Here is a 51178-nt window from a genome sequence, read left to right on the forward strand (position 1 = left end):
ATCCACCATTTCATATTGATACCTCATACTAATGCATTATTATGTATTTTTACACGGTGTGTTTTGTGGATGAATGTACCAACAGGCGCTTGCTTAATATTTTGCATAGTAAGTTTTAATAAAAATATTAAGCAAGTGCCTATTGGCACCATCTTTTTCCCCGGCTTTGTCTCTCTCTCCCCCACCCCCCCCCCCCCCCCCCGAATTTGACAGTATGTTGTTTAACAAATGAAGAAAAAATAAATAAGGTAACATACTGAAAAGACTTGAATTATAATCTATTACTTTATTCTGGCTGGTATGGTAAGACAAAATTTTATGAGCCCATCCAACGAATAAAAGGTACAGCCCTCTCCCGAAAACAACATTGTAAAAGATAAAATAATTTTTTGAACAATTTTCCCCAAACATAGCCTTTTTAAATCGAACGTGCTTTTAATCGAACTACATATGTTTAAGATAACTGAATTTGAATTTGAATTTAGTTCTACACCTGGTACAATATACAATTTATGTATCACATCAAATTTAAAACGCACAGGTCCGGTGTAGAAAAAAGTTTTGCCTCATTTGGGATGAATCTATGTGAAACTTCGTACATTTACCAATATCTGCGGATTAGTGTTGAAACTGAAGAGATACAGCAGGAAAGAAAGATTGAAACAAAACCGATGTTAACTAGGGTGAAATTACGACCAATAGTAAGAGGAATGAACGGATTTATTTCATAATATATGAAATAGCTATAAAGATAACACAGAATTTATGCTTGAATGGAATTAAAAGTTATCTCATTATTAATCTAAATGTTAAGCTATACAAGTATTTAGTTTAAAAATTAACTACCAGAAGTCCTCTCTATTTAGCATTGGAGTGCTGCGGTTACTAAGTCTCCTGTTAGTTAAAAAAATGATAAATTAAACAAAAGATGTTTAACTTGTTGACTAAATAAGATCATGAATTATTATTGTTTTATACATATCACAGTCCTTGTTGTAAGTTCACGACCGTACTGTCACGGGGGGGGGGGGGGGGGGTATATAGTCCACGTGTGTTCTTTTCATTCACTACCCATAGGTGTTACTGCTCGCTAACACCTCTGTCATTGCCGAAATTTCGAAATTCTTGTAAAATGCCTCGTAAATTCTTATACTAACGTTTAACTAAATTCGATTAATCAATTTATGATGCAAAATTTTAAGATAAAGTTGTTTTATCGTTTGTAAACAATTCCAAAATTGTTGATTTTAATCAAAATGACCACCCCCCCCCCCTGATTTTTTTTGTTTTTTTTTACCGTTATCTTATTTTCATAAATCATTCTAATTCTTAAATTCTGTTCTGTTTCGTTTTCCGTTCCGCGTTTTAGCAACACCCTGATGGCTGCAATCCCGTGGGAAGATTTTGTCTTTTACTGCATGTGAAATGTATACATGTACAGGTAACAAAAACAAAGACAATAAATTGATGAAATATGCGAGCTAGACTAGATTTCGCCTCTCGGCAACTTGACATATTACCCCAACCACCTCTTCTACCTTTCCCGCCATTTGTACACTAGAAGTATTTTGCTTGGTTAAAAAATAGGATTGCATAATTTCAATGACAATGCAACAGGGAGAAGTCATTATGATCACCGCGGAAAAATCTAAAGAGATATCTCTAGATTAAAGAGATATATCTTTTTGAAAATTTAAAGAGATATCTCTCTAACTTAAAGAGATATCTCTTTTTACATCGATAGAGAGAGATCTCTTTACGCTAGAGAGATATCTCTCTCTCTGAGAGATAACTTTCTAGCTTTGAGAGATATCTCTCAAAGAGAAAGAGATATCTCCAAGCGTAAAGAGATATCTCTCTAACTTACAGAAATATCTCTTTAACCAATAAAGATATCTCTCTAATTCAAAGAGATATCTTATTTACGAATAAATAGTAAAAGGGGCTTGCCATACATATCCCAATAACACTCAAAAATTAAAAAAAAAAATCCTTGTATTTTATATTTTCTATTTTGATTTCTTTTCTCACCGAGTTTCCATGATCATGTAGCAGATGACCGAAATAACGATCGTAGAACACAAAATATAGTTCGTTAGAGTTTTATCGAATAAAAAATTAGGAACAACATGGAAGATTATATAAGAAGATATAGATATTTAATTGAAAAGGTTAAAAAAAGACGAAACAGGTGTAAAACAAGAGATGTTTGTAAAACACATATGCCCCCCATGGTGCAAAATTGAAAAGGGTTATACACATACATCATTTAATTGAGAGTAGTATCATCAATTCAAAATATTGAGCAGACAATATCTTCCTATGTCAAGAGTGGATTGACCATGTGACCTAAAAATCAATAGGGGTCATCTACTCCTTATGCTGTACAAGTGTACCAAGTTTGATGTCTGTCAAGCAAAAGGGTTCTCAAGATATTGAGTGGACATTATATTCCTATGTCCTGAGAGATTGACCCTTGACCTATGACCTTTTGACATGAAAAACAATAGGGGTCCTCTTCTACTCATAACCAACCCACATATGAAACATCACTATCATCAAGTGAATGGTTCTCAAGATATTGAGCGGACAACCGACCGACCGACAGGTGCAAACCAATATGCCCCTCTTCTTTGAAGGGGAGCATAATACAGGTAATTTAGAGCGTAAAGTTAACTGAAATGAAGACAAGAAGAGCGGAGTAAACTACATCCGTGATGTGATTTGGTCGCGATCAGCGATGGAGAAACTGGCGTTGGTTTAGCTTAATAAGTTGAAACGCAATTATTTAACACAGATTTTGACAGAAATTCAAAAGGATCTGAGAGAATTGATGGAGGATACATACCATAGTTTTGTACATTGTAACTTATAAAGAATACCATTGTGCCATACATTGTCAAAGGCTTTTGAAATGTCGCAAAAAATAAACCTTACACCTTTACCTCTGTCCCATATTTGAAATAAGGGGGGATCTACTATATAGTAGGTTTTCCTAGGGGGTAATCTGGCTATAAAAGGGGGAAAATCCTACTATATAGCCACATTTTCGTGGGGAAGATCTACTATATAGCCATTTTTCAGGGGGGGGGGGGGGGCTACATTTTTCCGGCGGGGGGGGGGGGGGGGGGAGATGGCTAGGGGGAAAGGCTACTATATAACACCGGTAAAGGGGGGGAAAACAAAATAATAAAAATAGAATATTGCATAATATGAGATACTTAAAAGAACCTATTAATTTCCAAAATATACTTATTGAACAATTTCAAAAATCTTTTCATTGTCTTTAAATCTTAAACATTTTTCACCACATAAAAGTAAATTCAGTGTTAAAGGAACAGAAAGTTGAATTTCATTGTCCATATTTGAAATAATTGTGTAATAAATTTCAATAAGTTGATTAGTTGTTGAATCATATGGGTTGGAACCCAGATTGATATTTGTAGATGATATTATGATCCAAAACATAATTGTAGAGATGCTTAACTATGATTCTTTCAAGCATTGTACACAGGGTTGATGTAACTGAAATCGGTCTGTAGTTGTTTACTTCGTGTATACTACCTTTGTTTTTATAAATTGGTCAGATATTAGCTGATTTCCATATGATTGGAAGTTTGCCAAGAAATAGTGACATGTTAAATAACTTTGTAAATGGTCAAATACAAATGGAAAAATATATAATACAAATGGAAATTATATAATGCAAATGAAAAATTATATAATGCAAATGGAAAATATAGAATACAAATGGAAAAATATACAATACAAATGGAAATTATACAATGCAAATGAAAAATTATAATATGCAAATGGAAAATATAGAATACAAATGGAAAATTATACAATACAAATGGAAAAGATCAAATATTGCAACGTTTGACATGCCATAGTTTGTATATGGAAGAGGCAATATTTTTTAGTATTAATAAGGATATACCATCTGGACCTGGGGGTTTATTAGTATTCAGTATGAGAAGTTGATCAAGTACTCCCTGATCAGAGTTAGTAGGTGGCCCTGGTCCATGCAGTGGTAAGTTAGGTTCCTGGTCCATTGTAGAAATATTTGAAAAGAAGGTGTTAAAAGCATTTGCTTTTTCTATAGGGCGAAATAGTGTTTTTCTAGATGATTTGATATAGGTGATAATGGCTTATGATCATTTCATAACTTTGACAAGAATTTAACAATCCTCCATCATTTACCCGGTGGGATTCATTTGTTAATTTGTTCTGTAAGTTTTTTTAATTATATAAATCTAAACCATAATTGGATGTCTTTTTAACATATAAATTAACAATATATTTAAACGACAGGGGATGCTTACCCCTAGGCACATGATCCCACCTCTGGTATATCCAGGGGTCCGTGTTTGCCCAACTCTCTATTTTGTATTGCTTACAGAAGTTATGAGATTGATCGCTGTTCGTTATCTTCACCTTTCATAATTTATTAGTGTTTACTACAGAAATGAAGTTTTGCCCCAAACACTATCATTCTTATCTTAATTACAAGTACAACTAAAAAAGGGTATCTCCCAAGTTCCCCATATATCATTCCATTTGTTGTATTAGTACTCAAATTCAGTATATATTTACAGAATTTTAAATGCAATTTTTCAATAGATACGAGAGAAAATTTCTTGAGCAAGACTTTAAGCAATATACAACCAATCGACAATTACAGATGTATAAAGGAATAATATTACCAAACAGTTTGTAGACAGCGACCCATATAAACATTATTTACTCGGCAATATTGCCGATTTCATACTTGCTTTTCTCGCTATATTTGGGTATTTACATCGCTATTTGTATGTACTGATGGCGAAAACATATAAAATTCGGGAAATTTGTCAACATCGATTTAAATGTTGCCTATAGTAAAGGAAGCTGAGTTTTTAATAATATCTCACATTACTTTCACAATCTGAAGGGCGCATGTGACGTCACTGTAGTACCACGTGACTACCTACTTTTATGAAATCGGGGCTTAGATTTAAAGCTGTATGGTCCGAATTACAATATTTTTTTCCATCTCGTAAAAACGCTATTAAATCATCGCATGTATGTAGTTATGAGGCTGTACGACATATCATAAATTATTTCACCTGTTTTAACCCAAATTATTTGATTTTAAATCGATGTTTACAAATAACCGCGTCACTCTGCCATTTCAAGTGACAGTCACGTGACCAGTTCAAACTTTCAGATCATCGGTGGTCTTATCTGTGTAAAGCTGTGTATTTTGTTATAACAGTACCGTACCATAAGTTTAATAGAAATAAAAATATCAAATACCTCTTAGTAATATTCGTTGTTTTACGCTCTTTCAGCCTTAAAACTAGACAGTTGCGTACGAGTTAATACATCAATTCCCAATGTATATTGATGTCATAAAAAGCTGTTTTAAATATTTACAAAGAATTTTAAATTCCGAAGTAAATTCCTTATTAAGAAATGCTGTACTTGAAAACAATGTATTACACGATAATAACAAAAGCAGCTGGATCAGTAGCATTCATTATATTTTGAATAAGTTGGATATACAATGCCCTATACATGATAAAAATATTATTTCAATTGTTGCTAATAAGTTGTATGAAAGATGTAAATATCAGTGGTGTAATACACTCTCAGACAACACAGACAAACAATTTGGTAAATTACGAACCTATGCACTATTCAAAACAAGATTCTGTAGAGAAAAATATTTTTCAGTAATTCGTAATCCTCATGTTTTGAAATGTTTCACAAATTTCAGAATCAGTTCTCATTCTTTGGTTATTGAAACTGGACGTTACACACAAACACATGTAAATGAGAGAATATGTACTGTCTGCAAGTCTGACTGTGTAGAAGATGAATTCCATTTTGTATTTGACTGCATAGCATACCAACACTTAAGAAAACCATTCATAGAGTTCATGAACATTTTGTGCAAGAATTTTATAAACCTGTGTTTAGACAAAAATTTATCTGGCTTATGAGCAACGAATGTGACAGTATTATTGAAAAATTTGCCAATTACATATATAGCTGTTCATTACTAAGAAAAGTTGATTTATCATGAACTTGTAAATATTATTTTTCATCTATCTTTTGGATAATCACTCTTTTATGATTTATGTATATGGACTTGTATTCTTTGTATGCCCTCTGGGCCCAAAATTGGAAATAAATTACTTACTTACTTACTTACATCATGTTGGGATTCCCCTGACGCGCGTGGGACTATTTATAGACGTCTATTATGGGATGATTTCTATATGTACCCACTACATTTACTTTCTAAATAATAATCGCACTGTTTTCTTTTACATGCAGATGTTTTCAAGCATGTAATTAAAGGAAAGTTAATAACTTTATAAAGTAATTAATCTGCTTTAAAGTAATTATGTACAAAAATAATACTTGAACATCGGGTCATACAGCTTTAAGTCTGTATTGTGGTTAATTATCGCAAAATTTCGGCGAACGAACTGTTAGAATTAATTACTATAAGCATAAAGAAGACAAAATGCATGAGAGGTGTCCTTTAATTACAGAAGATTACATGTTTTCTAGTTACTAAGATAAACATTTTGACGTATTTACGACGACGCTCGGTTTACATGAATATAAAATGAAACTATGCATGGTTGCAGTAATCAAAACTGAATACATACGTCTAAAGGTAAGGTCTGCATTACACGCGTTCCTTTAATATTTGTTAGATATATGATTTCTGTTTGTCCTTTACGCGCTTATATTTTAGCAACATGATATTGTTTCTTTAATTATTGTATTTCATTGATTCACAATTTACTGTTGGATAGATATTTTATTATCATTAACTTGTTTTTTTGAGTGTATATCTTGATAAGATAGATTTCCTGTCATATAAAGAAAAGTGAAACCTGCCAGCGGCATTATAGCTATCAGGAAGTCCTGTTCATGTAACAACCTATCAAGATAAATCAAACGAGATCAATATCTCGATGTACACACTTTTACGAAAGTGAAATTTCCGCCAATAATTTCCCCCCGACATGTTGCCTGACCCGGGTTTGCCGAGTTTGTCTAATCTCAAAAAATATATTTGTATTTGGGTTTTATCATCTTTTTTTTTTCTTTCTTATATTCATGATGATACACTGTAGTATGCGGACAGTGGATTGCTCCGGACAGAGGTGCCGTTAAAGTCTTCAATTTATCTATCATGTCAGTTGACCTGGATGAAATCACATCGTTACCCTCTGTGAAACCTTTGTATTTGTGAGTTATCTCTGCTTTTAAAACATTTGCAAATGTAAATTTAAAAAAAAAAAATGAAAAAGGGTGATAAACTGTCGTTTTTTTTAAAATGAAGGTAAATAAAAAAAAAAAAAAAAAAAAAAGAGTGAGTAGAAAGAAAGAATACCCTTACACTGTACATTTTTCAAAGTCTCTGTTTCAAATAACGATGCTTTTGTGAAACGGTGCAGGAATTTTTGATTGTGGATTCTACCATTAATTTTGGTTTTCAAAGGAGGAGGGGGTTTCACCCTCAAAATGCGTTATTTTGACCTTCTTTTAAGCCAAATGTTCTGACGAAAGGGGAGGGTTCCGATCCCCGGGACCCACCCCCTCTTGATCCACCACTGAAATGATACATTTGTTGATAAAGATGCTCGAATCTAAGATTTGTAGTATTGTCAATTTTTAAAAAGGTATTTGTAATATCTACATTCATGGGGAATTATTTAGGAGAAGAAAGACAGGGTTCATAGTGCCTGCTCTTGAGCTACAGTGCGATAAACGTGATATTTGTTTGCACTTAATTTTTGATTTAATTGCATAAACTCGATTTCACTGTTGGTGTCAACACGATGTACGTAACATGAATCAATAATTATGTTGAATTGATATATACCCATGTCCTCAAACAATATAGATATAGGAAATAATGCTAGTCAGAAATAATTATCTTTTATACTTTAAAATACATACTTGTATGGAAAAATTCATCATATGATTGTTTAAAAGAACACACTAAAAGTGTTGTCAGGTTTTAAAATCAAACATAGATTTACAAAGTATTGGCCTAAATTGAAGATGGAATGCAAAGTGGGGGAAATACATAGATCACATTTTTAATATTGCATGGTCAAAAACCAAATTTTCATAAAAATTATGGGTAGATTAGTTAGACGTTTCTATGAGGTGGTGTTATGTTTGGAAAAAAACTATCAAGCAGATTGATGATCGATTTACAAAATTTTAATTAGTTCGGCCAATTATATTAGGGCCTGTAGGTAACATAATTTGCATGATATATTTAGACCAATGAAACAAGTAATACCTTTGTTTTTGCTAAAAAATGTTAGGTGAATGAATTTGATATTTCTTCTGGATAACGCTAACCGTGAAATAATTTCTGAACTATCTCACCCTAGGGAAATAGTCTCGAAACTATTTACCGGATGATATATTTTCCCGCGTTTTCTTTTCTCAGATCACCTCGGTCGCTAATGTCGAATGTTAGTTTACTTCACCTTGGTATGCCTGACACAAGTAAAGTCTACTTTGGTATAATAACACACCCACAGGGGCTAAGCCCGTTTTGGGCCCGAACTCTGATACCATAAAAATAGAAAGGAGTCTAACTCTGACACAGATAAAAAAAAAAAAACTAACCACTCGCTTCAAATGCCTAAATTTTTTTAAACTAGCTAAGCTATGCGTAATTTGTCGTTTTCCTTGCATAGATTAATGTTTTAACTACTTGCATGCCAAATTTCAAGTCAATGGTTCTTAAAATAACAAAGATATACGTCATCGTTCTCTCGATTTTACTTGTATATTTTTACTAGGACATTTACCGGTCCAGGTCACGGAGTCGTTTCTCGCCTATGACAGCAGCGAAATTCAGACTAGTATGGAAGATTTCGGACCTGTCAATTAAAATTTCACATCAATTATACGCTACTTACTTAATGTTCTTCGTGTAGACGTTACACGACTTATTTTTCCTCAGCAGCATCAACTGTTGACAAGAGCTGCCGTTTTAATGAACGCACTAAATACCCGATAGACTTAAAATCTCAAATACCTTAAAACTTATCAAAACATTATTCTTGTGATATTGCACTTAGAGAAGGAAATTGAACATTATTTCTTGGCTTTTTTAATTTTTTGTTTTTGTTTATTCTATTTCATTTAGATTATTATTAACCATTTTCCCCTTCTTTAAAGTTTTAGACATTTCGGGTATTTAGTGTATTCATTAAAATGGCAGCTCTTGTCAACAGTTGATGCTGCTGAGGAAAAATAAGTCGTGTAACGTCTACACGAAGAACATTATTAAAATATGAGGAAGTAAGTAGCGTATAATTGATGTGAAATTTGAAATGTGAAAATTGATGCCCCTGTGAACACACCTATTTACTGACTGTTCCGACAATAGCTGCGCCTCGGGAAATATTTGCTGTCTTGGGGGACAATACACTTGCTATTGTCCTCATAGCCAGTATATATTTGTATAATATATCCTGGTTGACAAAATTTAAAAAGAACATTCAAAGTCACAAATATTTAAAATACTAGTAATACATAATATCAGTGACACTCGATGACGGTCAATGACCAATTTAAAATGCACATAGAATGAAAGGAATGCGGTGTTCTTAATATAAATGGATATGATGCAATAGTTATAGAAATATTTTCTTTGCCAATCCTACTAGCCTTGGGCACAACCCATGATTTATTAAACATATATAAGGACGAAATAAAAGACACAGCAACACTTACAAGAAATACAAAACTTGAAGCAATACCGTTATCGATCGACTGATTTCTTTTCTCCTCACGAAAATATTAACAGCTGTGAAGGAGAAACTTCAAACTTACTGTGCGACTACATATGTCAGAAGTGGTGTTAATCTAATGTGGATTATAAAAAATTCTAAAGAACTTTTAGTAAACTTGAAATCACAGAATTTTTCCCAAATCAATAACATTAAAACCTTTGACTTTTCAACACTATACACGACCATTCCTCACGATAAATTAAAGAGCTAGACTTTTTGACATCATAGGCAGTTGCTTCTTCAACAAAAATGGAAAACGGAAATATTCATATCTAGTGCTCAGTCATTCAAAAACTTACTTTGTTAAACACCACTCTGATACCACGCACAAGTACTCTGAAGTTGAAATAAAAAATATGCTAGAGTTCCTCATTGACAATATCGTCGTGATCTTTGGTGATCAGGTCTTCCAACAGTCTGTTGGGATTCCCATGGGCACAAATTGTGCTCCTTTGTTAGCTGACCTGTTTCTATATTCACATGAAGCAGAATTTATTCAAAAACTTCTACGTGAGAAGAAAAAATCTCTCGCTGTGGCCTTCAATTCGACATTTAGATATATATCGATGACGTTTTGTCTATTAACAATTATAATAACTTTCATTCATATGTCGATTTGGTATATCCCTGTGAGCTCGAAATAAAGGACACCACAGAGTCGTACACCTCTGCTTCATACTCAGATATTTTATTGAAAGTAGACATTAACGGCAAACTGACAACTCAACTGTATGACAAACGGAATGATTTCAGCTTCTCCATCGTCAACTTCCCATATTTATGTAGCAACATTCCATTATCCCCTAAATATGGTGTTTATATATCTCAACTGATTCGATATGTAAGAGCTTGTTCTGCGTATAGTCAGTTTTTAAATCGACGTAAGCTACTGACAAACAAATTGATGGTACAGGGATTTCAACAGTCTCGATTGAAGTCAGCAATTCGCAAATTATATGGTCGTTATAACGATCTAGTTCGTCAATACAACCTATCATTGGGTCAAATGCTGTCTGACGTGTTTCATACCGATTGTTAGGCCATGGTTGGCACACTGATTTTATCTACGGATAACTCCATTTACCTGATCAGGATATAGGGCTCACGGCGGGTGTGACCGGTCGACAGGGGATTCTTACTCCTCCTAGGCACCTGATCCCACCTCTAGTGTGTCCAGGGATCCGTGTTTGTCCAAATATCTATTTTGTATTGCTGCTTGTAGGAGTTATGAGATTGATCACTGTTCGTTATCTTCACCTTTCGTGATGGACGAACCTAACTAACGTACCAGCATTTCGGATATTTTTTGTACAATCTCGATCATATTTTACTAATTACATTTACAACACGTATAACGTAAAAATTAAAAGACATAAATATGGCGTTGTCAGCTGACAGAAACCTTAATGTATATCCAAGATTTCCGGAATACCATCATTTAAATACCCACCTGCATTACTGTATCAACATGAAACCCTTTTGATAGGTAACCAGGTTTTGCAGTATTATGAATTAAGAGTAATGAACATAAATGTTAACGGCAAACTTATGATCTAATTTTATGAAAAAAACGGAACCCATCGTCAACCTCCCATATACTTGTAGCAAAATTCCATTATCACATGTATATGGTGTTTTTATCTCTTAACTGATTTGATACAAGAGAGCATGTTCTTCGTACGTTCAAGTTTAAACCGTGGCTAGCTACTAACAAATAAGTTGATTTTACTATAGGATTAAACGTTCTTTTTGAAGAATTTATCGATGTGTAAACTCCGGACGTTTTGCTCACAAACTGAATAAAAGTGAACACACCATAATTTTGATACAAAATATCAAATGGGCCGCTAAAATTTTAAATATTCTAAATTATTTCGAAAGAAACACAAGAAAATTGTAATATAAAGTATTTCATTCAAATATAAAATCAAAATTAATAAACAATCTAATTCCAATTCTTATTTTGAAAGAGCATTAGTAATACAGTTATGTAAAAGCACGCAAGAGTTCCAAAAAACTTTTTTTTTTTAATGAAATATCATTTTTAGGTGTCAATTTGGATGTGTCCGCGATTAAATTGCAACAGAACTTGAAACGAATGATTTTAAAACCAGCAGGTGCGTTTCAAATGATACAAGTATTACAACATGTATATCGACAGTTCGAAGAAAACACATATTAAAAAAGGTATGGCCGTCACCCAAGTCTTTCTATGAAACAGATGCTAGACACAGGGAGCCAACAGCGTTATCAAGCTTGGTTAAATCCTAAATTAGACTGCAGCACGTGTACTTGAAAATTCTATTAGTTTTACACCAGATTTCATCATTAATATACAACTAAACACGTGACGTTCCGGGCTTTTTCACCCTTGCCCCCCCCCCCCCCCCCCCCCCCCCCCTCAGAGTGAACTGGGGGTCTCAAAGCGACCAACTTACATGTACGCTTGTCTCTCAGGGTTTCCCAAGCCCCTCTAAATTGAAATCCTAAATCCGACCATGCTTATTAGGCAAATTGCATTGAAGAAACTAAATTGATAAATAAAATGTTGAAGTACCATCATGTATGTGGTTAATGTGAACAGAATGCAATGACAAGGCATACCCCCGATCTATGTCACTTGATGGTGTCGATCTTATTTGCTGGAGGTATCACACCGGTAATTATTTTCACTATATATTACTATAGAGGAAAAAAATTAATTACAAATCAGTTTACAGAATTGATGCCGAGTAACGCAGTCAGAAACGTTCTATGTTACCTATCTCGTCTGCCGACACCAGAAAAACACCACCCTACGCGGCATTTTCGAAAATAAATTACCCGCAAACAAGACTACCCTCAAATCCACGTGTTTTTCACATGTGTGTAAACAGCCGGAGTACACCTCAGGAAGTAGCCTCAGCCACCAACAGCAAATAGTTCCTTTGTATACACTTGGTTATTTCTACAAATTACACAAAATTTCCTAATCGGGTGCAAAAATTAAGAGAAAAGAAGAGGAAATGAGAAAAATCGCGCAAGGAAAAAAATATTTCTTTAAATATATGGAACTACAATTCTAAGTTCATTTTGATTGGACAATTACCGATGTGATACCTGGACTGGCTACACTGTGCGTGTCTGCAACTCTGGTTTACACGTCATGGATTTTAAACAAATCAACGACCAAGATATACAAATATAAAGATATTTGCAGCTGTAGTATATACATGTACAAACCAAAATAACTTTTGTTTTATCAATTCATTAATATCAAAGTGATTCTACATGTAGAAACTCACAATGAGTTGCTTATATATGTTACACACTGCCATTTTGGGGAGCCTTTGTATAGAATCGTAAATTCATCACTTCTATCTATCTATCTATCTATCTATATTGAAATCTTTTATACGTGTAATTGATAAGGGATTACTGAATCGAAACAATAATGTGATTTATTATTTCCCTGAAATAAATGACCGCTCCTGCAACTGATTAAAACATGTCAACAGAGCAGTTATATTCGTAATCGATTTCATTTATATTCTTTGGCAGAGACCCAAAATAGAAGCATACAATCGCTCAGCCCCTTCTATTGTTTATTTATTCATTTTTTCGATGAAATATGGGGGGCTGTTTACTTGCTATTTGTAAGGAACGATTTCATAGGATGCCCTGGAATCTCAATACGGGTTCTAAATCCGCCAAGGATGAATAGAGAAACACCATAGATCGTCACCCCTATTCTCTTTAAAGGCATATGCCTCTCGACTTCTCTAAAGAGAATACGTCACCCCTGGCTGGCGAGGATATCCTTTACATTTAGTTTGAAACATGTTGACAATTTCTAATTAGTGACTTACAGTGATTGGAAGCATCCTGGGTTGTTGTTTTTTTTCAAATGCCTTACATCCGGTGAACATAATTCTTTCTAGAGCTTGCCGGAAAGACCCGAGATGTTGCGATTGTATGTGTTGACGTCAGAACCTATCCAGTTTCTGAAAGCTATAGAATCAAGTTCCCATCAACTCAGCATATTCCGTTAAGCTGTATTATTCATAGAGGAAAGTAGTTCCGGGAAATTGACACTGTGTGAAGTATACGATATCATCACAACATCTCAAGCTTTTCTGGAAAGCTGTTTTATTTTCCGCCTGTCGGTCCGCGATGTTGCGATTTCTAAAAACAAAATACTAAGCAGTATTACATGTACAAATATATACTACAATTTAACATATTATACGAAACAGATTACATGCTGGACTGAAACCTTGCAAGCGTAAACCATCTGTTTTCTTAAGTTTTTGCAGTCTACACACAGTTTCCGCACAATGGAAATCACAGTTTTCATGCAATGCTTTAACCATTCTGTAAGTAATTTTTTAATCACTCTATTAAAAAAGATACAGGTTTGTAATTATAAATATTCTTTCAATTTTACAGCTTTTCTGCGTTTTTTATTTGAGAAAGCTACATTCAAGTTCATGTTTAAGCTAAGTAAGAAAATCTTGATGGATGTGTGTGATATGAATGTATTCAAAATGTTAATCCTAAGACAAAGAGTTACATATTTATATACTGCTTCTGGAAAAATCATCTACACGTTATCAATATCATCATATCACATACAATATTCAATCCCTTGTCATCATATGTTACAGAAAAAGAACTAGTTCCGACAATTTTTAAAAATATCATCTGAATATGTACAATTACTGAATTCATTATCAAACTTTTACAAACGTATATGTGTATATATTGAATGCCATGAGGCTGTACAATGAACAAGTCAACCCCAACAAGAAAGAAGCGCGAACCACGGTGTACAATATATAATCATTAATTATACATGCATATCTATAAGTATTTCGTATATCTGAAATATTCTAACATTAGTCTCTGATTTCGATACTCTGCATTTCTGTTATTGTACTGTAGTGGGAGGCGATATTTCTGTTATTGTGCTATAGTGGGAGGCGATATTTCTGTTATTGTGCTATAGTGGGAGGCGATATTTCTGTTATTGTACTGTAGTGGGAGGCGACATTTCTGTTATTGTGCTATAGTGGGAGGCGACATTTCTGTTATTGTACTGTAGTGGGAGGCAACATTTCTGTTATTGTGCTATTGTGGGAGGCGACATTTCTGTTATTGTGCTATAGTGGGAGGCGACATTTCTGTTATTGTGCTATAGCGAGAGGCGACATTTCGTATGCTAGTGCTGTTGTTTGGATCACGTATACATGCATCTCTTTCAATCCAACGAAAGTCCTAAAAGCATTTTTAAATATACATTTGTCATAGTAGCAACAAATTCACTTTCAATTTTACAACTGAATAAGCTTCAACTTCCCGACTCGCTGTCCAGCTCGGACCGGAACTGATGACGTACATGTAATATAACATGGAAAATCTATTATCCGCCGAAATATCGTGTATACATGTAATCTTCATTTTCCTACTACGGTGATCCCTTCCTTTTTATAAAGCCTGGATTATCTTTAACTTTCCCATTTTACAAAATCTCCCCTTAAATTTGGTCTTATCAACCGGTCCGGTTAACGAAATCTTTTATGCTGCTGAAATGTAGTACTAAATGTAGATGTACAATATATTGGAGAGGGTAATGGTTGTCGGATCGGTGAGTTGTGTTTTGATCCGATTTTCAATTCTCCGAAACAAAACGGGCGTGTACATGTATATCACATCAGACACTGTGTTGGCGTTGTGTTCCGGAAAATATGCCACGGTGGTGTTTACTACACTCTAGCGTTTAGTTTTTATACCCGGCTCATGGCACGGGCTGTATTATGGTACGACGATGTCTGTACGTCCGTCTGTCCGTTCGGGGTTTTCTGTTTCTATTTCATTTCTCTGTCAAATTTCTAGCTGAAACTTGCCGTGTCGCTTCTTTATGAATCATATCTAATCAGATTATTTGCAATTTTAACCCATTTTGATTTGAAATTGAATGTAATATGGAGGATAGGGCCTACATAATTTGTCAATCCACATCCTTTCCCAATTTTTAAGTAAAGATCTTATTTTACAGAGTAGTTGTATGGGTTTTGAAGATGTGCATGTGACAAGAATTCTGATTTTCTGAAATTTAAAAACAGCAATGGATGTTGAACTTGGTTAGTGTTGAGGAAGTACCGGTATTAGTGTTGAGGAAGTACCGGTATTAGTGTTGAGGAAGTACCGGTATTACTTAGAGAGTGCATGACATGATTTGTCTGTCTAACTCCTCCCACAGTTTTCAGGTTGTTGAACTTCAGACTTGGGGAAATATTTTACACACAAAGGTCTTGTTTTAAAGCTTTAGGCCTTTTACTCATACACTACAACGGAAAGATAGCTGACTTGTCCTTGAGTAAAGTCCTACAACTCTCAGACACCCTATAAATTTGTTTGCAGGAAGACAATCTTTTTTATTCCTATGTTTTTTAACGTCGAGAGAGGCTGTGTACAAAAGCTTGTGACGGGTGATTTATGTAACGTTTTCGGTACTGACTATGACATGACAATGATTTATTTCCATACACTGACAGAGTGTACAGTGTAGAGATACATTACACTAATATAGTTAAATACATACATACATACATGTACATACGTGAGAAAAATGAATTAAAGTGTCCTATAATCAGCTACCCAGGATAGGTAACTCTCTCAATAATAGTTGGGTTTTTTTTGCTTTTTTTAAAATTATAAATTTACATAGTTTCATGAATTTAATTTTATTGGTTGTGTTAAAAGTTACTCGTCACAGGTACTATTATCGCTTGGGAGCCTAATTACTATTTAAAAGGACACTACTCGTTATTAGTGGCACTCGTGTTCCTTAGTGGGTGTGTCATCTATGATATAATCTGTAGGAGACTGTTTGTTTTCTTCAACTTCTTCGAACTCATGCTGTAGTATCAGAATATTAGACTCACTTTGTCAAGGTCCAGTGGTTGATTGATTGATTGATGTTTTCCGCCACACTCAACAATTTTTCAGTTATCTGGTGGCGCCCAGTTTTTATTGGTGGAAGAGAGAACCCAGATACAATGTACCTGGGAAGAGACCACCGACCTTCCGAAAGTAAACTGGGAAACTTTCTCACTTACCGGCTCGAGCTATGTAACATATAGAATGCGTCATGTTGGTATCGGTTTCATTTCATTGTCATTTGTCTTAGGATAGCGAATCACTGTATAAAATCATATGTGGGCAGTATTTGCAATAAAAATCTTCAGAAAAAAATTAAATGAAATAAAAATAAATGATAAAAAATAATAATAAAGAAATAAAAAAAATATTATTATTATTATTATTTTTAGAACAGACTGTTTTTATGTAGAAGTGATATCGATATATTGACATTTGTCAACATGATTTCTCACTATATCGACTGTTCCAAGAAAGGTTGATAGGTACATTGTATATCTGACATTTTATTTCCTAGAATGTATCGGTATTGATGGATTTCAGAGAAATTGTCAGTCTATTGTGATTCAATCAAGCAGCATTTCGCGTTAACGTTATCATGGACTAATCTATTGTTCAGACATATTCCCGGGATAGATTAAAGGATATTTTAGGAGTCGGTTACCGTAAACGTATGCCTAAAAATGCTTGGGGTAGGTAATATGTTTATTGTTATATACATGTATGTAAGATTCGTCTTGCATGCATGTCATATTACAAATCGGCGTATCTTCTAATGAAAAAAGATAATTAATCAATAGATGTAAAAAAAAAAAAAAAAAAAAGTTATATGCCAAATTATAAGCGTTTTGATGAAACTATCAGTGTAGAGGCTTATAGCCTGTTGTTCTGTTCTCTATCTGTACTGAATGAAACATTTATCATTTATACTGAATTACTCTAAACCCACCGCCGGAATATTACAGTAAAGATAGTATGATATATAAGGCGCTGAATACAGGGGCTGGCTTTAGTCAAATTAATCCTGATCACGTGTCCTGTCCTGTCTAAATTGCTGATAGGGGAAGTCATTTGACGTGGTGCATTATTATAATATTAGTTACACAGTTAGTTAGTGACCTGATACGGAAAAATACATGGTGTGAAAAGAAAACCCGTATCGGGCGAGGCGACTGTGTAACGAATTTATCACGTCGAAGACCTTTAACTGTATATGTGGGGGTCTATATCATACAACTTAGTCAAATGTCTTTCCTTTTGAAACGGCTGCAAGTCGAACCCGACGATAAATAAAATTACTCGCCCAATACGGATTTTACTCGCATGATACGGTTTTTTTCGAATGTGCTACACGGGCAGATGACAAACTTCCACCAGAGTTCGTTTGCTCACAATTCTATTCGTAGGCACTGTGACGTAATGAGGCATCGACGAGGAGTTTGGGGCAGATGAAAACAAGCGGTATTCTCGCGAGATTATACTTACTTGGGTGAAACGTCACCAATAGATAATATATTTCCGGAATAATTGTTGGCGTATAATACGCCATATTCAAATTCGAAAAATTAATCTTAATAAAATATTTTCTAATAGATATAAAATACCTTACATATCCAATTACATGACAAATTTGGCTAGGTACATTTGGAATGAAATTACACGGTATTTTTGGTAGGCTTCATATCAGAGACATATATTATTTTAGGGCTAATATTGACTATAAATCAAAATTTTTTTTTTTCAATACAATATGCAAGAAAGTTGCCAGAAATTTTACTGAACTTCCATTTTTGTTGCACATAAGAATCTTAAGAGCATCAGACAGACAGATGGCGTGGGGTTTTTTTTCTGAAGGGGGGGGGGGGGGGGGGGTAGCAGAGGATAACTCGCGGTCGTCTAAAATTCTTGACTATCAAACGAAAATAAAAAGGGGTCCAAAAAATCCATAACAGATGTTCTCTATTCCAAACTTCAACACCATACATGTAAAGAAGGGGGCGGATTCATCCTACCATGCAATGTAAGGGGGGGGGGGGGTGTCAGCCAGTATATCATAATTCGCAAGGGATGATAATTTACTATGCTTGTGAATATAATGGAAAATTCAACTTTATCAAAGTTAAAAGTATCCCGTCTCTGATTTAAAGCGCATGAGAGTAAAGGATATCAAATTGGAATGGGACGGTGGTAAAACGGATTTCTTTTAGATCCAGTGGTACGGTATGTATTAATATCTCACCAGAGCTCATAGAATGTAGAACTGACTTCATAATGACTTATGAAGATGATCGGTGGGGAAATAACATATTCTGGTGATATTACTGGTTATACAGGTATATATTTTGTAGACAGTGGAGGGGTGGTGGTGTGTACACAACATCTGTACACGTACACTACCCACTTCACGTGTCTGTGCATTATGCAAGCACTAGTGTTTGCAAACCTTTATAAGACACATGAAAGACTACATTGAAGATAATGGCAAGGATGTCACTTAGGATCAACAAGCTCCACTTTTAATTTGGTGTCTGTGCATCAAATAAAGTATTTCTCATCTCCCACAAAATCTTTAAAGAAGAACACTATAACAAGAAATGGGAGATGTCTCTCATTATTCCATGGAAATAATTGTCATTAACACTATATTCTTTTAGCCCCTTAACTGGCCCTGTGAAATGCAGAACCACATGACCTCTACCCTTGCCCTTGGTGACTAGGTATACAGACTGTTGAATAGCAGTTGACCTTTGCTGTTCACTACAACAACCTTTTTCAAGACCACCAATTCTTTTAACACAACTTCCAAGAAATGCAATAAAATGGGAAAGTCTAACAGATTGAAACACACAAGAGTCAATGTACTATAATCATGATTTTATGCTTGTTTATAAGGAACTCCTTGAAAGAAATTAAAAATATTTTTAATATTTATGATCAAGATTCCTTATAGCCAATATTCTTTCAAGCTTAACAAGGTTATTATGATGTGCATTGAAAATAGTTATTCTTAAAGGGGCATTAGCTGCCATTTTGATACCAAAAAATTAATTAAATGGCTCCATATCATACATGTATATTTCAGTGATAACACCAGTATTTAATTATTTCAAACACCTTTTAACCCCAAAACAGGCACATTAATGTGTATGAATATCACATGAATTTTGGTAATTAAATGATTATTGTCTTGCAAGACAATAATTTGTCCTTATGTATTTCTATACACTAAAAGTGACAATCTATTGTCGTTTTATTAGGTTTCTCATGTTTTTGTACAAAATAAATATTATTAGGCATTAATATATATTCTTATTGAGAGATTTTGAATAAAAAGGTTGCCATCACTTTCACAGCTAATGCCCCTTTGACAAACTACATAGCATATCATAATTAACTTGCTGTTAATGAATATGTAACTCTTAAATTAGGTTAAGAGAATTTGATACCAAAGTGCAGAATATTATATTGTAAAATGTACAAAGGTGCAGCCTTGAAATTTATTAAACATAACAATATGATTTCACAAAGTGTATTAATCAGTAATGGACAGTATCACTTATACCCTTCATAAATGTATTTTAACATAATGCATTTAGTACTACTGTGTGCTGGATTATTTTTCAACCCCATGTAAATAATGAATTACATTCAAGGGCAACAACTCTTCTAGACACATATTCTGTTCTGAACACAATCTCTTCCATAGTCATAAGATATACATCATCATTTAAACTAATGTGTTAACATGTGCATACCATAGGAAAAGATTTCACACACATACATCATAACCTATTATCCAATGTGGAGATGTACATGGACTCCAAAGTTTAGATATTGTATGTCTAAAAATATGTTCATTTGAAATATTAATAAGTACAAATGTACAATGTCAGCTACAATATGAGTTGAGGATTTTTTTCAAGTTTTTCATAGCAAAATCATGATGGTATGTAAATCTATCCAAATACATAAGGGTCTTAGTACAGTTTCCAGCACATCCATTCATATTCCTGGTCATCCTATCTCCAACAATCTAGACATTACTTAGTTCTCTCCATGCCAAAAACACATAGGACCGATACTCTCTCCAATCCACTCTGTTCTATTGCTACCATCTTGATCTCATTCAAGTTTCTCCATTCTGCAATCTTTCTTTCTGCTTCTACTGTTCCTCTCCAGGTTGTTTTCGGTCTCTTAAATGCCCTCTTCCCTTCTGGTGTCCAACCCAACGCCATCTCACTGTCATTGTCACCTCCCCTCCATAGCACGTGTCCTATATAGTTCCATCACCGTCTCCTCAGCTCATTGTTTATTGCATTGATGTCAGTCCTGGCTGCCACTTCCTGTTTTCCATAATTTTCTGCTACTTTATCCCCAGTATCCTCTGCAAGCATCTGATATGGTAAGCATCTATTGACTTTTCACCTATTCACCTTCCAAGACATGGACATGCAAAATTTCTGAAAAAATAAATGCAAATATACCCTATGATAAATTTTAAATACATGCGTCTTAAACAGTACAAGAGGCCAAAGAGCCACATCGCTCAACGGAGTCACCTTGGCCCTGTCATTGTACAGCTGTTGTGATTTTAAAAAGATTTCAGTCTTTATTCCTATGAAAAATGTTGATCCCATATTGTGGCCCCAGCCTACATGAGCCCCAAAGGATCACAACATTACTGAAAATGAATTCACATTACACAGAAATGCCCCAACACCGCCTCAACACCAATATGATCGACAAGATCTTGCTGTTCTGGATAAGACCAAGGTCACAAGGTTAATCATGGTACATGCATGATACAAAAGACCTTGACATAAGAAATCTATATACAAAATATGAAAGCTCTGTCTTAAATAGTTGAGATATTGAATAGGTCAGATTTTTATCAAAAGTAGGTCAAACTTCCAGGTCAAAGTCACAAGATCGAACACTGTTGCATCACATGAAAGAACTTTTCGTAAAAAATGTATATACAAAATATAAAAGCCCTAGCTTAAATAGTTCAAGAAATATTTTTAAAAAAGATTTTTCCTATATACTTGTATGTAAAACCTTTATCCCCTATTGTGGCCCACCCTACCCTCGGGGCCATGATTTTAACAAAATTGAATCTGCACTATGTCAGAGAGCTGTCATGTAAATTTGAACTTTTCTAGCCCAGTGGTTCTTACGGAGATTTTTAAATGCCACCCCCCCCCCACCCCCCGGCCTATTTTTACATTTTTGCAAGTAAGTAAGTAAGTAATTTTTATTTAAAGTCGGAACTATATACAGGTAACAATAAACATGAGCTAAGAGCTCTTTAACCGACTATATAGCATTAAAAAAACACAAAGCACTAATGATATATAATTGCATGCATAGACATAAAAACAGAAATTTGAAATAAAACAGGACGCATACATGTCTACAGACATCACAAGTCATGCATATATATACACAGGGACTAGCTATATTAAGATTATCGCCCCTTTGAAGGGGGCATAGTCTTTCATTTCAACAAACTTGAATCCCCTTAACCCATGGATGATCTATGCCAAGTTTGATTGAATTTGGCCCAGTGGTTCTGGAGAAGATGAAAATGTGAAAAGTTTACAGACAGATGGCAGATACAAAGTGATTAAAATAGCTTACTTGAGCTTTCAGCTCAGGTGAGCTAACAATATATCTTTTAAGATGTTTCAGCATATATATATCTTTTATTAATAATAACTTCTTACCCTGTCCCTTTTCTTTTCAGTGGAATGAAATCTGGGTTGTAAGATGGTAGATACATTTTTATCCATTCTTCAGCTTTCTGGAAATGTCATTTTGGAGTTTCAGACAGGCTTTGTTTCCTGAAATAAACTTTAATTTAAAATTTTTTTTTAGAATTTCTGACTTAATTTTGAACTACATGTATTTGGAATAAGTAAATACTTGTAATGTTCAAGGGACATTATATGGAACGAGCACGCAGGGTTTTAATATCATTTATATGTACTTATTGAATCTAATCTAGGTAAATCTACAGTTCACGCTTGCCTTTTATTAATTATATTGCATCAAAATTATTTGCCTGTATCATTAAAATTGCATGTGATGCACGTTATACTTATAAATTACACCTTCTTTGAAAAGTAACAGTCAAATGTCATAGTAAAAAAAAGATAATATGGTAGATCCATGAAAGTAGGTTCAAAGTAGCTATAATCATCTCCATTATGATAGGATAAACTTCCTGAAGCTGGAATATTACAAAATTTTACTTATTAGATTTAGAGTTTGATACAATCTTTTTAATAGATAAAAAACACCCTAGACATTTGTTCCTTACATTTATATTTCCTAGTACCTTAATTTGCTAATTAATACATGCAAAGGTAGCAGTATGTTTACTACATTCTTTGGTTGTGTGGCACTAGCATCTATTGTTTTCAAGATAAAAGATCTCCAACACCAGGGACTGAATCTTCAATTTATGCCATAAAGTAGTACATGTAGTTAGGAGAAACAAGTAATGTATAAATTCACTTAATTAAAGAAAAAGTAATTAGTTAGTATGATCTATCTCTGAATACCATAGAGGCATAGCAGGGTTGGACGGTTAAAACCGCCCCCGGTTTTAACCAGTGGTTTTAACTGTCCTGGTCAATACTCCCCAAGTGGTCAATAATGGTCAATTGTGATTTAAACTGTCCATTTTCCTATTTTTGTACATTTCTTGCAAAGATAAAGATAAATTAAGTCTTTTCATTATATGGATCAATTGTTGATTAATATTTTTCATTAGATAATCAAATGTAATTTCATAAGTTTAATATATTTGGTTTGCTAAAACTGACCGAAATATCTTCAGTACCTACCAGAGGGTCACAGTTCTATAACATAGCTTGATTATTGGAGACAGACCTCTTAATACATGTACCTGGACAGATTAAGAATAAAAGGTAGCTGGACATTACCTGAGCCCAGGAAGCAGAGTGGACAGGTGTTAATAAGCATAGGCTGGGACCAGAGATGACCAGTGTACCTGTTATTGTTATGAAAACATCACTAACCCACTCTCAAATGTTTATTCAACAGTTAAAATGAAGATTGATGAAACAATACTTATACTAAGGTAGTTCTTGTTAAATTAAGGAATTTGAACAGAAACTTTTACATCTCCCCAATATTCAACAGTCATTTGTACATTATTTATGTAATATGACTTATAAGTATATTATATATACCAAACAATTTTCAATCGACCAGTATTAACCAGTTTCAACCAGTATTGACCACCGGCCTCATATCGACCACTTTTTTGCCAACCCTGCCCCGGGCATAGACATATAACAGATATGTTATCCGTTATATGTCTATGTGAATACATACTGCAACTTTGCATTCTGAACAATTAAACATACACATTATATAATTATACAAGTCCATATTGCTCTTTTTCCAGCCAATTGTGCATTTACTAGTTCTGGTATACATGTTATAACTGATGAATTTGATTACATCCCTCGGGCCCCCCATTTTCATCTTAACACTTTAGCTCCCCTCTACCCCCCCCCCCCCCCCCCCCCCCCCCCCCCCCTTGATGTCCACTCCCCCAAATCAATGTCTACTTTCCGATTATTTGTTGGGGGTTGGACGAAAATACAATGATCATTTCGATGTAATGGAATTGTGAAACCAGTAGGATAATTTGGTTCAGACAGTGAGTTTTGCATTTCATTCATGCATAGAATAGCCCTACTTACCTGATCTCACCTCTGATATGTCCAGGGATCTATGTTTGCCCTACTTTCAGTTTTCTATTCTTCATGGGATTTATGCGATTAATCGTTGTACATTATTTTCACTGGTCTACATAACGGTAAGAAATAAATAAAGAAGTTTTTCCTTCAACGTATCCGCTTCGTTTGTTTATTGCCGCCATTGCGCACTAGCATTCCGGATAAATACTAACTACCGGATACGTCTCTTTCATTTCGCCCATTTCCGCGCGAGACCATGGGTTGTTTTCATCTGCCCGTGTAGCACTTTCACGGCGTCATGTGACCAAGATCTGACCAATCAGATTTCAACAATTTTGTCTGAGGCGTGATAAAGTCACACACACGGTCTGTGTTATTGCATTCCAATAAGGAAATTGATCGTAGTCTGGATTATTTCGCCCTTGGTAAGTTTTGTTATACTTTATGGTAGGGATGAGGATGAAATGGATCGAGGGTTTGGGGTGGAGTGTGGGTGGGTGGTGTATATTTGGCTATGATACACAACATTAAACTCGATATTCTAGTGTGGAAGAAATTGCACTTTGAGATTTTCATGTGTTCTAGTACTGTAATTCTGAAGAAAGAAAAAAAGAATATTGAACTAATCAGAAGTGTCTGTGCCTGCTCATCTCTTTAAAAGATGAATTCACTCGGAAGATTAAAGGCAGATCTTTGATCCGCACCAATATTCTGATGTCGCTAGTATCAACGACGTCAAACTAAAGATCTCGTTTTAATTAGATTTGAATGATACGAAGTTAAACTTCCTTATCTAGTTAGAAGTTTTTAAATAACACTTGTTGTAACTTCAAAATCTTTGAAACTAAACGACTTGGGGTTTGATTTTTCTATGTTGAATTCAGGAAAATGAAATTTACCACTATAAAGGCGACTCTTTTTAAATACTCAATTAAACTGTAAAAAAAAAAAAACCCTACTACAAAATATCACATATTTAGATTTAAATTCTGAATTACACTGGAAAACGAATACAGAAAATATCACATATTTACAAGCATTTCCCGAGCATTAATATTTCGGGGGTGGGGAGTGGGGGTGTTGTGTTACAACCTTAAGGATTTGATTTTTTACAAGTATATTCTTTGATATGCACAATGCACATCCCAATCCTACCCCATCACGCGGATAATGTAATACTGGGGGGGGGGTTACAGATTGAAGGAGTTACAAGGTCCAGTGCGTATGAATTTGTTCTTGTTTCAGTGAAGCGTCAAAAGACTTACAAATAAAATGTTGAAAACATCGTGTTCTGTACATGGGCGGTGTAGGAGCGTTTGTATGGTACAGTATTACATTATCCGCGGGATGGGGTAGGATTGGGATGTACATTGTGCATATCAAAGAATATACTTGTAAAAAATCAAATCCTTAAGGTTGTTATTTTTCAAAAGTATTCATAGACATATACTTGTAAAAAATCAAATCCTTAATTGTTATTTTTCAGAAGTATGTAAAACTTATACGGTACCAATTTTGATGCACCAGATGCGCATTTCGACAAATACTGTCTCTTCAGTGATGCTCAACCGAAATGTTTGAAATCCGAAATACATTGTAACATAAACTTGTAGGCCCTAAGAGCTATTTTAGAGAAAATCAGAGTGCTAAAACGTAAGGTCAAATTCATCTAAGGATAAGAGCTATGCGTGAGGGAGATAATCCTTAATTTTGAAATGAATTTCTAAATTTTATAACAGCAATTAAATATACATCCGTATTTTCAAGCTAGTAACGAAGTGCTTAGCTACTGGGCTGTAGAGACCCTCGGGGACTAACAGTCCACCAGCAGAGGCCTCGACCCAGGGGTCATAATGTAAAACTTATACGGTACCAAGTATGCATATAATTGTAAATAGTTAAACCCTTAAGATTGTTATTTTTCAGAAGTATGAATATTTGTACTAATATTTATACTAAATGTTAACTTGCAGACAATCTTACGTGACAAAAGGTACAAGAATGTCTCTATGATACTATTGTGACAGAAGTGTATGTCAATTATAACCCTTATTTTACATTGTGACATCTTTCTTGATTACTTTGATTTCAAAAAAGAAATATTGATCCGGGTGGTATTTTGGTTCACTGTGAGCATTTACTTATTCAGACCGAGATTCTGGGACAATGTTGAATTGTCAATTTGCCGACGCATGTTGATGCATACCAATTTCCTGTATCGTTTTAGATAAGCTGTACAATGTTGGTCCAAAAATGCAAATCCAGTTATAGATAGAAAAATGGCGTTTTTTCGAGGCTGTTCAAAATTGACATTCAAGGTAAGCCTATGTGTTGTTTTACTTTCGAATTCCGCACAAATTGTCAATGTCTTCGCTTTCTAATCATTTTAGCCCACCTGTACTATAAGCTGAGCTTTCCTGATCACCTGTTGTCTAACGTCTGTTTGAGTGCCTATCTTTACATATTTTTGACTTCTTCACGTGGGTAAAGGTGATTACAAATTGTTTAAATTAAGATTATACATGTACTCTTATTATAGTATAGATTCATATTTGATTAAGTCATGACCCCGAAGTCAAGATTAGGAAAGTAGGAATTTAAAGTTTTACATGAGAATACGGTGAAACTTCACCAATCCGACCCCTCAGAAAATCGGTCCTCCCTGAATATTAGGGGTGCACCGACATATCGAGATCTCGATATGTATCGATGTTTAAGTCTTTGTCGAGTATCGATACACAACCTTCGATACACCTATCGATATATTTCTTAGCGTATTCGGGTTAACTTTCAATATTGTTGATCGGGATCGACTTTCCTAATTATTTATGCATAATGTCAACGAAAAAATCAAAATCCTCGAACTATTTCAGCAATGAAAAAAAAAGCAAACAAGCAAAGTGCAGTCTGTGTTCAGCAGTAGTCAGCACATCGGGAGGGACAACTAATTTGACATTTCATTTGCACTGGCATCACAACATTGCGTTATTTAAATAATCTGATCCCACCTCAGGTATATTGGGCTATATCCAGAGGTCCGTATTTGTGCAACTCTCTCTATTTTGTATTCCTTATAGGAGTTTTGAGATTGATCACTTTTCGTTATCTTCACCTTTCATAAACGCAGCGAGACAACTCGTGCTTCCGGAGATGTTGACTATGTATATATAATTATGTATGTGCATATGATTTCTAACCTTCGTAATGGCGTTAGTTCGTATTGATATAATTAATCAGATTTGGTGACATATTGGGAAAAAAATTGTTACTACTCTGCACGAAGTCGTGAATTTCAAAAATACTTTGATTGAAGTTCAGTGAATAATTGTAATTTTTTTTAACTTTGTATCAGGAAGAACAAAGAAAATTTTGTTTTATGTTTTTATTTTTTGTTGTCTGTTTTTTTTTTTAGTTGATTTTACATTGATAAATAATAAAATCCAATATATCATGTATCGTTAAATTTGATATCATATCGTATCGAAATTTTCTGACCAATACTCAGCCCTACTGAATATCGGCCGATTTCCTTGCAAAGAAATTCTCACAAAACCGACCACCCCTGAAACCGGACATCGACCACTTTTTATGGAACATTTATCTATCTGTCTATCAATCTATTATCTACACAGTGAAACTTTTGATATCGTATGGATATACTGTATACCGGGTTATTTTCGCCTTTCTACACTTGCAGACGGTTTCGCTCTATTTTAAATTCTCCCAGACACAGTTGTGTGAAAAGAGAGATAAGAGAAAAACAATTTTGCCCAGTCTTAAATTCTCCCACTGATAAAAAGGGGTAAATGTGTCTAAATGCCAATTTCCTGGCAAATAGACCATGGAAGGTGAAGAAAACAAACAGTGATCAATCTCATAACTCCTATAAGCAATACAAAATAGATAGTTGGGCAAACACGGACCCCTTGACACAACAGAGTTGGGATCAGGTGCCTCGGAGGACTAAGCATCCCCTGTCGACCATCTCTCTAAACCAGCCGTTGTTTGTTTTTTCGGTTCGAGAGCCCGCAGGTTTAGACAAGGTTCACTGTATAGATAAATATATTGACAGACAGATAGATAAATAGATATATGGTATTTTGAAAACCCCTTTTCAGAGTTGCAGGGCCCACTTGATATGTGTGTCTCTCTGCTGTGCGTGTTCAAATTTCGTTTACGTCACGACCCTGAGAAGCTAGGATGGGGTTACGATATGGGATCAACATTTTTCGTGGAAATAAAAAAAAAAGTAGAACTGTTTTAAAAAATCTTCACAAGAACAGCAGGACCAATGTAAATAAGGTGAGCTTTGTGATCCATGGACCCTTTATTTCGTTACAGGTAACCATTTCCAAACGCAAACAGAGAGGAAATCACGTAGAGGTAGATGAATTACGAGGACGAGAGAGGGTCAAAATCAGGAAGAAGACACCCGAAGGTTGCCGAACGGCGGTCAGGTAACGATAGTGACCACGTGAATCACTGGTGCCCAACCAGAGAAGAAAGAGATTCAAAATCGGGAGGAAGACATCTTGGAGATGGCGTCGTTTACGCCGTATCTGAACATGCCGGAAGTATTGACGAGTTTGTTGAAAGAGAAGTCGCCCAGAATCAAGAGAGCAATGTTCAGGCCTCGCCGAGTTCGTTCTCTGTTAATTCCATGCACCTGGAGATGATTAGACTTGCCTCTTTTTACAATTTCCCATCTTCCAGCTCAGTGTCTACCATCAAACTTGCTCGTCAAGGATTTTATTTTTCAGGTGAAGGCGACAAAGTTATTTGTTTTGCTTGTGGTTTTGAGAAAAGCGACTGGAGAGTGAAAGATGATGTAGAATCTATTCATCGCTTAGCCTCACCTAACTGTCCACTTCTTAAATCAAACTGCGCCAGGAATGTCGAAATAGGAAGACGCCAAGTCGATGGATATAACGAAAATTCTGGAAACCGAGATGCACACCAGCTTCGTGGTGCCAGTGGAGATTTATCAACGATGGGAATTTCATCCGAAGCATCGAAGAACGCATTGTCAAATAGTCAGTCAAAACAGACAACGTCAAACGGCAGCTTTCCTGCTGACGATATACAGAGGTTATCTTCCGAGAAACCGCCGAGGGATTCTCACACAAGAACAAGGGCTCAACAAGCACAAATAAACGCGTTCATGCAAGATCTAGACCCACTAGGCATTAACTTTGACCGTCCGAAATATCCGTCTTACTCCGTATTAGCTGTGAGAATTAGTTCGTTCACAGATTGGCCGAATAGTATGACGCAAACACCACGTGACCTTGCTACAGCTGGTTTTCTGTACGCGGGGTATGGTGATTACACCCGCTGTTTCTTTTGTGGGGGAGGGTTACGTAACTGGGAGCCCGGAGACGAACCCTGGACAGAACACGCCCGATGGTTTCCGAAGTGTGCCTTCCTGAGGCAGAACAAGGGTGACGAATTCGTGGCCTTGGTACAGATAGAACATCAAGAACAAGTAAGTTTTAAGGATGGCTAAGGAGAGATTCGTTTCCAATGATTGATCAATTCATCATAACATTATATTACTTTGATTTTAAGGAGGCCTTAGAGAGATTAAACGGCCATGCTGCTTACCAAGACAATGGATCACAAAACTCACCCGATCATCTACAGAATTCACCTAACAGTGACGTCACTACATTCCCAGCTTTCCAGAGTTTAATGGAAATGGGTTACTCCCAGCCAACCATCCAAAGGGCGTTTGATATCTTGAAAGATACAAAAGGTAGCAAATGTGTTCATAGAATTAGAATACTATATTTCTGAATCAATCTATACGATTTTCTCTACGATGTTTTTTACTTTCAATGATAGCGTTATACAGATACGCTGTAAAATCAACCTTACAAGTATTTGAAGCAGGAAGTCAATTTAAAGATAGTCCACTTTTAAATAAAAATTCTAACGCATATTTCAAAGTGTGACCCTGGGGCTGTTGTAGCGTGACCTTGGGGCTGTTGTAGTTTGACCTTGGGGCGGGATCTATATTTCCATTCTATGAAGTAGAATTATCTGTATCACAATTCAAAGAATGAAAGTGATGGTATACAAGTATTAACCAATGATGAACTTTCATGATAAATCAACCTTGAGTTGGGTTGGGGGGATTAAATCTCTTTTCTTGTAAATCAAGTCCGTGTTGTTTTATGATTGGTAGCGCCCATGCATATAAAGGCTGAAGAGTTACTGGAGGTCATCTTGACTGAGAACGAGGCTCCAGAAAACGACGTGTTACTCCCAGTGTCCACAGGGAGTGTTCATCAGTCCGTCCAAGATAGATCCGAGCAGTCCGTCCATGATAGATCCGATGTTACAGGAAACTCAACCACTTCTGTTACCATGGCAGTGAAGGATGGTGAGATATTGACACTCAGTTAACATGGCTTGACATTTGTAGGCAAACCTTCTGTTGTCTGATCCTATTCATCTCAATGAATATAATATAGCACATGCCTCGCTCACATATCCATTACTACCTTTACCGGATCCGTACTATTAAGGATATCTTTTGTATCATTTTGTGGCACACACATGTTGCGGGGCACGCGTGGTGACCCTTCATTTTTCCCTATTCTAATCGGAGGATGTTTGTATATGCAACAGGTGCACTGCAAGACCAAACTGTGGTCCCGGCACGATGCCCGTCCGACGCCCTGTATCAACCGTCAGGGGATATGTGACCGAGGCAAACGCATTGTATTCCATGTGTCTCTGTAGTAAATGGAAGAATAACTATGTCTTTTTTTTTTATACAGACGTACAACCTAGTGATTCGGGGAATCTTCAAGATGTGAATTTAAAACCGACACTGTCATTGGCGTCAGTTGAAGGTATTACAAAAATGATATCTGTCTTGCTCACTATATTCAAGGAATATATGTCTGGGTTGTTTCTAGTATATGAATAACAAGTTAATACAATTGAAACTTTAGAATGGACATGAGTTTAGGGAAGAATTGTATGTTTTTATTTTATGGTATGAACACAATTAAATACTATAATTTGTACAAAGCCAATTATGCAGGGAATGTACCTCATGCTTTTTTTTTTGGTAAAAGTTTTCATGTTCTGTCAATTTCAATGCCTTTGCCCTTTGTTATCTTTACAAATTGTAATGATGATTATTTCCACATGAACGCGAAGTACATAACGGTAAACAATACGCGTATGAATCTTGATAAATATAGCATGTCAATTATAACAGTAGGGAATTCCGACAGGAACAAAAGTGGAGTGTAGATATAAGACATAAATTTCATTTTTGAAAGTTCATGAGGGTTTGAACGGCAACGCTTCCCATCGACAGGCTTTTTCATTCAGCGCTAACGCACTTCATAAAGTATTCCGAAGTGAAGGGTCGCATTTCATAAAGTATTCCGAAGTGAAGGGTCGCATTTCATAAAGTATTCCGAAGTGAAGGGTCGCACTTCATAAAGTATTCCGAAGTGAAGGGTCGCACTTCATAAAGTATTCCGAAGTTCATAACCTCATGTATTTTATTTCTTAATGGAAGCATAGAAAAGATTCTATAAAATCCGTAGAATACAAACAACTTTGATATAATTTTTCATATTTCATGAATCACAAAAAGATAGAAAAATGTACCAAATAACTTTTCATGCAACGCAAGCCATTTTGTGACGTCATATTGAGTTCCTATACGAGGGTATATAACATAGGGTTATTATCCACGAAACATTGATGGATATACCGAGTTTTTCTGAATAGTTGGAAGATGTACATTTGCTGTTGTTTTATATATAATAAAACTATGCTATTTAAATATAAGATTGATTGATTATATCTTGTTTAACGTCCCTCTCGAGAATTTTTCACTCGTATGGAGACGTCACCCATACCGGTGAAGAGCTTCAAGTTTAGGCATTTGCTTGGCGCTTACGGCCATTGAGCAGTGTGGGTTCTTTAGCGTGCCACACCTACTGTGGCAAGGGGCATCCGTTTTTAAGGTCATCTCCGAGGACCCGTGATATTCACACCTGATGCCGAGCGTTTGGTGATGGAAATGTCACTACCTGTTTTATATAACGCCTTAAGTCTGTCGCGGCCGGGATTCGAACCCTGACCTTCCGCATGCGGGGCAAACATTCTACCTTTAGACCACCGCGGCGGTTTTCAATGTAAGAATTAATTTAGATTTCGAAATACATATATAAGAAATGAATGTATAGTTGTTTGTATTATGACAGAATATATCAAACGTTCTACGAAAGAAGCACGGGGTACATTATCTGTATAAATGCTTTCATTGTTACGTGTATTATACTCTAAAATATAAACATACATTTCTTCCTTAAATTCATCAGCTCTATTCTTTGTGATAAGAGAAAACAATTAAGACTTAGTGTAATTATATCGTGTTTAATCTTTAAGATACAAAGTCCTTGATTGAAGAAAACAGAAAATTGAAGGATCTCCGACTTTGTAAAATATGCATGGAAAAAGATGCGTCAATCGCCATGTTGCCTTGTGGTCATCTCTGTTGTTGTGCAGACTGCGCTCCGGCCATGAGGAAGTGTCCGATATGTCGACAGTTCGTAAAGGGGACTGTCAGGACATGGCTAGTGTAGAGGAAGATGGCTGGTGAAGAGGAAGATGGTGGTGTGAAATCTATACGGAAATATTTATATTGACTTAACAGATTATTAAGATTGAGGCAGCATTTTTCTTAATGAAAGCAATGTGAGAGCAAGTTGCCTTTCAGCACTTGCTAATAAAAGGTCACATAACGTACATATATATAAGTACTGAATGAATGTTGCGGTTGTTTGCAATATGGGAGCAGGGCCGTAAATTAACCTTCAATTTGGAGGAGGCAGGAAATTAGGCGGGGGTCTGGGGGCCGCCCAGGCCCCCAGACGCTGAGCACATTTTGTGCACACTGAACACGTTTCGTGCAAAATCCTTGATTCTAGGGCCTTCTAAGATGTTACTTGACTAACTCATTCTAAAAGAAAGATTTGGAATGCTTTTTAAGGGTGGTATCATGTTCTTAGTTATTGGAAACAACATAAATTCTAATGAACTTTAAATTTTAATTTTTTTTGGCTCAAAAGTTGGAGGAGGCAGCTGCCTCCTCCGCCTCCATGTAATTTACGGCCCTGTGGGAGCATGAAAACATCGTTTTTTAAAATGTCTTTTTAGTATTTTTCATTTTACCATTGTTGCTATTGTAATTTGATACATCGTACATAGTTTGGGTATTGATAGAGTACAATTCTAGTCATTCCATGTAATTCTCTTTATAATGCAGTCGTGATATTGGATGTTTTTTAAAATAAAAGGCCACTGACGACATGATGGTGGACAAGGTCACCATCAAGGATAAATCGTATTACGTAACATGTTAATGCATTAAATTGTAAACACGTAATGCGTCACAAGGACAACGTGCTATCAAGCAGATAGACGGCACGAACAATTCATTTTTCAACTTGTTATTTATCATGCTAGATCCATGCATAATTTGGTTTTTATATGAATAGCATTTAATTGCCACCATTTTGCCTAAACCGATATTTTGTTTTATCTATGTATTTTATAATTTTTACGCAATTGGTCTTTAATTTATCATACATGTAACAATGAAACGTTTTATTTATTTTATTCTTGTGGAACTTATTTATATTAATAAACCGAAATCAAACCAGTAAAGCTGTTTTTGCCTTCATCAGAGGACACTATCGGGAGTTTACAGCAGCAGCCGGGACAACTATTCATTCCCTGTCATAAGGAGTTTACAGCAGCAGCCGGGACAACTATTCATTCCCTGTCATAAGGAGTTTACAGCAGCAGCCGGGACAACTATTCATTCCCTGTCATAAGGAGTTTACAGCAGCAGCAAGGACAACTATTCAATCCCTGTCCTTGATGTAAATTTTATATCTTCTCTTTTACCTCATTACCTTATATACAGACATCTGCCCTGGGATACTGGTCAGCTGGTCAGTTTGTTTTGTTCAGTGTAGCGGACTATCACTAAGATCTCGGGAACTGGTCAGTTTGTTTTGTTCAGTGTAGCGGGCTATCACTAAGATCTCAGGAACTGGTCAGTTTGTTTTGTTCAGTGTAGCGGACTATCACTAAGATCCCAGGAACTGGTCAGTGTATGAAGTGGTGGGCTGTTGTTGTTATTCTACATTTTCTGATGTATTATGACTCGGGTTTTGATAGTTGCGCCATTACATCGTAGTATCATATCTCCCTAATATAGGCGGACGAGATCCGCGCCATAAGATTTCAGAGTTCAATTATATAACGCATTTTTCAATAGAATCGTATTTTTTTGTACACTTTTTGTGCTATTTTTAAATCTACAGTAAAGGTGTTTTGTGATAGCACAATCAAAACAACTTTGTATTTAATTAAGATCGACAATGTCACCTTCACAGAAATACATAGTCATTCAGAGAGAATGTGTCATTATTCACCCCACACTGTCCTTCCGTTACCCGTGTCTCTATGGTATCTGAAACTTTTCAGAATTATACAGAGATGCGTATGTTGTTTGGAAATCAGTTACGCTCACAAACGATTTTTGGATCTTCTAAGGTCGAAGATGGGAGATAGTCTGGTTCCGGGCAATATATGTACCCATAATGCTCCGTACAGTATTATGGGTAAACCGGAACAAGGGTAAATTCGGGATAGAGACACACTACTTTGAAACTGTCTGCCTCTCTTTTGTCAGAAAGTTTAAATGTGTTCATAACGTTCATGTCCACGAAAGAAACAGTCTGCATACTTAGTAAACTGAAAGTTCAGGGTCAAAGGTTTGCGGCTGACTCGAGGTCAAAATCGTTCAATAAAGGTCAAGTTTACCACCGAGGAGCATAGCCGCACTCGAGGTGGAGGAGAATTTCACAACAATATCTGGGTTTTAATTATGAAGAAAATAAGCAACAGTTCGCATAATGATACAAGAACGAAAAAAAAACGTGAATCCGCGGAGCGATCACAAAATGAGAGTATTTACATCGATATTATAAAAAAGTGAAGTAGTCATTTGCTAAATACAAATTCTGTAAAAGACCAATGCTACTCGTATTTAGTAAATCGCACAAAAATCTAACTTTTTCAGTTTATTTTTCATCACGCGCATTGCATTTTATATCTGTGAATGGACTTATTCTTCTGAATATGTGGAAACAAAAAAAGTAAAAATGTAATTAGGAATAAAAAAAATATTAAAAGACCATTCAAAGTGCGCAGTGTGTACTGCAGTCCTGAAATGGGATTAAATATCATTAAAGGAACCGCATCTCGTGTTTCTATTTTCCCCCTTTTATATTCAATCATTTTTATTTTCATATTTTATTATTATGTTACATTTATTCATTATACCTTCCTTTTTTAGAGGGGGGGGGGGGGGCTCATTTATATAGAATTTCATACCATGAATTGAAAAACAACAAATCTATGAGAAAACAACAAACCTGTGACAGAAGAACTTTATCTGTTTATACAGACTGTTAAACTGCAAATCAGTAAAGGTGATTAATTTCAGTCTACTTAACATTCAGTGGCAGATCTCGACGGGGGAGGGGTTGCAAGGGCTGCAATCCCCCTTTTGATTTTGGAGTGGGAGAGAGAGAGAGTTTATTTATGCGGGAAAATGACTTTCAATCGCCCACGTCTCTCCAACACGAGGTCAGCACTTGGAAACAGAAGTGGTCAGTCGTAGATTCAGTTGATGCCAAGTCGAATGCTTGTCGGAATTCAATAAAAATATTTTCCAACCTGCAGAAATTATAATTCTTCATCGGCTGCACCTTACCTGTTATACCAACTGCAAAGCAGAAAGTTCTTTTCATTTCAACACATACTTGTAAAGATGTACTTACGTTCCACAATGGGCAAGGATCGAGAAACTTTCTGGCGTGGCATTAATGAATGATTACCCCCAATATCAAAATGGACATTAATTATCTAACAAAGAGATTCATTCACATGCATCCGAAAAGAATCAATTGAACTCTTTTAGGGGAAATGTCAAATGATCAATGCCGGATCAAAATTTAATTTTAAATATTTATGGGGGAGAGGTTCAAAACTCCTGCAGGTTTATGCAATCCGACATCGATATTCGTGTACACTGATTATTATTTTCAACATCATCAAATTTTGTTTTAAGGGGGGGGGGGGGGGTTGATGAGGACTAAGTGAATCAGTTTTATGTCAGACATTGAACATTTATCAATGAACATTGTAAATATGTTAGTCAATTTTAATTCTTTTTTAAAGGATGTTTTAATCGGTAACTAACTTATTAAAACTACAAGCATACGATAAAATAAGAGCACTGTACAAAACACATATCATGGTGTATCAACAACAGTCAACAGATCTTCTAGTTCATCCTCTTTGAAAATCAAGATCCGCACCTGATATTATGGTCGAGATCAATCAAACATTATCCAATCTCATAGACATGTATTTCATAACTTTTTTTTTTTTTTTTTTTTTTTTTTTTTTTTACAACAATGACATTTTTCAAAACAAACAGCACAGCAAACACAATATGCGCATTTATTTCAGACAATATCGAACTTGCGATTACATTTTCTTTTATTTTTCATTTCACCAAACACTTTGAATAATTTATGTAACAACTTCCTTTTTATCTATATTGTTTTCTTTATAGATAGATAAGATAAGGTAAGTTTATTCCAATTTTGGGCCCAGAGGGCATGACAGCAAGACAGTTTATAAAGAAGGAAATTTCAAAAAAAGAAAGAAAGATTACAACATTAATGGATTTCAAACTACATGTGGATGAAGCATGATGGGGAAACAAGTACATACATATATGAATTGCTAATCAGGTGTATACACAAGTAAATGGACAGTATCAGTATTATACCAACATATGAATAATAAACTATAATGATTTTTGCTGTTTTAAAGCATCATTTCTTTTTCTGAAAGTTTTATATTTTCATGTTCAGAAAATATGTCCATTCACAAAAAATACGATGCGTGTAATGAAAAAATAAACTGAAAAAGTTAGATTTTTGTGCGATTTACTAAAGTAAGGCATTTCACCCCTCTTGGGCCTCTAGCTGTTTTACAAAATGAGGTGACGCATGCGCTGAAGTCATTGTCATGGAGGTGAATTTGATAGCGAAAGATGTAGTGTTTGAAATGACGACGATTATCGTTGCTTTAGTGTTGAATTGAATGGTTTGAATTGTATTCCCGTGCGGCAAAATCATTCATGAACTGATTTATATAAGTTTCCGAACGATTCACATCAAATGTAAGCTGAAATAAATTCAAACCGAAGCGCGACTGATTTCCCACATACTTTAGTCTTTATGAAGGCTTGGACAGAAACGAGGGGGATCGATGCAAAGTCCAATATGATTTTATTCCAGATATTATTCAAACCTTGCAAACATACAATCTTACCAATTATATAAGTACATGGCTTGACAACGGATTCTTCCCCGATAAGATATCCAGAAATACCGTACCATTGTATCAACAAGACCAGCGGCAGTTGAGGATGAACAGTCGGGATTTCCATTTATTCAGACAAATATTTCTGATATAAAACCTGCCACAATTTGGAAATTAGGTAACATTGAACTTTGCAAATTCATATGCAAAATATATACAGGTATGCATGTAAATGGCCTTGTTCATTTCTGTCATTTATGTGGTAATTCGTTCATGGATGTTTTCTGTCACTCGTCTTGTTTGTGTCTAAGTACCGCCAGTATACGAGAACAGTGGTGGAACGCCATCGCTAATAACTTCAGTGTCGAACTGTGTGCAGAACTCTGTGGGCTCTCGGAATTTGAATGGTACCTTGTTCTTCTTGGTGGCCAAATATCTACACCTTTAAATAAGATGGATCATTCCGTCTGCTGAACTTTAAATTGGTACGCAGCACTTCAGCCCTATACTACAGATGCTCACTGCAGTAATTATATCTATATTAAATATGCTTTGGCTTTAATAGGGACAGCTGCTACCATATGTACACATCTGTTGAGGTGTACAACTAAGAATATCCTATTCTTTTCTATTTTTGGTTATATTGTGTACATAATGTGTTTTCCCCTTTCTTTCTTTCTTTCTTTGTATGTACATGTCTTTGTAATTATATTGATGTAAATGTATTTTCTTCATAATCTCCTAAGGGAGGAAATAAAGTATGAATGAATGAATGTCGATATACTAACAAGCTTTTTTTGGACTTTGTCTTCAAAGCGGTTGATATAATCCGTCGACATCAAACTTAATCTGAAATATCTTCCAAAATAGATCTAGAATCCCCCTACCATTTCACCTTTTTCGTTCAGAAATGTTGTTTTTAAATATGAAATCCAAGGCTTTTATAATTCAACTAATATTTCGAAAACGCAATCATTATTTCTTTTAGATAATTGTGTATACTAAGGTAAATGACACAGGTGAATTTAGAGGGGCGCGGGGCTTACCCTCATCTTTCAGTATCAAACTTTGCAAAATTTTAAAACTATTTGGTTTCTGGTCCCCCAGTATAATAATTTCAAAGATTAATTGTCATATACAGTTGATAACGATATATCATAGGCAAAAACATTGGAATTGGAAATGTGTGATAATGTCAACGAACGCTGTCAATGTATATGAGAGATATATACCTGGTAGTTTATATTAGGTAATGGTAGTGGACCTGTCGCATCGTTAATGTAATATTTAATATTATGCGGATATTATTTGTTAATTAAAACTACATGAGGTATCATAGCGAATATTATCTATATTAAACGGGTTTTTCTATGGATGATTCACTACAAGCGTAAACATGAAACTGCAGAAGAAGTTCCTTTAGATATGATGTCGCGAGCTTAGAACATAAGATTAAGAGTATGCCATCCTCGCAATGTCTCGAGTTTGAGTGTGGCGGTACGTTGATAGAAGAAAGGACAGTGATCTAGCTCAAGTCGCTATGTTTAATAATCATTACTCTCTTTAATACTTTTTAATAATGCCACACATAGAATGTTTGGTGACATTAAGTATGGTAGAGAGCAGATATTTAGACTTCTGAAATACAGTAAAATTTGAAAGAAATGATAAAGTAATAAAAACAACATAGAGACTTGAGCAAGTCTAGTACGTTGACACATACACAAATTTCCTGTTCATGATGTCCTCTATTCATGGACACGGAATTCCAGTTCCATCTATTTTAAGCACAATAATAGTGCAGTTCGTGCTGTAGAATCCTGATTAGGAGATGATAAATGGAGAAACATTCGACTAACCGGTATTTCCAACTGTGTGAGCTATAATATGTAACGATATCACGAATTGAGGGATTCGTACAACACCATGTAATGTCAGGCTTCCAATGAGATGAAATTTCTGCTGAAATTTACAATTATTTCCATTTTATATAATCTAAATAACAGCATTTTGATAATCAAGATTATCAAAAGTCATGTCTATTGAACTTATGAATGTACTTAAAATTATAGCTTTCAATTATGAAAGTGAAGATGAAAGTACTATGTGAAAAGTTTAGCGCATCTGACGGAAGCCGAAATCATAGTATCAAGACTATTACTGAGAGAACGGACATTGACAGTGGGCGTTGTCTGTCTAAACCTGTGTACCACATGTTGTATGCATGTTGTTTGTTCAAAATAGCCTTCAGCGTGCGATAATCTATAGGCCACGGACATTAGACTACACGTGTGACATTCATGATATTATACTGGGGCAGATCTAGCACTTTGTGAAAAAAGGGGCGCTAAATTTTTATCATTGATCTTGATTTTTAAAAAGGGGGTTTATCCTCAAAATGTATTATTTTTACCTGTTTTGACGAAAGGGGGAGGGGTTTCAACCCCTGGAATCCTCTTCTGGATCCGCAACTGTTATATGATATAAGATGAGTGTTATTCTTATACATACAAAAAATGTGAAACGGTATTGGCCCTCACGAATTTTTTGCAGATACACATGTATCTTCAGTTCTCGATAAACTGGTCCATGTTCTTTACAATGACATCGAAACATCACCAAAGAATTCTTTAATACTTTGAGTAATCAGGGGTGGATAAAAAAATACCTCGATATGATGAGAGAGAGAGAGAGAGAGAGAGAGAGAGAGAGAGAGAGAGAGAGAGAGAGAGAGAGAGAGAGAGAGATTTCTATTCAAAATGCTCAACCAAAGGGTGTAACCCCCTTTCTCTAGATCCGCCACTGGTTAAGTATATCGGAAAATCCATACAACAAACTTAACTGTTGAAATTAAGCATGGATTGGAGACAAAGAACAATATGTACATTGTATTTGTGATAGACATTTGGGAAAAAAATCAGCTGATGATGAATAACCGAAATCCTGGGTAATGATTAATAGACGTCGAGGTTGTTGTCAATCTCTCACCAGAGGGCGTATTACGCTGCGCTACAACGAGCGTAGCGGGAACGATAACTCTGGGTAGAGATTTGGTTGTTGTAGCATAGCGTAATACGCCCTCTGGTGAGAGATTGGCTCGTACGTTCGTGCCCCGGAAGGTTGTGTATTTTTTTTCTAATTTCACATTGAAATCGACGCACGTGACAAATTTAGAATTTTCAGCACCCTAACACTGTACATAATACAAAAACTGCATCTTTTATTTTTGGCAATCTTTGATAGCGGTGTCATGCATCCTTAAAGATGACAAATACAAAAAGACGTTTTTCTAGTTCAGTTACACTCAAAGGCATAATCGCGAGATGTTGTGTATATTCGTTACTTGAGGTCATTTTAAACATGAATCACTAATGACAATGTTTCCCCTATACCTCTGTCAACGTCTGAATGTCAAGATTCTTGGCAAAACTTACTTTTACCTATTACATCATATAAATAATAAAACAAGTTTAAGTTTTAAGCTTTAAATCTTAAAGTAGGTTCACAAAAACAACAAATTCCATGATTATTCTAGTATTATTGAATAATGAATATCTACACAAACCTTTAAATTCGCCCAGGTGTCTCATATTTACCATCTTCTGTTTTTAAAAAATTCAGACAAGTGTTTGATTTGCTTAGATATGATCATTACAGTTTGATATGCTAAGTTAGTTTTAGTACATTTTGATCACAGGCAATTGCATCGCTTGGGGTCGAATTTACTATATAAATATAGTAAATTCGACCCCAAGCGATGCAATTGCCTGTGATTTTGATATAACTTTTAGACGTTGACAGAGGTATTAGTGGAGCGTAGCGGGAACGATAACTCTGGGTAGAGATTGCGTACGAGCAACATATTGTCCATTCTCTACCCAGAGTTCCATGCGCTCCTCACTGTGTATGTGAAGCTTGCGTAACGCGCCCTCTGGTGAGAGAATGCATATTGTCATGTCATTCAAGTAGAATCAGATTCTGTTATCTGTGGTGTACTTCCGTTTGAACTATTTTCCATCTGCGATAGGATCACCTGCTGAATGTCGATAGGGCTGCGATAGGATCACCTGCTGAATGTCGATAGGGCTGCGATAGGATCACCTGCTGGATGTCGATAGGGCTGCGATAGGATCACCTGCTGAATGTCGATAGGGCTGCGATAGGATCACCTGCTGGATGTCGATAGGGCTGCGATAGGATCACCTGCTGAATGTCGATAGGGCTGCGATAGGATCACCTGCTGGATGTCGATAGGGCTGCGATAGGATCACCTGCTGAATGTCGATAGGGCTGCGATAGGATCACCTGCTGGATGTCGATAGGGTTGCGATAGGATCACCTGCTGGATGTCGATAGGGCTGCGATAGGATCACCTGCTGAATGTCGATAGGGCTGCGATAGGATCACCTGCTGGATGTCGATAGGGCTGCGATAGGATCACCTACTGGATGTCGATAGGGCTGCGATAGGATCACCTGCTGAATGTCGATAGGGCTGCGATAGGATCACCTGCTGAATGTCGATAGGGTTGCGATAGGATCACCTGCTGGATGTCGATAGGGCTGCGATAGGATCACCTGCTGAATGTCGACAGGGCTGCGATAGGATCACCTGCTGGATGTCGATAGGGCTGCGATAGGATCACCTGCTGAATGTCGATAGGGCTGCGATAGGATCACCTGCTGAATGTCGATAGTTCTCCGATAGGATCACCTGCTGAATGTCGATAGGGCTGCGATAGGATCACCTGCTGAATGTCGATAGGGCTGTTTCAATGGCAAGAGACGGACGTTAATCTGCTGGGAAATTTCTTCTCGCCGTTAATATTCAACTAGCGACCACAGAAAATTATATTGCGCGAGTTCGAATTTACCATGAAAGAGTAAAGATATAGAACTCTAGATATAGGGTACCCAAGTTCGCCGATGTAAAACAATTAATAAACCAAATGGAGATTCTATTCTAATACAGTCATACATAATCAATCTACATTGCTTTCAAAGTTAATCCCGAAATTACGTAAACTTCATAAGATATACAGAAATAAATTCGAAAAAAAACCCTATTATTTTTGGGTTGTACTTTAGCTGGGACCTGGCACTATATCACTAAGCAGACTATTTGAGCAATGCAACAGGCTATTACATAGAATGTGCAAAATTAGATATCATTTCTAAGAAAGTCCGTATAATAGCTCCAAGGGTCACTTTCACAGCAAATTTGACCGGTGCAACTATTTACCCAAAGGGATGAAAGGATCCATAGCACATTTAGAGACTCAAATAGTAATTTTTATCAATTAATATGATATTAATTCACCGTAGTACATAAATTATGCTAATACATGTAACAAGTCATTACAAAGATACTAATGTCTTATCATGTCTATCTTTATTCAAACCATATTAACGCAGGTGTTTGACGATTTATAATAATGATGCTAATTTGGGTAGTAAGTGGCACGGTCAAAATGGCTGTAATACATTTACTCTTTTTATTGCCTGTACTCATGACGTAGCTTAGTACCCCAAACTTTCATAAAGGAAGCATGAACTGCTTGCACTCGGAAGGTCTCGTGTACTAGACTGAAAAACTTTCGGAAGTCTTCTATATGCTTTTAGAAGCTTTTATTTGTGTAATTTTCCAATAAAGTGAATTGTTTTATTTGGTTACTGCAAAACAGAGAAATTAAAAAATAAAACTTCCAATGTAAGTTGACTGTAGTGTGAGATCAATGAAAGAGAGAAAAAAGGGCGTTAATATTACTGTAACCAGTTTTCAAAGAGCATGTATCATGTGTATTGGGATTACTTCATAAACTGCGTCATTTTACTTGTATTATTTTACTCCCCCTTCTCTTCATTGAAGGCACTACACAATGCTCGATGTTCACATCAGCAGCGTGGGTACGTTTATCAATAATTTCATTGTCTAGACCTTGGGTTGGGTTATCAAATGCATCGATTTTACTCTCTAACTCTAGCCACGTGTTTTGATATAAACGTATTGTGACGTAACTTCCTATATGTGTACCTGTCTGACCTCAATATACAATATACTGTGTGTATATTACCGTTCTGTGTTATCTGATACCATTGACAGATGTTACGCGGGTTACATAGGTGGAACTCCTACCCGAAGTCAGAAGTTTGACACCAAAATAAAATTTTAAAAAATGATCTGAAATTTATACTATTTTAGGGGTATTCCCGAGGAAAACAAAAGTGAAATGATTCAATCCACGCCGACATGAAAATGGTGAAATGTTATGAATTCGCTGTCCGTCTGGATCAGAAATAACTACATGTATATCTATTTATACCCCTGTAGTCAGTCTCCTGTAATTATGTTCACAGTTTTAAGTATTGAACTTGATTAAAGAGGCTTTGGCTGAATTTGCAGTATTGCATTCATTTTCTCAAAATTACCGGGAAATTTGTCTTCCATTATTGGTTAAATATAGTACAGTGTTTTAGTAGAAAATGATCATCATACATTATCTCCGATAATCAAATAACGAAATATACAGTGAACTTCTCCAAACCGGCCCCTCAGAAAACCGGTTCTCCCTGAATATCAGCCGATTTTCAAAGTCCCGGCAGAAATCTTAACATTTCCTTACAAAGAAAGTCTCACAAAACCGGCCACCCCTGAAAACCGGACATCGGCCACTTTTAAAAGTACATTTGTTAAGAAACATGTGTAATTTACCCTTAACATACCGGCCACTTTTTGAAGACAAGAAAATTTTGGCCAGAGGTTGATCAAGATTGTCCAGGTGTGCAAATTGACTGGCCAGGTGGGGAATTATCCACCGGAGGTGTGAAAAATACTAGTGGCCTCTTTAATTTCTATTATTTACCTGTGCTGTGAAGGGTGTTAATTGACACTTAGCTAATCCAAGAAACCCTTCCAAATCCTGCTCAAAATGTCAAAAACAGTTAGGAGCAAATTGAATGAATACAGAATAAAACGCCATATTGTTTCACCATACTATCGTATGGATATAAGCGGTAGTTAATAAAGAACAAACCCATGACTGTTAATGATAATTATTAAAAGATAGATTAATTTTCTTGGTTTCCATAGATTTAAAATTCCAAAGAAATATTCAAATTACAATTTCATATTTACTACCGTACTTTTGAAAAACGTCAAAACAAAATTGTTAATGACATAAGCGATGAATGTAAACAGAGTTTTTATAGGTAAGAGGAATTCCAATAATAGGCCTCTGTGTTTTCTTTATGTATCCTGTTATAAATTTTCAGTTTAAAATTAGATGATTTCAGCGAGAATATTTCTTGTAATTCATAATTACCTTTAGGTACAAGGGGACTAATTTAATCTCCACCGATAATTGATCATGGATCACCAGATCTAAGTGAACAGTACCTACTTTGACAATATTGAGATAAAATGTCTATAATTGCTAAATTCTCGGTATACCGGCCATCCCTCTAAACCGGCCGTTTTTTCCGGTCCGAGAGCCGGCCGGTTTAGAGAAGTTTCACTGTAGATTTATTACAGTAATTATAGTTTAGTTGGTACATTTGATGGACTGGCCTTTCTTGACCATTATCAGTGGGCGGAATGGTCTTGCTATGAGTTTGAACCGAATTGTCCAAAATTTGCGTCGAATTGTCTGGACCGAATTGGCGTAAGGACTGGGTTGTTAGGACCGGGATGTTTGGATATCTCAATGTATGACTTCCAAGGCACCACCGTAAATTCAAAGAACATCTGTTTCGTGTCGCATGTGTTTCAGTTTGTTTCATATTGATCATTGGAATAATGATGAACACATGACCTGAGAATTAAGGCAAACAAAAATGCCATCCTTGGAAACCACTGACCTTCTTGGTAGCATGATTGACAGCACAGATGTAAAGTTTATACTTTATTGAATCATAGTCAATGCAGGACCCCCCCCCCCCCCCCCCCCCCCAGAAAATACTAGTATATGGTGGTAAAGGCAACACAGAATCTTTTTTTTGTGGAGCCGACCATTGAGCCAAATTTAACTACCCACGCAGGCTACAGACTGGGGGCCTATGTCAGCATAGATACCCAGACCTGAACAGGTCACCGTGTTCTAAGGTGGGAAGTGAGACCTGCCCTTCTCCTGCGTGTTACCTGGTTTGGGGAGCATGGACAGAGTATATATGAGTAGTACCGCTCTACCTTTGACTAAAGCATGCACCAGCCTCTGGCATCTCGATCCTTGATTGGGACCAGCGATTTTGAAGTTGTGGACCCCACTACTTATTGGATTTTAGCAAAATTGTATGTGATACACACACCCTGCCTTGATAGCAGGCGAAAGAAGACAACGGGTTTTGGGGCAGAAAAAGTCATAACCTGCCGCAACGGATTCCCCGTTCTCGCCAAAGACATTATTTATAATGTCACCACACATTTTGTTATGACATGATAAGCACTAATATAACGTTTATGCATGAGCAAATCTAGCATTGACGGGGGACTCAACAGCTAGTTCAGCATATAATAATTGCAATATTTGGTAACGAAGGTTGAAAGGTTGGTCCAGGACATAGTAAAATAAAGACCTTTATACAAAACAGAAAATCTCTCTCTCTCTCTCTCTCTCTCTCTCTCTCTCTCTCTCTCTCTCTCTCTCTCTCTCTGTAGTCTGGTTCCGGCCTACCCATAATGCTCCGCAGTAGGCTTGAACCAGAATTAGCCTTAGTACGTAAGTCCTCGAGCTCGCGCTTCATACTTCACCGCATATCGTAGTGCAGTAGGCTGTGACGTCATAGCTAGAACCAGAATGTGCAATCTCTACCCAGAGTTATCGTTCCTTACACTCACTTACACGATGTATACACTGTGCCCAAAATTAATTTGGACTATTTCATATAAAACCAAATATTCCTGATTAGTACGCTTTGTCTCCCATCGACAACCGTTTGACTGTTTTTGTTTCCCTATATATTTGGTTCATGTACCGCTCTGGTAGCTGAGTGTATTCCAGTGCGTTAATTGGTAACAATGAGAAAAATGTCGATGCTAAATTTCAACTAAATATGTCATGCACATTTTAGAATTATTCTAAATTCCAATCAAAACTATCACATTCCCTATCGTCGTACGGTGTTGTATAGTAGCCTTCCCCCTAGCCATCTTTCTCCCCCGGAAAAATGGCTATATAGTAGCCCCCCCCCCCCCCCCCCCCCCGGAAAAATGGCTATATAGTAGATCTTCCCCCACGGAAATGTGGCTATATAGTAGGATTTCCCTTCTTTTATAGCCAGATGAACCCAAGGAAAACCTACTATATAGTAGATTTTCCCCCTTCTTTTCATTCCGGTTACGTTTCCGGCGGACCATTCCCATACATATTCTTTCCATTCTGAAATTAATCCTTTTCTGGCTATTCATTTCTTTTATATCCTACATGGACAGTTAATTTCCTATTTCCCTTGATTAGGATTTTTGCAAATATATATTAATTCAACAAACATCGTTTCATTCAGTCGAATGTTATGTAAAACAATCATACACGTATTTAGAATGTAAAATCAGAATAGTTCGTGCTTTTAGAACAGCACCTATTTAGGCAACTCAGAATTTGTTAATTAAACGGATAAGTATTTATCGTACGAGAAATCAAAATTGTCCCTCTCCAATTGATAAACACAAAAACTTTGCATACAGATAGTGGTGTAAACATAAATTGTACAATTCTGTTGGTTGCCTATCCCTGATTCCAAATTCCCGCTACTAAGGAATCAACTCGCTCTCTCGCTAGACATGATTCTTTACACCTCATTAGGGAGGGGGGAGTAGGATTTTTCAATTGAATTAGATGTTTTTGATAGGAAACTTTTCCCCCAACTGTTCTCAGGTCATTGGTGGATTAAGAGATGTGAATATGTTATCGATATAATCATAATTATTCCAGGCGGTGCAACTCAGTTCCAACTGTACTGTCAGTACTTTGATTTATACATATTCGTTTACATAATTTCTCCATAGATGAATTTATTTTGAATCTGACAGATGGACAACGTCATTATATTTCATTCCTATACGAAGAATAATTTGGAAAAGTTTTGATTTTTAGTATGCATTCCTAAAACGTTTTTAGCTCGCTCAACTGAGCTTTTCTGATCACCTCTTGTCCGTCGTCTGTCTGTCTGTAACCTTTCCACATTTTCGACTTCTTCTCCAGAACCACTGGACCAATTTCAACCAAACTTGGCACAAAGCTAACTGGGGTAATGGGGATTCAAGGTTATTTAATGAAGGGCCATAATAACAGCAAAATAGGAAAAATGGACTTTTCAAAATCTTCTTCTCCAAAACCACTGGGCCAATTTCAACTAAACTTGGCACAAAGCATTATTAGATTAAATCTGTTTAAATGAAGGGTTATAGGGCCTCTACAGGGGGATACGATAATCAAATAATTAATTTTGTGTTGTTATCTTTGATTTTTTTATCTGAATCAAAGTACTAGTATAATGATAGTTTTGCTCAAGCTTGTTTATTGCTAGGACCTGCTGCTCAGGTGAGCAATGTTGCTTATGGGCCTCTCGTTACTTTCTAAGTTTCATATAACAATTTTATAAAATTGTAGGATAGAATTATTTAAGTGTTTAAACTGCAGTCCTGCACATACATTCATGTGCGTTTCTTTCTGATTTGTGGATTTTATTTTGTTAATATTCTTTTACAAATAAAATGAAAAGGCGACTATTCTTGAATGTTTCAAACTCATTTCTAGAATGCAACTGGAAATCCTATAAATATTCATTTAAAGCTGAATATACGAGATTCACTAATTTCCTCCCTATTTTGTCTCCTTGTAAAATGCTAATACCTTGATACTTGAGGAGCCGTTTTTGGAACATGAATTACGTAACTGTTCTCCGATACAGTTTAAAGTCTTAAATGGACTCAGTATAACATCTTATCAATACCATTTATAATAAACATTTTTAGGTCACCTGGGTCACTCTGGTGACCTATTGCTATTGATCTGCGTCAGTCGTCGTCCCTTGTCCATCGTCCGTCCAGTGCTAACAACTTCTCAAAAACTACTGGACCAATTTTTACCCAATTTGATATGTAACATCTGTAGGAGAAGGAAACCAGAAAATGTAAATTTCATGACCCACCATCCTAATGGGCCTTAATGTTGGGATAAAAACTGTAAAATTTATGCAATTCTTTAAAAATCTTCTCTATTCCTAGGCATATAGCAGACTAACTGAATATATAGTAATGATGAGCCAGAAAGTCTATACCAAAATTGTAAATTTCATGACCCCCGGGGCAGGCGCTCCTGTGTTAGGGCGTGGCCATATTAGTCATATAGTGACAATTCCTTCAAAAATCTTCTCTACTACTAGGAAAATAACAGACAAACTGATCATATAGTCATGATGGCAAGGAAACCTCTAACAAAATTGTAAATTTCATGATCTAACAAAATTGTTTATTTTGTAAACCAGGTTGCAGGGTTTCAGGATGGGGTAGGGGGGATGGTCAAAGAGAGTTAGTGTTTATAATGCTTAAAACCTTATGTCTACTTCTTTTGATGTTATATGAAAACTAGATAAATAAAAAGATGAAAGATGAGGTGATCAAGATGCTGCCTATCCGAGTAATACTTTTGGGGAAAGACTTTGCTGGAAGGGGTGGTGTCTGAAATTCCGTCAATTAATCTGCCAAAATATATTGAGATATTGAAAACTGGATGCTTTTGTAAAGAGGTTACATAATACAGTCTACCATATGTTTCAATTGTAAAGGCTTTGGGGGATTGTGCATATAAGAGCCTTTCAGACAGGCCCATGCATAGGCTCAGGTGACCGTCAAGGCCTATTGGCCTCTTGTTAATTCAAGATATCGATACAATTAAGACTGCAGAACATCATTGAACATAAAGATTTATTCTGATACATTGTAAGTGGATTTACTCTTTGTTTTCCACAAAATACTTTTTATGAATTTATATATAATTTCGCATGTTTTATACTTTCTCAGTAATACCGTTAACTATATCTCTAAAATGTATCTCTATGAAAATACATGTATCTACATTCAAACTATCGGCAACATACACTCTTCGATACTCAGATCCATTCAATATCAATATTTGTTGTACAAAGCCTGATTGACTTTCTATAATCTATTTTCTAAAATCAAAACCAAAAACGTGAAGGGGAAACCCTGCTATGGGGGAAAGGCTACTATATAGTCATTTTTCCGGGGGGTAAAGCTACTATGGAGGGAAAGGATGCTATACAACAACGGCACTTCGGTTTAATCCCACAAATATAAAACTTTTCTGGGGGCGTGACTGCTATATGTTCTTAATGAGGTCAGTGTTTCCAACATGTCTCACTCAACATTGCTCACTGAAATTTATTGCGAACACTCTTAGGGTATTATGTCATTTAAGTATTGCAGATGCTCTAAATTTCAGTTTTATGAATCATGTAATTATAGATTTCTTTTCTTCAATGTACTTTTCATAAAAACCAGTTTGTTCTTGATATGTTTATGTATACTATACACCCAATGCAGCCGTCAATAGGCGTGGTAAGTTTGTGTAAATGCAATCTAAACAGGAAATAACAATAAGGCATAAGAAATAACTGTATGAGTCACAGCTTAATTTGCTACACAACATCACATTGATACACGTATATCTTTTAAAATACAACATTTACAGGTGCAAATTGTGATGCATGTCTACCCCAACTTCATTTGCAACTTTAAAAGTTTTTGTACGTAAGTTGAATTAAAGGTGTAGTGAGATTCCGGTTTTGTCGTGTCCTCATTGGAATGTCGCACCGTTTATAGTGATATTTTTATTCTATTGGAACTTGATCTGTATGGTGCATGAATACAAAGTCTAACTACAATGGACCTCGTACTTGTATATGAAAGGTGAAGATAACGAACAGTGATCAATCTCACAACTTCTATAAAGGTGAAGATAACGAACAGTGATCAATCTCACAACTCCCATAAAGGTGAAGATAACGAACAATGATCAATCTCACAACTCCTATAAGCAATACAAAATAAAGAGTTGGGCACACACGGACCTCTGGACACACCAGAGGTGGGATCAGGTGTCTAGGAGGAGTAAGCATCCCCTGTCGACCGGTCACATCTGCCGTATTGTTAATAATATAATGATCAATCCGTGCTCAAAAGCCGTGAGTACCGAAGATAGACATAAATTTTGCAGCCCTTCACCGG

At 35.9% G+C, this 51178-nt stretch overlaps 1 protein-coding gene and 1 long non-coding RNA gene across 4 annotated transcripts; one reads left to right on the top strand and one right to left on the bottom strand.

Annotated features, from left to right (window-relative positions):
- The first annotated feature begins 6650 nt into the window (after window positions 1–6650).
- Window positions 6651–34189, top strand: LOC125673196 (putative inhibitor of apoptosis). Of its 3 annotated transcripts, none has more exons than XM_048909648.2 (7): window positions 6651–7254; window positions 26715–26805; window positions 28829–29972; window positions 30056–30242; window positions 30675–30872; window positions 31273–31347; window positions 32909–34189. In XM_048909648.2, exons 3-7 carry the CDS (start codon window positions 28875–28877, stop codon window positions 33103–33105), a joined length of 1755 nt encoding a protein of 584 aa, XP_048765605.2. In that variant the 5' UTR covers window positions 6651–7254; window positions 26715–26805; window positions 28829–28874; the 3' UTR covers window positions 33106–34189. The 3 variants fall into 3 exon arrangements, with proteins under 3 accessions (XP_048765605.2, XP_056015121.1, XP_048765604.2); XM_056159146.1 differs by lacking the exon at window positions 6651–7254 and adding an exon at window positions 14107–14185; XM_048909647.2 differs by lacking the exon at window positions 6651–7254 and adding an exon at window positions 24724–24912.
- LOC125673200 (uncharacterized) lies at window positions 20237–24690 on the bottom strand. The gene is made up of 3 exons (XR_007369303.2): window positions 24491–24690; window positions 22478–22594; window positions 20237–21211 (listed from the first exon to the last, which is right to left on the bottom strand). It is a non-coding gene; the product is annotated as an uncharacterized LOC125673200 (long non-coding RNA).
- Window positions 34190–51178: the final 16989 nt, after the last annotated feature.

This window comes from Ostrea edulis, chromosome 3, assembly GCF_947568905.1.
Source record: "Ostrea edulis chromosome 3, xbOstEdul1.1, whole genome shotgun sequence".
Classification (NCBI taxonomy): Eukaryota; Metazoa; Mollusca; class Bivalvia; order Ostreida; family Ostreidae; genus Ostrea; species Ostrea edulis.

What these genes read in the sequence shown, in the direction of transcription:
- LOC125673196 (XM_048909648.2), top strand. Translation starts at nt 28,875, where the DNA reads ATGAATTACGAGGACGAGAGAGGGTCAAAATCAGGAAGAAGACACCCG. An exon ending in AGATAGAACATCAAGAACAA is followed by an intron (nt 29,973 to 30,055) that starts GTAAGTTTTAAG and finishes TTTGATTTTAAG; the next exon opens with GAGGCCTTAGAGAGATTAAA. An exon ending in TACCATGGCAGTGAAGGATG is followed by an intron (nt 30,873 to 31,272) that starts GTGAGATATTGA and finishes TTTTTTATACAG; the next exon opens with ACGTACAACCTAGTGATTCG.